The sequence below is a fragment of the Mauremys reevesii genome, linkage group 1, assembly GCF_016161935.1.
Source record: "Mauremys reevesii isolate NIE-2019 linkage group 1, ASM1616193v1, whole genome shotgun sequence".
NCBI lineage: Eukaryota > Metazoa > Chordata > Testudines > Geoemydidae > Mauremys > Mauremys reevesii.
Window position 1 is genome coordinate 275,384,647 of NC_052623.1, and position 51,504 is coordinate 275,436,150.

The window sequence follows — 51,504 nt, forward strand, 5'->3', positions numbered from 1 at the left end:
CTCTCCTGCCATCCATCTCCATCCTCTGACAAACAGAGGCTAGGGACACCATTCCTTACCCATCCTGGCTAATAGCCATTAATGGACTTAACCTCCATGAATTTATCCAGTTCTCTTTTAAACGCAGTTTTAGTCCTAGCCTTCACAACCTCCTCAGGTAAGGAGTTCCACAAGTTGACTGTGCACGGTGTGAAGAAGAACTTCCTTTTATTTGTTTTAAACCTGTTGCCCATTAATTTCATTTGGTGGCCCCTCTAGTTCTTGTATTATGGGAACAAGTAAATAACTTTTCCTTATTTACTTTCTCCACATCACTAATGATTTTATATACCTCTATAATATCCCCCCTTAGTCTCCTCTTTTCCAAGCTGAAAAGTCCTAGCCTCTTTAATCTCTCCTCATATGGGACTCATTGCAACCCCCTAATCATTTTAGTTGCTCTTCTCTGAACCTTTTCTAATGCCAGTATATCTTTTTTCGAGATGAGGAGAACACATCTGTATGCAGTATTCAAGATGTGGGAATACCATGGATTTATACAAGGGCAATAAGATACTCTCTGTCTTATTTTCTATCCACTATTTAATGATTCCTAACATCCTGTTTGCTTTTTTGACTGCCGCTGCACACTGCATGGACGTCTTCAGAGAACTATCCACGATGACTCCAAGATCTTTTTCCTGATTCATTGTAGCTAAATTAGCCCCCATCACATTGTATGTATAGTTGGGATTATTTCTTCCAATGTGCATTACTTTACATTTATCCACATTAAATTTCATTTGCCATTTTGTTGCCCAATCACATAGTTTTGAGAGATCTTTTTGAAGTTCTTCACAGTCTGCTTTGGTCTTAATTATCTTGAGCAGTTTAAGCAGCAAAGAATCCTGTGGCACCTTATAGACTAACAGATGTTTTGCAGCATGAGCTTTCGTGGGTGAATACCCACTTCTTCGGATGCAAGCAGTTTAGTATCATATGCAAACTTTGCCACCTCACTTTTTACCCCTTTCTCCAAATCAAAGGCTTTCTGGAAATCTAAGTACACTATGTCCACTGGATCCCTCTTGTCCACATGTTTGTTGACCCTTTCAAAGAACTCTATTAGATTAGTAAGACATGATTTCCCTTTACAGAAACCATGTTGACTTTTGCCCAACAATTTATGTTCTTCTAGGTGTCTGACAATTTTATTCTTTACTATTGCTTCAACTAATTTAACCCAGTACTGATGTTAGACTTACCCGTCTGTAATTGCCGGGATCACCTCTAGAGGTCTTTTTAAATATTGGCGTTACATTAGCTATATTCCAGTCACTGGGTACAGAAGCCTATTTAAAGGACAGGTTACAAACCATGGTTGATAGTTGCACAACTTCACATTTGAGTTCTTTCAGAACTCTTGGGTGAATGCCATCTGGTCCTGGTTACTTGTTACTGTTAAGCTTATCAATTAATTCCATAATCTCCTCTAGTGACACCTCAATCTGTGACAATTCCTCCGATTTGTCACCTAGAAAAGCCAGCTCAGGTTTGGGAATCTCCCTAACATCCTCAGCTATGAAGACTGAAGACACAGCCAGATTAGTGTCTATAACATGTTTTAAATTTCTAATCTTATCATGCACTTTACATTAGCTATAAATGATGCATCATAACCCAACATAACAAGATTGAGATATGACATAAAACATCACAAAGTAAACGGGGTCATTTTACTTGATTTTACTAAGACATTTATCATAATGTAAAACAAACAGTTTACTGAAATTCTTCATTAAGAAAATATTATTATTGCCACAATGAGCTTTCAACTGCAGCTAATGGTTTAAGATGATATAGCACGCTCCATTGTAATCTTGGTAGCTTCCAAAGATGGTAAAAAAAAATCTAAAGCCATTTTATGATATCGAACACATACTAATGGCAGAGAGACAGTAAGATTAGAATATCTGAGAATCAGGTCATTTCTTTAAATAGAAATCCTTTCCCCCCAAAAAATATACTGTACCTCATTCACAGCCATGGAGAGACTGCAGCAATATGTAAAAGGAAAGAGTTATAGGCCCAAAACTATAGACTTTACTCACATAAGTGATCTCATTCACATAAACAAGGGCTGCTAGGCTGAGGCCTATAGTTTTACCCAAATTTTACCCTAGAAAAATATATTTAAAGCACTTTACGATAATGAACTGAGTGAAAATGTTATCTTTATGGGACTATGATGAACGGGAAGATGATTTTTGTTTCAAAATTATTTTTTCATGCCAACACAAAATCAGGGGTGAGGGAGGTTGAGGGAAATAATCTCTACAGTAGCCGTTATATTGCTTTATCCAACCTGGGTGCATCATGTATAAAGAAAAAAGTTTCTCTCCTTGAATGAAAGCATTGTTGGAATAATAGTTTCAGCAATCTTGGTTACACATTCCCCTCCTGCTGTTCGGTGACCATATTTTAATTTAATAATTTTAAATTTCCTTCACTCTCATCTCTCAGCAGGAACCTAAAACTTGACCTAACTTTTGTACTGGTGACCCCTTTCACACAGCAAGCCTCTGAGTGTGATCCCCCTTATAAATGTAAAAAATGTGTTATTAATTTAACACTATTATAAATGCTGGAGGCAAAGCGGGCCTTGGGAGGGAAGCTGACAGCTCGTGACCCCCATGTAATAACCTCGCAACCCCCGGAGAGGTCACGACCCCCAGTTTCAGACCCCCTGTCCTACATGGACAATCATGGCCAGACTTCTGTGTCTATGGGCTTCCTAGTAAACACACATTATGGTAGGGGGAATGTCATTAAATTACCATGAATCCCACAACCTATTATGGCCTTTTCCTTACTTGAAGGGCCCTGCTCCCACAATCAGAGCCAAGCAGACAGACCCACTACACCAATGTGGAACTCTGTAAGGCTGCACAGGGAGCCCTCAGTCCATCCTACACTGATCTGATTGAAAGCCAGACTTAGGTTTGCCAGTTATATTTCTATTAGCTCTTTTTCTGTGCTACAAGGAGAGAATTACCTTACTACATTTTACATCTAGCCATTTGACAGGATTTTCCATGAATGAATAAGCAAGTACATATGGATACTGTCTGATTAGGAAGCGGTTGGGCAGGAGAGGATGGGGGCACTTGCCACACGATCACACATTTTCAGATATTATGACCTATCTTGAAAATTTCCATTTTCATAATGGTAGGAAGTCTGTTCCTCTATATCCTGTGTTACTCCCTTTTGCTTTCTCCATGCCTTTTTCCGCACATCGTTGTTTTGACTGGTAGCGCCGTACGTTTTCTTTGGACTAACAAAAGTTTCACTGTTCAGTTCCGTTTCTTCAGCCAGTTCATCTTGGTCGATTATGCCACATTTCTCTTCGCTGAGGCTTTCAGGGTCAGCCCATTCTTGCTTCTCACCAGAAGCAAAGATAGCATAGAATATCACTCCACTGTAGTGCACGAGAGCTGCTATCAGAAAGACATTTTGCCACTCTTCCCGGGTCTGAAAGAATGATATAGGACTCATTAGGTTTGCAGTAAATGGAAATACTAACCTTTGAATTAGACCAGGAGTTAGCACACATTGTACATTGATTGATTGTCGGATTCCTAGTTTTATAAATAAAACATTTGAAGAAAATAATTGTAAAGAATATTTCTTTTTCCTCCATGATGATAGCTAATAAAATACTAATAGGATTTCCCCGTGGGTTGTAGGACACTCATGAAGTTAGAAGGCCATGGCCCTTTCTAAACGTGAGAAGTCAAACCCCATTTCAGAGCGATGATTGCTCAGGAACCTCAGCAGTCTTACACTGCAGTTTTCCAAGTAACTCTTGCAGGTTTTTCTGCAGGATAGCATGATACCACCCTAAGACAGAATCCTAGTGAAATTTCAGGGCAAGATGCTTAGCAGGTGTAAACTGTATCCCTCTTCCATTGATACCAGCTGAGGATATAGCACCTAGTATTTTGGTAAGGGGAAAAAAACCACACACAGCTGAAAAAAATTAGAGATCCAATAACCTTTGAAATGATCTTAATCTTGCATGTAATTTAATCCTCATTCTAGAACCAGGTAAGGAAACATTACCTTGTGTTTAGTCATCGCACCAACAATGAGTGGGCACACCATTCCCGACAGTGTCCCCACACCATTGGAGATCCCCATCAGAATGCTGGCGTACCGGGGTGCAATATCCAAATGGTTGACATTAAATCCTGTAACAGCAGCAGCAACAATCAACTGCACAGTCAGTTTCACGCCACGGGCTAATATGATTTGCTTAACAGTGGTTAAAGGAGATTGAAAATGGAGAGGGAATCCACAGTGCATTAACGAGGGAGAATGGAGAGCTATCCCTCTGCTTTTAGCAAAGGAAGGGGAGCTGCACCCCTTTATCCTGCTTCCCCCTTCTTTTAACCCCTGCAGCTCCAATTTTAGGACATAACAGGAGATATTGCTTATTTTTTACGATTTAATCCTTTAAGGCTTCAGTGCCTGCAGTCACCTAGCATCTGAAGTGATGCACCCAACATTGAATTTTTAATTAAAGAATTAACAACTCATAAATTTGGGTCTCTTTAATTCTTCAACTCAGTTTCATGCTTTAATTTAGGGAGCGTTTTCAGAAAAAAAATTTCCCTGTAGTTTTAGTGACAATTTACCAAAATACCAGACAGCCAGAACATATAGTAGAAAGTTTAATTACATTTCCTGTAGATTTCTAGTGGATAAATATTTTATTAGAAAAGATAAAAAGCAATTTAAGTGATTGTCAAGCAGTGTAATACTGTAGGTAACAAAAGCTGTGCGTATCAGCTGCGGATACCTGCAAGGAAAAGCCAAATTGTATTTTCTCAAGAGTTCGAGGGAACTGAAAGCACTAAAAAGGCTGGGTATTGGTAAAATTGGAATTAGAAATAAAAACTCCTCTCCGATGAGAAAAATCCTGATATTTCTGCAGTGGAACACATGTTTCCTCTTTATCAGGATATCTCTGTGGTCAGCTTTCCATGCTCATTAACAGGAATTCCTGATGAACAGAAATCACCATTTGAAAAACAGTGGTGTCCAAGGAACTGCAGAGCCCAGCATGTTGCTGGATAAGCCCATGGAGTTGAAAGGAACTACCTGCACCGGGGCAGAAACAGTTATAAAGACACACAGCTTGATGACCCAGCAGGTGCAGCTGGCAGGGGAAAAGCAAACTGGCAACTAGGGTACAGGCAGTAGAGAGGTAATTCATACACTTTCTGCAAGTATCAGAGGTATAGAAGGACTGGGGTGGGGGACTGTTAGAAGAGCAAACAGACAGAACCACATGATTACAGTCTGAAAATTATACTGGCTGTTTAAACCACATTTCAAATTTTCTCATCTTACATTTGAATTTCAGAATAGTTAGCTCTGTATCCTATTAGGTTTAATGTTTTGAATGATAACAGCCTAATCTGAGGTAAATGTGCATTGCAATCTGAAGAGCATGGAGGTATTGTAAACCCTAGAGTGGTAAAGATTCAGATTCTCATAAACTCCACGCTCTCTCTCTCTCTCGCTCTCTCTCTCTAAATAAATAAAATGCAGGTACTGCAGTAATCATTCTGTTGCAGCAGGAAACAGGTCTTTCCCATAAGCAGCCATGTAAGTAGCTAATATGATGATTAATAAGATGAAGCTTTACCTGAAATAGCAAATCCACTAAATCCTACTGCCAGCACCAAGAAGGAAATAGCCACACCTCTTGTATGAGAGTAACCAACCACCAAAAGCAAAGTTGCTTCCATGCCAAAACCTGCAAATGGAACACGGGACTAGATTAAGTTCTATAAAATATACTGGTTAAAAAGACACCAATAAGGACTAATCAATCTAGTGAGTTTTAAAATACGAGTTAATGCACTTTGGGGCGTTACAGTTGCCACTGAACCCAGTTGCCAATTTTTTGTGGGTCACAATAACATTTTACTGTTTGTATGTTTATTTATTTTAATAGTTCTTCTTTTCCCTGTTGCTGTGTGAGAGACCCAGACAAAACAACCAGGGAAACTGACACACTGACACACAGGGGAAACAGTGAAAGTAATTACTGTATATGCAAGGTGCTGTCAAATGCCTAAAGTAAACAAACTTGGAAAAAAGAGAAATATTTCTCTCTTCTAATTCATTTCAACTCTAGTGATCTGAGATGGCCTTTGTAATAATAGTAAATGAAGATTTTCTCAAACAGCAGTGAGACATTATTATAATAAATCGTCAAGCACCACAAGGAACTTCCGGAAACTAACTTCTGTCTTTGTTAAGAAGTAGTGACCATTCTTCCCGGTGCATCAAGTATGGGTGACATGATGGCAATCCCCTGGTCAGTTAATCTGAAAATGTTCCTTGATGATTTAGGGTCAAATTCAGACCTGCTCCAAGCAGGTGCAACTCTTGATTTACTTAATTCATACCGTGCCATGTATAGGGACATAAGAACAAAGGAACTGACAAACTAGAGTAGTTCCAGGGTCCATCTAGCTTAGTAACTTTTCTCTGACTGTGATTAGCACCAGATGTTTTAGAGGAAGGTGTAAACCCCCAGCTGAGCAATTACACAATAACTAAAGTTACAATTTTGTCATGGAGGTCACGGATTCTGTGACTTTAAGAGATGCCCATGAGTTCAGGTTTCAGCCCTGTGTGGTGGGGCTCGGGGACAGAGTACCACCTTCGCCCCTTGACTCACCCAGGTAGTCACCCAGCCTGTGGGTCAGTGTCAATGCCTCCGAGTTACACTGTAATACTTTATTGTTAAATTGTTACCCATTTTTGTTGCCTTGACTGTACCCTGATTTTGTACATTTTTATGACTGTACCATGAATTTTGCCTAATTTTACTACGACAAAACTGTATCCGTAGCAAGAACAAATCTGTGATGGGATGTTCATACCATATCACCCCATACCATAGGTGACACATAGGGGGGCATGGAGGGTCAAGTGCCCCTCCCCCGGAAATATGCTGGGATGGAGGGCGGTAGTGGTTCTGGGAGGGGCTAAACATACCCGGGGGGGAGGTGCAATGGAGAAGGACAGAGCCCCTCTCTTCCTTCCTCCCCACTGCTCGGCCTGCAGTGGGGAGGAAGGGAGAGAGGGGCTCTGTCATTCTCCATGGCGCCTCCCCCCGGGTATGTTTAGCCCCTCCCAGAACCACTACCGCCCTCCATCCCAGCATATTTCCGGCTTGCCTCGCCCCTCTCCTCAGTAGCCAGGTCTTGGCAGGGAGCAGAGGGGGTGGGACACCGCTGCCTCCCCAGCAAGACTCTCCCTCAGGCAGTTGCTTCACTGCACAGAGGAGTCAGCTTCAGCCGGTGTGAGAAGTGGTTCCATCCCGCTCCCTGCCCAGGCCCAGCTGCCAGGGAGAGCAGCCAAACATGCCATGGGGTAGACGCAGCAGAAGGACAGAGCCCCCTGCGGGTAACTCTGGCAGGGTGGGGAGAGCATGGCTAAGATATAAAGCCAGGAAGTTTGCAGCAGAAAGGAGCTGCTGTGTGGAAGTTGGCAGTCACTCTCTGGGCGTAGAGAGGGAAAAATAGGAAACCTGCAGAGAGAGAAGTTGTGATTTGTGCAGAAATTGCAACACATGACTATATGTTTTATCTGTAAAAGCCAACAGTACCTCCACAATTCATTATTTTTCTTACAGTGGTAGTGGTTAAAATCTTTCTGCTTCGTAAAAAGTCAGCTAATTGCCCACCAATGGGAACAATAATTGTCATGACCATGTGTGGAACTGCAGACAAAAGGCCAACCTGAAATTAAACAAAATATATGTAAGCCCATGTATTCTCTCGTTCTATTTTTATCCTTTGTTCAGCAATATTTTTTCTTCTGGAATGTATTTGTTTAAACAGATGCTAAGGCAGAGGATTCTGGGCTGCACCTCTTACAGAATTTTAAGCCCAGGGAGAAGAGGGTTATGGAATCTTTAAGCCACCTTTGTGACATCCCAGTTTTGTGCTGTTCTAGGAGCTGGAGCAGCCTTGGCATAATTTAGACAGCCCAGGAGGCGTAAGTTATGGCAGCCTCCTTTGGCTGGCCAGTAGGCCACAGCACTGCCAGAAATCTACGGCCCCCATCCTGCCTTTGGGGGTCCCCTACACCAGGGCTTGAGAGGGGGACCTTGGGTGGCAGCTTTATGGCTCTCTCCATAGCTTCTGCACCAGGGGAATTCTCCCTCAGCCTGAAATGGGGATTTTAGGGCCCTTTTATGCCACTCTGTCCCTCTCTGTCAGCTTAGAGGAGCCAGAGAAAGGTTGGGAATCTCATCCTAGTATTTTCATACTTTTTTTCTGGTTCTTATAGTTACTCTTGCCAAGGAATTAATTAGAAGAAAGTTAAAATTCCACTTATCCCTGCACTTGTTATAAATAGGCTTAGAAGGATTAGATTTTTTATTGGTAAATGTCAGTAAACGTTGTTTTCACCATATACACAGCAACCGACAAACATAATTCCATCTATAATAATTGAAATTTATGGCTAGGCTTAGAAAGAAAAATGCCACTTGAAAACTTAAACAAAAGTTTAAGGAATAGCTCAGTGGTTTGAGCATTGGCCTGCTAAACCCAGGGTTGTGAGTTCAATCCTTGAGGAGGCCACTTAGGGATCTGGGGCAAAAATTGGTCCTGCTAGTGAAGGCAGGGGGCTGGACTCAATGACCTTTTGAGGTCCCTTCCAGCTCTAGGAGATTGGTATATCTCCAATTATTACCTTACTTTCTTAGAGTTTGATTTAAGGATATTTACTTTGTATATTTTGACATGTGATGTTGACAATTTGTGTTTTAATGGTTATAAAAGCTTTAAAATTTTCAATCTCAATGTCTGCTGTCATTCAGTAATTATTGTCTGGACCCCCTCCCCCCCACAATAATTTCCCACAACTGTGAAAATTTACATAGATAAAAATAAGGAAAAAAAGCTTTAAAATAAATATTGATATCATCAGCTATAACTGGCTTTGGAAGGAGTTGAGGCCTCTCAGCACCTTGCAGGAACAGGTCCAAAGTGCAAGAGCTGGAATTAAGAAACTTACCTTACTTATTGCAAAGCCAAAGACCTCTTCAAAGTAAGCAGGCTGACTTATAAGCAGCAAATAGAAGGTCCAGCTTCTACAAAAGTTTGCCACAATGATTGCATACACCGGCATTGAAGTGAAAAACTTCTTCCAAGGGGTACTAAATTTCTAGAACAGACAAATTGAAGACTTTTTGTATAGGTAAAAGCAAGGCAGAGACAGATTTTCCTTTCATATTGGTTGTATCCCCCAGTGCAACTTTACTGATTTACACTGGTCTAAGCAAGTGGAGAATCAGCTCCTAGGTTTGTGGCTGGGAGCAAGAAAGAGCTTCTTTCTTTGAAGGGTTAGGACTCTAGAGATACTGTGTAGAACAATGGTTTTCAAACTGCAGGTCGCGACCTAGTACTGGGTCACGGAATAGAAGGCACTGGGGTGTGGTGGCTCTGGTCAGCACCGCCAACCGGACCACTGAAAGTCCCGGCAGCGGTGCTGCCCGGCTATGGCAGGTTAGTCCCTCCCTTTTCTGACACCGCGCTGTGCCCCGGAAGTGGCCAGCAGCAGGTCTGGCTCCTAGGTTGGGAGGCCACAGGGCTCCACATGCTGCCCCCGCCCCGAGCACTGGCTCTGCACTCCCATTGGCCAGTTTCCAGACAATGGGAGCTGGGGTGGGGGCAGTGCCTGCAGTTGAGAGCCACACGCGCGCCTTCGCCTAGGAGCTGGACCTGTTGCTGGCCGCTTCCAGGGCCCAGCATGGTCCACGGTGCCAGGACAGGCAGAAAGCCTGCTTTAGCACCCCACTGGGCTGCTGACCGGCAGATGCCAGAGTTAAGCCACACCTCAACCCTGTGCCCCAATCCCCTGCCCCAGCCCTGAGCCCCCCAAACCCAGCGCCATTTCCTGCACCCCAAACCCCTCATTCCCAGCCCTACCCCAGAGCCTGCACCCCCTGCCAAGCGTCCTGACCCTCTCGCACACTCCAACCCCCTGTCCGAGCCCTGAACCCCGCCCCAAACCCAGAGCCAACTCCTGCATCCCAACCCCCTCAGCCCCAGCCCAGAGCCTGGACCCAGAGTCCTGACCCCTTCCTGCACCCCAACCCCCTGCCCCTCCCGAGATCCCCTTCCCACACCCTGAACCCCACATTACCAGCCACAGCCCTCACCTCCACACCCCAACCCTCTGCACCAGCCCTGAGCCCATCCCACACTCCAAATCCCTCATCCCCAGCTCCATTGGGTCGTGGGCATCAACAATTTTCTTCAAGTGGGTCACCAGAAAAAAAAGTTTGAAAACCACTGGTATAGAGCAACAGTGGTACAGAGGTAAGAAGAATTATAAAGTAAATTGCAGGGAAGCATTGATATGTTCCTCACTGTCTTCTGGTGTGATTCAATCTGATAAATTCCATATTGTAAATATGCAGTAACTAAGTGACAGGCAGATATCAGTTTTAGTCTAAATTGGGACTTGAACTAAAGTCCTTGGGATCAAATGGAATTTATGCAATTCACTCTTCTCACTTTGAGTTTCCATTTATGCTTCAGTAATCTGTTCAGCAGGAAGAAAATTATGTCAGAACCACACTTATTGACAACAGAACTCCTAAAAGAAACAATTTGTAATGATGGCAAGGTGGATATTTTTTTTTCCTTTTCTTAAAAATGGATCATTATGTACACAGTGTGGTATGAACTCCACATGGATGTATATATGTTGATCCAATTAATATTAAGGGTGCAGTGGTGACCTTGGATGTGCATGTGTGTCTCCAGCCAAGGTCTGATTGATTTCAATGAATGCATCAGGTGTGCATCCAAGGGTAGAATTTGACACATTATCCAATCACCATGATTGTTAGCCAAATCATCCATAATCAAAAGAGGATTTGGGGTATTTTGTTACAGAATGTTGAAGAATGTAAGCCAGGAAGGAATAGGTTATCAAGAAACAGCTTTTGTTTTTACAAACAATAGCAAAACCAAGTTACATAAATGGAGGAAGACAAATTTGATTGGAAAATATATTTTGGGATTAGGTTTCCAGGATGCTACTGGTAACAAAGCTAAGAAAAGGTTTGGGGAGTGGGAGAAGGGGGCAGAAAAAACTTAGGCTGTTTTAAGACCAAGAGTGTCAGAGAACCCTGACTGTGCATCCAGAACTTCCACTAACACGAGTTGTAGGCAGCTTCTGATCTAGGCAGCAACATTGACTTCATTTTTTCTGACCTCAGTTGGATTACTCATAAGCGAGATCAGAATCTGGCCCCTTATGTTTAGACAGGAGTAGAAACCTTGAGCTGAAAGGACATTGAGTTGTGTAGATTGATTAGATGTTTATATTTTTATGCATGGGCCGGATTCTGTAGTCTTTAAGAAAAGAAAAGCTGCCCTTCTGCACGCTGAAGTCCTACACTGTATCCCTAACCACACACTGATATAATGCAAAGTCTTAACATGTTTGTTTGCCATAAATGACAATGGCCACCAAAACCCAGGCATTTTCTGTCTATGACCATTAAATTATACTTACACTTGCACTAACTAGGCTGGATCCTTCTCCTATACTTGTTTCTATGTATGTTCTTTCTTCACTGGTTATTGTTGGATGTGCAGCAGGGCTCTCATAGGCATGAAACAACCAGAATATGTACCAAACAATTCCAAACATTCCTGCACAGGTGGAAGGAAAACAGATTGGTTTCAAACGCCATTGGGTAATGGTAAAGTATCTGTAATGCCTAACGTTTCAATTATTTATCTGAGGACCAAATCAAATCAAAGTCCGGCAGGAAGTCTGCACAAATTCACATGGAAAAATTATAGCTGCCTATTTATACTGTGCCCATCACAGTGGTATCTGAGCAGCTATTCAGCACACTGCACTTATGTGCCTAGGGAGGATGGGGGAAGGCAGAAGCACATATCTGCATGGGATGTGGCGGGGGGGAGGGAATCATGGTTAATCCAAACTAAAAAATATATTGGCATGGGCTATGTAAAGACATAGTAAGCAGATCCCGATTGGCAAACCTTGCAGCACACTCTGTGCAAAGGATCAAAGTGAATTATGCCACCTCTGAAACAGACAAACAAACATGCATGGGTGAGCTTCCCCACTGTGTGTGGCTTTTGGAGCCCCTACTGTTTTGTGAATGGGTAAGTGTTTAGGCACAAATAAGAGGCAACTTCAGGGATGTATCAGCATGCTTGGGGCATCGCTGGGTGGTTACGTGGGCTTTCACAAGGACTCGCCAGTATGTAGCCCTGCACTATATGTTGAAATCATTACAGTTGAAAAGCATTTTACAATATGTTACCATAGTATCTTTTAATACTTCACAGAAAGCTGATAATAAGACTGTACAATTTTGATCAGTACCACTTTTAAAATAGATTTCTACTACACTGTCTAACAGTGCTGATCCGACTGTGTGCCATTTTACAGTAAACAACTCACCATAAATGTAAAAGACTGATGGCCATCCTATATACTGCACCAATACCCCTGCCAAGGGCATGGCAACCACTGCCCCAGCGTAAGAACCTGAAGATCAAAGGGATTGAGAAACCATGTCAGCTATGTTACCCAATTCCTCCAACTCATTTCGTATAGGTATTAGAACAACTACACAGAGAGGCTGGAATAATTTGTGTACCAAACTGTAAACCCTGTATATGATGGAAACCACTTCAAGCCAGCACCCCTAGTTCCAGCACCCACCAACTGCAGTGTGCAGTTAAGACCAGCATCACAAAGTCCAAGTGGTACCTTTATCATGCAGCAGCATATGTTGAGGTAGGTAAGCTGTATTACGCATATGGATTAATTGTGCTACAGAGAAGTTAACAGCCTGATTTTCAGAAGCACTGAGCAGTCACAGTTCTAGACTGAGAATTTAAATACATTCTCCCATCTTTATGCTAGCACCTGTGAAACTCCACCAATGCTAGTAACAGTGGATTGCTCATCTAGACCTGCCATCAGTATGTTAAACAATATGTTGACTATAGCTGTGTTTCTCAAACTGGGGTCCATGGACCCCTGGGGCTCCTTGGGAACCCCCAGGGGGTCTGCGAGCCCCACTGATCAACTCCTCCCCCACCTCCTCCCTCCCAGCACCTCCTGCATGCCAAAAGTCCAGCAGCACAGTGGGGCTAAGGCAGGCTTCCTACCTCCCCTGGCCCCGTGCCGCTCCCGGAAGCTGCTCTGCGTCCCCGGGGGGGGGGGGGGGAGCAGGGGGTCAATGGGAGCTGTGGGGGCAGTGCCTGCAGGCAGGGGTGGTGCCTGCAGGCAGGGGCAGCGTGCGGAGACCCCCTGGCACCCCTGCCTAGGAACCGCTGCCAGAGGAATGTGCACCAAAACTCCCTCCCAGAGCCACACCCCTCACCCCCAAACTACCTCCCACAGCTGCACCCCCACACACCCCTCAACCCCTCCTGCACCCAATCTCCCTCTCAGAGCCCAGAGTCTGCACCCTGCACCCAAACTCCCTCTCAGAGCACAGAACCCACACCCAAATTCCCTCCCACAGCCCTCACCCCTCCTGCACCCAAACTCCCTGCCCCAGCCTGGTGAAAGTGAGTGAGGGTGGGGGAGACAAAGTGATGGAGGGACGATGGAGGAAGTGGGGGTGGGGCCTCAGGGAAGAAGGCAGGACAAGGGTTGAGCATGGCACTTGGGGGTCCCTGAAAAATTGTAAATCAAAATGGGTGTCCTCAAGTTGCTAAAGTTTGAGAACCACTGGACTATACCATTAGTATGAAGAAACAGTCAAAATAAAGTCAATTTTCAACCTGGCAACAGGTTAAGAAGTCTGAGTTCCAGACCAGAAGAGGTGTGTGATGTATTGGTTAGGGATAAGGAAAAGGACATGAGCATTTAAGTGTCTGAAAAAGGAATTTCCACCAAGAACTTATATAGACTAATGATGAAACTCTAGCTTAGCACTGACAACTGGGTATCTGATATGTTCTGGGCAGGATACCTAGAATTGTGAACCACTGGGTTACCCCTCTGCCTTAGCAGGAGTGAGAGCTTTGCTGCTGCTGTTGCTAAGATGTGGGTCAGCTCCCTGACACACCAGCCTGTCTGCTTCACCAGCAAAGTCTTCAAATCTCTGCCAGTCTAAATTTTGCCTTGCAGGTAACAATCAGCAAAACCTCCAGAGATGTCTCCTTTCAGTGTCCAGTCCCTCTTACTGTACCCTCACAGAAATTATTAGGGTCACTGCCTCCAAAGAACAGAGCATACACACGCCTGGTAGATTAGCTGGAGTCTTGCACTTCACTGTAATACACAGCACTGAGATCGTTTTGTAATAAAACAAGAATAAGTTTATTAACAAAGACCAGAGATTTAAGTGACACTAAGCAAGAACAAAAGAGACAAGTATGGTTACAAACAAAACAAACCGGGATTTCTAGTGACTAAAAAACTTAATCCTCGCAAGTTACAGTCTTCACCTAAGCAGTTTTGTTACTCACATCAGGTTACCAGCAACTCCAGGCCAAGGCACCCAGCGCTGAGAGAATCAAAAGGTGCTGCTCCCTAAGAGGTAGATCACTAAAAAGCCTGTTTGCTCCTCTTGTATTACCCAAAGTCCATTGTCTTTGCCTCAAGAGCCAGGAAGGATTCCTGGGTGCAGACTCTGTCCCCCAGTGTGCTCTCTAAATTGCTGCTCGACAGCTTCGTGTACCCTATATGTACCTTTACTTTCTTGGTCCTCTGCCTCTAACCAAGCTTGTCTAGGGCAAGCTGGGTTTTTGCTCTGCCTCCCAAACACATTTTAAGAACGTATTTCCAGCACACACACATCATTCTTTGAACACAACCTGTACACCCATCACAGATGATATTCGGGACCAGCGTGTCACCAGTTTATGTACAATTAAGGCTAAGATTGTGTCACAGATATTTTTAGTAAAAGTCACAGGCAGGTCATGGGCTTCAATGAATTTTTCTTTATTGCCCATGAACTATCCCTGAGTTTTACTAAAAACATCCATGACAAAATGGGGAGCTGCTGGGCAGCTGTGGGGGCCGGCCAGGAGCTGCGGGGTCCCCTGGTGGTGGCTCAGAGCCCTGCGGTGCCTGCAGCAGCCCAGAGCTCCAGGGTCTCCCCACAGCCAGGAGTTGTGGCTTGGATCCCCCCACCGCCCACAGTGGCCAGGAGCTCCAGGGTCACCCCATCACCCACGGTGGCTGGGGGCTGTGTGGGGACCCCACCAGCTGCTGCAGCTCCCAGCCACTGGGGGCTGAAGTCACGGAGGTCTTTGGAAGTCATGGCTTCCATGACCTTCTGAAATCTCTGTGACAAAATCGTAACCTTACACATGATGCCTTATATGGCACCTTTTAGATACATATTATGACAACAGTGTATGGGGGGCAATGGGTGTCTGGCCTGATTGAGTTATCGTACAGTGGGCTGTCTGCCAGTTGGCTCTGAGGTCTTCCTGGATTAATTCTGCCATAGGTGAGAAGTGTTGCTAATGAATTATTCTGAGGAAGGAGCAGACTCAGGTCTTCACTGAGTGTTTGACATTAGTTCATACTTTGTTAATGAACACTTTTGACCTAAGTACAAACTATTGTCAGACATGCAGAGAGCACTTCACTCTACTAGTTTCTTGGAATAACTCATTAGCAAATACTTTTCACTGGTGACTATTCAGACTGGAGTTTCATATCTAGTCTACATCCCAGTTACTCCTGAAGGATTAACTAAACTGAATGCAAGGATTTGGTGTGACAAAGTGGGAAATTTTTTAACATTTTTATGAAGCCCATGTGTGCCTCAGTTTCCTCTACATGCAGCATTGTTACAGAGTGGGTGCAAAGAGATTGTGTGCTCTCAGGGCAGGCTAAGACACAAGTGCAAATGGTGCCTAGCTGTCTGGGCTCTTAGGTCCCAGGTCAATGGAGCTCTTGAAAAGAAAGTGGCAAATTCACTTGCCTGAACATGGACACCAAGCAACCAATGACGCAGAGAGATATGGACGTCCCTTGCCTCTCATCTCCCCAGCTTGGGAACAAAGAACTATGTCGGGAGGGGGGGAAGAGATGGAAGGTAGGTGTTGGCTGGGGGAAGCAGTGGGGAGCACACACCTGGGAGTCTGACAAAGGAGATCAGATGGACAGGGTGACAGAGTTTGAACAATAGGGTTCACTGCAGCTTGGCTGGGCTCTGGCTACCCAGAATAGACTGTGCTTTAACCTTCATTTCCCTGTGCTAACCAAGGACTTCTATGCTGTGCTCCAGCTGACTAATAGACCCTACTGTTTGACAACGCTGGCTGAGTGTCACTGCAGATGCTTGCAGAGGTGCATTGCTCCCTAAGATTGTACAAGTCTCCCTCAGGGGTCTGTCTCATTGGCACCGGTCATCAAACAGGGCTCACAGTGTGAAGCAGCAGAACTGAAGGCCCAGAGGTCCAGTCTAAGGAGGCAGTGAAGCTGTGTGGCTTACGCAAGAGGAAAAGTGAGACTCCTAGGGGGGGCCTAACATATTGAAGGAATCCTCCCAGAGACTGTTCCAAAGCTGGAGCCATAGCACCAATCCTGTGGATCTGTGATGCTTACCAGTTCCCTTTTCAAAAATAAAATGGGGGTGACCCATAGCATCCAAGGTGGCTGGGGGTCTGAGGGAGGTTGCCAGGGTTTTTCCATCCATTAAATTGTAGATTAAACATGTATACAGCAAAATTCCAGTACATTCTTTAAAAAAAATCTCCCTTTTTTGCACTTTTTTGCCTTTTCCTAGTCTCCCTCTTTTCATCCTGTGTTGATATTACAGTCCCCTGGTCCCTCAATGCCTGCATTTGCTAGCAGACTATTTTTTTCGGTGATTTTTCTATCTTTTCAAATTTTTTGTTGAATTTTCTCTCTTTATCACGTCTCCATCTTCTTCCTATTTTTTTCCCCCACTGTCCACTTTTACCTTCACTGCTTTCACTTTCCTCTTCACCTCTCTGTCCCAGCATCTCTGCAGCATTCTCTCCCCACCCACTGACCCACCAGTTCTACATCTTCTTCATCCTCTCTCCTCCCCATCACTATCCTCCCTCCTTCTAATGAGGAGGATCATATTTCACTTGCAAACCAATATGACTAAGTACAATAAAGAATTTCTAAATGGAAACACCAATACATCAGAAACACAGAAAAATCTAGAAATCACTAAACTTACCACAGAAAGACGTGGTTGCCAGCCTGCTTCTCTCCAGTGGGGGAGCCCATTTGCTCCACATCCCATGGCACGCTGGATAAGTCACGCCCTAGCAAATATTTCATACACACACATCACATCATTTTGCTTTTACTGTAGACAGTTGCTGTTATTTTCAACTGGTATAATTGCTCTTCAATAATAAGCAGTACGGGAGGGGCTGAGGAAAGCTATGAAGAACTTTGTTGGTTGCTTATGAAGATCGTGAATGGCTTTGAACAAGAATTTAAGTGGTAAATGCTCTGGTGGAAATGTTTATATATATAGTGCAGGCAGTGAATGATCCTATTAAAATGTGGTAGATCTACTTTCCATTCCATAATCCTGGTCTTTTGAATTTATAGTTTAGACTAATTGAAATATGTAAATGGGTATAATTAAAATTTAATCATCTTACAAAGCATAAAGAAATGTTATAAAGATGGGGCTTTTCCCAGTAGTAATACTTGGCAGGAGTAAAACAAACTAACACCGCTGAATAAAAATGAACAATAAGGAGCAACGTGGATTATTTAGAAAACTTGAGCGAATCTTTTTCTGACATTATAAAACTGGACCCCCCCCAAAATGAGTGAAATATAATCAGGCCAAAATGCTGAGTGCTCCTACCTCTACGAGACCTTGCAAAATTCTTACAAACATAACACAGCCATAATGTACTCTTGCAGCAGACGGGATGAACATATTCAATGTAGATGTTAGGAAAATAGCTGCTCCAAATACCCTGTGGAAAGAAACAGAATAAGGGGAGATATTTATTGTTCGCTGGGCAGAAAAGACATTGGCCCATACTTTGTGCCATTTCACCTGCAAAGGACTTGCACAATGAGCCAAAGTCAATCCTGATTATGAAGTCAACAGAGTTGCAGCTACAGACACCAGAGCTGAATCTATCCCTGGTATGAGTCCTCTACCTAAAACAAGAGTTTTGCATAAACTCAAAAATTGGTACAGGAAGGTCTACTGGATTTTTTTCTTCTTCTCAAACTGGGGTCCTTGGAGCATTTTCTGGAAGTTCATGGTGAACTGATTGGTTCCATGAGTCCTGATTCAGGAAAGCATCCCTGTTTAGGAAAGTGCTTAAGCCCAGGCTTAAATCCTACTGAATTCAAGGGAATCTAAGCACATGCTTAATGTGAAGCACTGGCTCAAGTGCTTTCCTGAGCCATGTTGCTGGTTCTGCTAGTTTCCAGCAGCTAATCTGCATTAGAAAACAGTTTAAAAGATACTACTTTCCTAATATTACTTTTCCATATCAGCAATTGCCATAAAGATTTTATGTGATAGTAACTGGGAGGGAAGGTGTCTAAAAGGCAGCATCTTTAGTAAGATATGATGCACCCTACAAAAAAAAAATTAAGAATCCCTACTCTTTAATTCTTAATTAGGCCAGGCACAGCTATGTTCAAATTTTTGAAGAATCTGAATTCACATAGGGCTAGATGAGTTCTGAAAATGATTTATGTTGGCTGCAGTCACCCAACCTATATATTCGATTTCAGACACAAAGAAAAGAGTAGCAGAAAGGTCTGTGGCAGGACTACAGCTATAGGCAACATTCTTGTGTGCCCAACATAGTTGGAGTTGAAGGACAGGACAACACAACTTTCCAGCGCAGGTTTACCTAGCATACCTGAGTCTGACTGTGAATCCTTTCAGGCAAGGGACCCTGGAGTTTTTTGAGTGTAAATAGAGAGCAGTGCAACACTTACTGCATCATAAAAACAGTAACAATAGAAGTGACAGAAAAAGTGTCTGAAACTGAATCACTGACAATCATTTTCTACCAGGCATAAACTGGATGCTTGCCAGCAATGCTTAATTTATAATGAAAGAGGTGCCATGGTTCAATCAATTAGGTGCCAATGCTCAAGCAATTGTTTTACTTTCATAACTGATGCAGCAAGCCTAGAGGTGCCAGCGCTCTGAGCTGCTGAGCCCAGAGGTGCTGGGGCTGAGCCCTGGCACAAATTAAGCCCTCCAGGGCCATGGCATAGATGAAGCATCTACTTGCCTGTCTGAGTCCTCAGATATGGCATTTGGATGCCCTCTTAAAGAATTCATTTAAAAACTGGACCTACAATGCCACAGGGAAGAAAATAGAAAAAACAGACAGTGGGAATAATAAGGTGGAAAGAAGGTGCCTGACCAAAAATGGGAATCTTTATTTAGTTAGTATTATTAATATAAGAATTAACTAAAACTTACTGTATTTCTTATATTTTCATACCTTGTTGACAAAATCTATGAATTTCATTTCTATACAACAAATCAGTTCTGTGGATTGCATTACATATGCTATGCATCTCCTAGGTTCACTAATCCAATGTCTCTGGAAATTATTAAACTTCATATCACCAAGAACCAGTTTAATGATCATGTCACAGTAGCGATCCCTGATAAGATGTCTACAGTAGTAAGAGGACATTTGCAAACCACCTTTTTAAATTTAATGAGCCAGATTCTTGGCTGGGTTCTGTCCCCATTGCACTGCCGGAGTCTCGAATCAACCAGATCCAGCTCACTGAGAATTATCCTAGTCTGGGGGAGCTCTCACCTGGTGCAAAGTTGAAGCATCAGGCCCCTGTGACACGATCCACTCATGCACATATTTGGCCCTGATGCACAGGGACCATAGCCAGTTGGCAGACATTAAAGCAGCCCCCCCCCCCAGGCTGCTGCCTTAGAATCACAGAAATGTGGGGCTGGAAGGGACCTCAAGAGATCCTCTAGTCCCTCCCCCTCATGCCAGGGCTAGATTTATACCAAGCATGCCTTCACCGCTCTCTGGGTAGAACCACAAGTTCTACCACTCTCAGACTGGATCTGAGGGGCACCCCCCACCACCACCACCACCCATTTACCAACCCCGTTAATCTGACAGGCTTTAGCACCTGTCAGCCCTTTTCATTCTGTGACAGCAGCTGATTAAAGTGGCTCAAAAACAACTTCTTCAAAACAAAGCTTTATGTATTCACCCAAATGCACAGAGCACACAAAGCAAAGGGATTAAAAAAAAGGGGGGGTTGTTATCTGACTGGGGTCTTACCTACACTCTATTGTTTCCTTGCCAGCTTTTGTAAGTTCCCCTCAGTCCAGCCCCTGCCCCCCCCCAGCCCCTCTGTCCAAGAAAGTCAGCCCACTTGCTGCCATTTCTCCCTCTCTCAGTGTCTGTCAGTCGCTGTCTCAGGGCACTCAATTCCCTCCTCTCTTCTTTGCCAGAGCAGCATCATTAAGGTTTTAGCATCCCCTCTGGTCCTAGATTCAAGTCTTGGAAAATAAACCTTGCCAGCCTAACTGTAACTACACAGTGGGTATTGCCCAGTTAATAACTTCCCTGTTGTTTCCTCAAGGACCTTTGCTATTACCTGGACTGTACTTATCTTTGCCATTGTTTTGTTTCTTGTTTGTCTCCAAACAGACTCCTTTGATTTAGCTCCTTGTAGTCTGGCCTGATAACAGGTAAATTGCAGTGCACCTAGTATTCATAAAATTAAAACACATCACTCCCTCATTCTCCACAATCACAGTAGTGCCTACGAACCCAAGGTCCCTTTGGGTGCTGAGTGTTGTACAGACATCAGCAAAGAAGACAGTCTCGGCCTTTGACAGCTCCCGTGACAAGCAGGACTCAGCTGAGGGACACAACAGACAAATGGGCTGGGAGGGCACAGTGACAATAAAATGAACAGAGTCAATATGAAAAGTGTTCTAAGAATCACAATGCCAAAAAATGGCGGTGGAAGCAAATGGTCACCCACGGACATTTAAGGGGCCATTTTCAAAGCTGAGTGAATATTTAGTTGTGCTACATCCGTTATCACCAAAGGAGGTGAGGGGTTTGGCTACACTGGCCACTCCTTGCCGTCAAGAGAAATGTATTCTTTATCAGAATGCTGTCAGAGTCCTCACACTGCAGGGAATTACAGTGCATTCAGAGGTGAAAGTAAGCCAGTACGCCCCAGTACAGCATACCGGCAAGAGCTGGTGCGCCGTACCGGGGTGGATCGGCTTCTCTTGGTGACAATTGCCACCAGAGCCCTGCTGCTGGATCCCTGGGGAAGTGGCAGCAGAGCTCAGTAAGTGATTTAAAGGGCCCGGGGCGCCGGTGCAGCTACCACCCTAGGCCCTTTAAATCATCCCTGGAGCCTGCCAGAGCCCTGGGGTAGCAGCGGCAGGGCTCCGGTGGCTATTTAAAGGATCCTGGGCTGCAGCAGCCACTACCACCCCGGTCCTTAAAATAGCCGCCGGAGCCCTGCTGCCACCTCCCCAGGGGTCCAGCAGCAGGGCTCCAGGGATGATTTAAACACCCAGGGTGGTAACGGCAGCCAGAGCCCTGGGTCCTTTAAATCACCACCTGAGCCCCCGGCTGCTGCTGCTACCCCGGTGCTCCGGGTGGCAATTTAAAGGGCTCAGGGCTCCCACTGCCGCTACCCTCCAGGGCCCTTTAAATCGACACCTGAGCCCCGCTGCTGGAGCCCTGGGGTAGCGGTAGTGGGACTCTGGTGGTGATTTAAAGGGCCGGGGCTCCTGGTGGCCACTACTGCAGCGGAGCCCCTGGCCCTTTAAAGCTCTGCCAGAGGCCGGGGCCCCCTCCGATGGTGATTTAAAGTGTATAAGGCTCTGCTGCGGTAGCAGCAGCTGGAGCCCTGGGCCCTTTAAATCACCCCTGGGGATCCCAGCCGCCTCTGAAGCTGGTAGCTCTGGGGGTGATTTAGAGGGCCCGGGGCTCCCAGCTGCTGCTACCACAGCCCCAGCCCTGGGCCCTTTAAATCCTGATTTAAAGTGGCTGGAGATTTATAGGCCCCGCCTCTTCCGGTTGAGGCCCCGACCCCTTCTACAGACTCCGGAGTACTGGTAAGTCCTTTAAGTTACTTTCACCCCTGAGTGCATTCCATAGGAATGTAGGTAAAAAAGCGAGGGAAAGAATGATCCGCAGGGAAAGAGTATTTTCCACTTGCACAGTTCTAATAACTGAATTCACGTTATGTATTGTTTCATTCCATATAATTTCTTTGTATGCCAAAGAGCTAAATAAGAGTGGCTGAGCTAGAATTAGCTAGTGTTTTGCTACTATTTATGAGGGTGAGGAACGTTTGCAAAAACAGCCATCATCTTGCCAGCAGTGCAGTACCTTGTATCTAAGATAAACTGGTCTCTTCCTTGGCTAAAAATAGCCCAGTGTTTCTAATTCATTCATGTATTCTTTTCTCCTCACCATTCGGCGCCCTGGCAAGCTGCCAGTGTGAAATCAGAACAGAGTTCTTAAATGATGGACTCTGCTAACCAATGATATTTTATTCCTGAAAGCCAATATCGGGATGCGCCTCAGGTTCAGTGTCTCTTTATTAGTAAATGACAATGGACAAGTTAAAATGGTACTTTACAGTAGTCAGACATATTTTGTAATGGTGAACAGTAAGTTAAGGGGACACTGTTATTAAATGGTTGATGAACTTTTCAAGTCAATGTGGATCTGTGGAAATATTGGGTAATTTATGATTTCACATCAAATTGAAGGGAAATTTGTGGGTTTGGGTGGTTTTGAATTACTTCCCGTGCGAAACCAGGTTACCCAGTGTGTTTTCAGCTGAGCTTTGCACTGAGAATTGAAATTATTATTATACATTATTTGTATTATAGTAGGGTTTAGAGTTCAGCTGAGTTTGAGGTTCCGTGGTGCTACACTCAGCACAAACATGTGGTGAGACAGTCCTTGTCCCGACCAACAAAGGATAGGGGAAAAGAAATAAATACTATCACCATTTATAGAAGGGGCACAGGGAGATCAAACAACCTCCCCAAGTTCACAAAGAGAGTCTGTAGCAGAGTCAGGAACTGAGCCCAGATCTCCTACATACTATCCAGGTCCTTAACAACAAGACCATCCTTCCTCTTCGAAAAGAGAAACTTGGGATGGGTGGTGAACCCACCTGGACTAAATCTGGAAAAAATGGTTCCATGAACACAAGCGAAAACAAGGGAGTTTGGAGTATCTCTGGATATAAACCTTAATACTACTACTGCAAATAGAAATTCTCTTGTAGGGAATTTTCAGGGACCTAGTCTGTCTCAAGAAGTCCTGAGTTCTAAACATACTTATCATGTCAAGTCCTTGAGGCCACAGTATACTGCATAGATGACAACTATGAAAGTCATGTGGCTGCAGAAGTATTACATTGTGTGCATCAATAGCATCATATGTGCCTAGGGATGGATATAATAAATGCAGTTAGGTCACAATTACCTATGATTTTGTTGTTTACAAGAAAATAGAGGAAACAGAACCAAATTAATTTGACCAAAGAGCAAAGTACAAAGTATTGCCATTTTTAAAAGTCAATAAAAGCTGGAGAAAATTGTAACATCTGTATCTTTTTCTCTGAGAATCTATTCTGCAACTTAGAAACAGGATATGGAGGCTCTGATGCAAAGTGAACATGGTAAACAAGTAGTATAATTAATGCTAGAAACTGTAACAGTAGCTTGCCACTTACTGTATAAAACCTAACTCACTTCTTGCCTGTGAGGTCTGGAAAGTGATACACCCATTTAAGGTTCCCATCCCAGCACCAATTTCTCTGCTGAATTGGTAGAGTTTGGTTATTAGAGTTCAAATAGGCATATTGAGACCATAAATTAGAATCACGAGTCACAGAATTACATACACCAGCTGATGTGGACATATTCTGTACTTTTTCAATACAAGTACATGGAAACCCCTATCAAAATGTCACAAAAGTGTTTTTGATGGTGTTTGTTGTTGTTTTTTAATATTACAAGCAATAACTTTATGTTGTTTAAAATAGGGACATTTGATACACTATAAATTTCACTATAGAAATAATGCTCTGCATTGAATTCACATTTCCATTAGATTGTGTGTAATTTGCAGGATATCTGGATTGTAGAAATGGATACATGTATTTTAAATCAGCTGTAAGGTCTCACAGATTTATCTCCCCACCAAGAGTGCTATTTCTCAGACTTAAAAAAAAAAGATTTCTTCAGCTTTACTCAGTAAAATATTGGTAAGTTTGTGGAAGTTTGAGTTGGTCCATTCTGTGGGTAGCTCAGAGAGATCAAAAGACTGGTGATACAGCTATGGTCGGGCTAGCTGGTTTGTGGACTGAGTGAATAAGATAAACACTGAGCTCAGGCAATTTTGTCTGGTGGAGGAATCAAGAGTGGAGGATGCTAACTTTGTAGAAGGAATGATGCAAACTAAACCCAGAGTACATTTTGGAAGAGGCAATCTTTGGAGAGGGGTTGGAGCCCCGACCCTTTTCTTACATATGTAAGCAGAGTCAGGATGAGATCTACCATGACATCTGGTGGTACATTATGAGGAGTGGGCAAAGGAATTTTAGGAATGTGCATTTGCATTGGTAAACCCACTCCACTTAGCATAACACACAGCAGCATGGGATGGTTATTTTCACACTGTGGAATCCCCAATTTCTTTGTTATTGGGGCAGGAAGGAAAAAAAGTGTTGTTACCTTAATTATGTGAATGAGGAACTATGAGACTGCTTTATGACAGAAATGACTCAACCTACATTAAATAGTACTTGCTAGACAAGGGACATGGGTTCCAAAACCCAGTGAAGGGAGAGAGGCTGGGGACTGGTGTGTGTACCTGATGGTATGGGCCCCTTTTGAGGGCCTGGAACACCAATTGCACATCCTCCTCTCTCCACTGTTAAAGAGCAGAGCTAATTTTGAATCCTTTAGGAGTCCATCTGGAGGCTGCTGACCTGAATTCACATTGGGCCAAGGTGGCACTGGGGCTCCTCACTACAAGTTGAAACCACTAAGAGCTGAAATCACTAAAAGAGCTAAGCTTACTGAGCTGAGATCACTGAGTGGGGGAGCCTGAAGATCGATTGCTAAGCAGCTGGCAGAGCAGAGCAGTCTGCAGCACGTTGGCGCAGCCCGTGGAACAGTGAGCAGTGTGGAGCGGTTCATGGGGACGGCTGATGCGGTTCATGGGTTGGCTGGAGGAGCGGCACAGCTGATGGAGTGGAGCCAGTTGTGGTGAAGGCTGCAGCAGAACTCCACGAAGAAGCGGGGCAGTTGACCCTGGCCCACATAAGCTGTCCCTTAACACCCTGTGTGTGCCCCCCCCCATTTCCACCCAGGCTGGGGGGGTAAAACTCAGCAGATAAACTTTTGAACTCTGGGGTGGCACTGACCAGAGACAGAGACTCTTGGGTTGTTGGACTTTGGGGTGATTGGACTTAAGACCCTAAGGGGGAAAGGACAGTGCCAAATGTACTTGGAGGTGGGTTTTTTGCTTATGGTTTGTGTATAGTCCTGTTTGTGGTGTCTCTCCAACGTGATGCCGCATTGTTTCCCTCCTTTATTAAAAGGATTTTGCTACACTCGGACTCTGTGCTTGCGAGTGGGGAAGTATTGCCTCCTAGAGGCACCCGGGGGATGGGGGGGAATGGTATGTAATTGTCCCAGGTCACTGGGTGGGGGCTCGAGCCGGTTTTGCATTGTGTTATTGAAACAGAACCCCTGGATACTGAACCCGGTCCTTGTTGCTGCCAACTCAGAGGGGCAGAAGGGTTACACACATATATAGTTTAAAAAACCTGGTTAACAATATTAGAGATAGTGCCACCCTAAAAACCACCAGACATTTTGAGACAACCTTATCCATCCATCACCTATGCTGATGCTCCAAATCCTGGAAACTCTTCAAAGAAATGTTTGAAGATAGTTTTATTAAAGTAAAAAGTAGCTATTTTTCATTAAGTTCATTCTGAAAACAATTGTAGGGGTTTTTTTAACTTAAATTTTATTAAAAATCAGCAAGCTTGGAAAATGGCTGCACAAATTCATAAAGTCTGATGAAGTTACAAGAAACTGAAAACAGAGGTTTTAATGCAAAGTGCTAGGCAGCCTTAGCCATAGATATTACTACTAGCTCAGACCATAATACAGGTATGTAAGTGAAGGTCTATCTGTATTTTTGTGTGTGCGTTCGCTTTCAGGATAGCATCTTTAAATAGCTCCACAATTCCAACATGCACCTTTTCAAAACCTATGCAAGGCATCTCTATACATTAGGGACCCTTGAAGAGAAAAAGCTGAAGTTTCTTTGTGAATCTATTTCAGAGATAAGTTGAGCCAAAACAGCATTAGGAAAATCTTTGAAAAGCAAACGACAGGGACATGTTTAAATCCCCTGGTGTGATTTGCCCAAAACTTTTCAGAAACCATTTTTCTGGGATGACATGATACACATAAAAAATTCAGATAGACTAAGTGGTTTGGGTTATATTAAGAGTGCATTTCTCTGACCTTGCCTACTCTAACACAAATACAAAGCGATATGTATATTAAACACCTGCAAACCCACTCCCACCCCCAACAAAAACCCTACCAAAACAAGACACTCCATTGCACATATTTCTGTCCCCTGGGGAGAGGATGAGAGAACAAACAACATGTGATAGATGTTAGTCACCTCACATAATTTGTACTGGAATGCACTCAGGTACTATGGTGATGAGCACAATGTAGTAACCTATTAGAACAGAGTCGGAAATCAAGTTTAGACTAGGAAGCTAGCTCCAATTTTAGCTACATAGGGAGTAGCACCACTTGGTAATAGATATAAATAACACATATTGATTTCCACCCATAATATCCCTGAAATACATTTATCACAATAAAATGTTAAGTTAAATGATGTAACAGTGATCATGAAAAATTATTTATATGCCCCATTATTTTATCTTACCTGTTAGCAGCTAGTTTGTTTGAGATAAACCCTCCTGGAATTTGTGTCACAATGTAACCCCAGAAAAATGAGCCATGTATAAGTCCTACTGTCTCTGGATCCCAGCTGAACTGAGCTTTCTGCAAATGAAACAGCATTTTAATGATAAGGTGAATATTTAACATCTTGATTCCAGGATAAATCCTGTTTGGAAGTTGTTTAAAAGTCACCATTTGAGCCACACTTCTCATAGTACTATGGATACCATACACTGGACATGTACAGACTTCTTCTCAACCGATTACAGCAGGGGTATGACAATTAGCTCACTAAATAGTGCCTCAAAACACATTTGAGATAATCTCTCTAGCAGTCAAGTTCTGATTCTGAGGTTCAACCAGAATAAAGCCAAGGACAGGCCTTCCTCAATCAAGTCTTTGTGCAACTACCTCCTGGTACTGATCTGCCTTGACCATTTTTGAGGCCCTAATAGCAATCCCCTTTTTTATTCCTTTTCTTTGCATTAACAAGGAACTGATCTCTTTCATCTGCTGAGTTAGGTCCCTGGCAGTTATGTTTGCCCCTGTGCCACATCCTTTGTTTTGGGTGGGATGCATATTTGGACCATTTGGTTCTTTTTAATTTGATTGCAGTGTTTTTATTGTTGAGCCCTTAGATTCCTAGCATGGTGTGTGTGTGTGTGTGTGTGTGTGTGTGTGTGTGTGTGTGTGTGTGTGTGTGTGTGTGTGTGTGTGTGTGTGTGTGTGTGTGTGTGTGTGTGTGTGTGTGTGTGTGTGTGTGTGTGTGTGTGTGTGTGTGTGTGTGTGTGTAGGGAGGGAGGGAGGGAGGGAGGAAACACCCAAAGAGGAGACACTCTGCTGGCTAGTGGGGAGAGATGGCTCCTTAAAACAAACCTGGAGAAAATTAGCTAGCTAGGTATTTTATATTAGATTAAATGTGATAAGAATTATATTCGTTTTAAATTAGGGTACCAGTGCAATCAACACAGATGATCCATAGCCTACAAATGTTTGATGAACAGATACATGCCTGAACTGTCCCTTTTTAATGTAATTGCATTAGGAGATATTTTCAGTCTGCCTCTCAAAGTTCTCCCTGCAAGGGGCTGTTACCGTTCTTTGTGAGCATGCTTAAATGAGCCTGTGTGACATCCTTTGTTTGGATCAACTTTCTATTGCTGGGCAGAGGAGAAGTGTAACATTCTGTTTCGCAGTCATCCTCATAGTATGGAAACAGAAAGGAGGGTTGATTAGCCTTCAAATGAATCTTTTGAAGACGGCACTGTCATTTATATTGTGAATCAGGAAGCCTCACTAAAACACTACCCAAAAAATGGAAACTAAAGAGTCTTTAGCAGTGACATTTTGGTTTACGTTTGTGCCTTTCTGCATGCTACAAGGCAGACTCAGTTCGTTCGGTTAGATTTTTTCAAACAAACAAAATGCAAAACAGTTTCTCATTTTGATCAGACACTTTAATTAGCCAGTCACTCTAACAAAGAGCTGAAAACATTGCTTTCACCCATCAATACAAAACTCAGATGAGATCATGCTAGTGGGCTGGGGTATTTTTTATGGTTATTTTTTCCAAGTGCATTAATTAACTTTGCAGAATGTCCCCATTTTCTATTAATGATTTCTAGTTTAAAGCTTAAAATAATGGCCAGTCCTGAAAGCAAAAAGGACTAACCAGTGTCTTGGTGTTTGAAAGACCTATAAGGGGCACCTTGTCGAGGGGATGGAAGGATTTGTGCCCAGAGCAGACTAAGGAGTAAATCAAGACTTGTGGGCACAGGCAGTCCCATCTCAACCTGCCTCTTCTCATCTGGGCACTCCTGCTCTCCCCTGGCCAGTGTAGGAGATATATTCTGCTTCTTACCAAGTCCTGCCTCATTGGGAGAAGCAGCATAGGCTGGCTGGATCCTAGAAATCAGGAATTAGACAGAATAAGCACAGGTCCAGCATGCAGCCCCAGGTTCAGGGCCTGGCCAATGGTGACTACCAGTGGGGAAGAAGTAGTAGGCTTTCCATCCACTTTTGTGGGGCTCATTTGGTGCTCACAGAGTCTGATCAGTTTGTTTAGCAGATGGGAGGAGGGAGAACAGGAAAGGTTGTGGAGCCACAGCATGATGGGAAGGGTTTATCCAGCTGCCATCTTCCACTTAGAACCATAAGAAAGAAGCTTCTTGTCTTTAGAGCCATGGGGGTGGGAAGGTCCCTGTGATCACAAGTAGAAATGATCAGCATTGTTTAGTCTTGAAAAATACTATGGGCCCTTTTTAAATTTCTAAAAACTGGTGGAAATTTTGAAAAAAATTCATGAAGATTTTGACTTTTTTCAAGCAACTCTAATAACAAACTGTTTGGTAGCAGCAAGAAAGTGCCTGCTTCCCATTAGAGCTGAGTTGATGACTTGGAAAAGTACATTCAATGGCAAAACAAAGGCTATCCTTAGGCAGGCAGGTAAGACTATGTTGCCCTGCCACATCTGGAAGTAATATGATGCTTTGCACTTCCATAGTGAATGGCCAAGGAGCAAAAAGCACATTAAAAATGTAAGTTAAAGCTTAATACTCCTGAGAAGTAGGTTATTATCCCCATTTTAGAAATCAGTCAAAAGACACCGAAAAGGTAAGTAACACAGTCAAGTTCACACTGGAAGCCAGTAGCAGAGCCAGGCATCGGACCCAAAAGTCTTATGGCAAAATTTTCACAGGAATTTAGGTGCCTAGTGAGATTTTTCAAAGCATCTCGATGCTTAATTCAGATTGAAATGAATGGAAGTTGGGCAGCTAAGTGGTTTTGAAAATCCCACTAGGCATCTATCTGCACCTGTAGGCAAATCTCTTTAAAAATCTGGCCCTAAGGTACCAGTCACATGCTCTAAGTACTTGAAAAACTCTCACTGATGTTAATGGAGCGGAATCAAACCCCGACTACTGGACTTCATTATTTCTCCGATAAAAGCAACAGAACAACCTGAGAAAGGATTATTTTTCTACTTAAATAAAGACACTCCTTTAAGACCTCACATCAGTCACTCTGGTTGTGGGACCAGCAGCTTTGATTCTGGGGTACTTGATGACAACAAACTATTTTTTCCCCTCACTGCAGTTAAGTTAAAGACCCAGCCACTGATGGAACAATGGAAGACATCAAAAGTAAAGAATAATTGTAGGCTTTAAAAAAATAAATCAGACATTGCTGACCAAAATTTTTTTAAATTAATTTTTGTAAAGTTAGGCCCCTAAAACCAAACTGAGGCAATGGCCTGATTCTCAAAAGTACTGGGCACTCTATTGCCACAGTTGCCAACTTTCATGTGGTAAATAAGCACCCCGACTTTCTCAATAAAGGCAAAACAACCCCCCAAAAATGTCAATTGTACCTTGCATGGACAAGCTAAAAATCTTTGCATGTCAATTTCTTGGCTTAATCTAATGTTAAACTAAGCAGTTTGGAACTCAGAAACAGCCCACTGGACTCAGAACAAGCACTGTACAGGCCACAGCGAGGCAACCTCGTCTATATGCTGCTCCATGGTGTGCTCAACCCTGACCCAGAGGGACCAAACCCCGACCCACAGGGGACCACCTCTGGGACTCAAAGGCAATTTTGGGGGAAGCCATTATAAGTAGAGGTGCTCAGCACCTTCTTTGGACCAGTGTATGCCCATGGCATTGTGTGAAAGATGCAGGTTTCTATAAGTAGGCCCAGCTTGTGGTTAAGATATTGGACTGAGACACACAAGACCCAAATTCAATTTATGTCTCTGCCACAGACTTCCTGTGTGATCTTGGGTTAGTCTCTCTGTGTCTCCGTTTTCCCATCTGCAGTAACACTTCCCTACCTCACTGGGGTGTTGTGAAGGTAAGTATTTGTGAGGTACTTGGATGGTGTGTTAATGGGGGCCAGATAAGAACAAAGACCAATAGATGCTTCTTTACCTGAAGCTCTGGTTTTCCATTCACATAGACAGTGCTGTTGTTAACCATTTCCACTATGGCAACACCCAGATTGCACCTAATTCCAAAAGAAATGCAAAAGCCCAGACCACTCATTATGGCGATGATGTAGCGCTTGGGTAGTCCACAGCAATAGCAGTCACATAGGGGAGGTTTGTGAGTGGTTGCCAACACAGGCCTTCCCTCTTCAGTCAGTTCAATGTGGTCGTCTTCTGTGTTGGTTCCATCAATTTTTCTAAAAGGATATGAAAGAGAAAAGGAAAATCTATTATTCTGTCAGTAAAACTCTTTCATATGTGCATGGCAGCAACACACTCTAATCGGACACTACAGCTATATCCTTATAAGAGATTTAATTTTTGCTATAATGCAGTGAATTAAAAATCAGTTATACTTTTAAAGGGCTCTATCTTCAAAAGCTGCCTGAAATTTTTGCATGTACAACCTTCCAAGTCCATAGACCCACATCAGGTAGTTGGACATCTAACTGGCCAGATGCTGATGCAAATGCTGTTTGCAAGCACAAATATGGCAGCTGTGTTGAGGTTATCAGAAATGACGAACTTCACAAAGGAAAATAAAACACATTGCTAATGTTCTCCATGTTAACCATAATTACCAAATGTTGTAAATTATACCGGAAGCACACACAAAGCTCTTTTTATCTGTAGATCTCAAAGTACTATACAAAAAGAGGGAGTTATTAGCCACATTTTACAGATGGTTTTGTAACTGTAGGGGTCCTGACCCAAAAAGAAGTTGTGAGGGTGGTCGCGAGGTTACTGTAGGGGGGGTTGCGGTACTGCTACCCTTACTTCTCAGCGGCTGCTGGTGGTGGCACTGCCTTCAAAGCTGGGCAGCTAGACAGCAGCAGCTGCAGGCTGGGAGCTCAGTTCTGAAGGCAGAGCTGCAGCCAGAAGCAGTGGAGAAGTAAGGATGGCATGGTATGGTATTGCCATAGGCGGATGGTGAACTGCCAGGTGGGGAACACTAGCCCCCAGCTGGTCCCTCCCCCTGCACCTGAGGACCCGCCCTCCTTCCCCCAGCCACCAGCCCCTGCCCCAGCCCCAGAGTGCCGGGCAGGTGGGCCAGCAGTGCAGTCACTGAGAACAGGGCAGGCGGATAGTGCGTGCCCCCCCCACCCCAGCCCCGGAGCACAGGGCAGGCGGGTGATGCGTGGCCCGCCCCCAAGCATGAGCCAGTGGTGCGGCCCCCGAAAGCAGGGCGGGTGGGCAGGCATCTTGCGGCCCCACCGCCTGGCCTGCTGAGCACAGAGTGGGTAGGGCGTGGGCCCCCCTGGCTCCCAGAGTGCAGAGTGTGTGGGCCCCCCTTTCCAGCCCCAGTGCCTCCAGCCCCCCCCCAAGCACCAAGCGACATGGCCTCAGCACCCTGGGGCCCCCAGCCACCCCAAGTCCCGGACACCCCAGCCTCAGCAGGCTTCCCTGAAGAGGAGCAGCCTGTCTGGGCTGGGCAGGGGGAAGGACAAGCAGGATGTGGCTCACTCAGGGAGGCGTGTGGGTGGGGCCATGCTGGGCTGTTTGGAAAGGCAAAGCCACCCCAGCCGCCCATGGGTATTGCCACCCTTACTTCTGCGCTGCTGCCTGCAGAGCTGGGCCCTCCTTTAGCAGCTGCCACTCTCCATCCACCCAGCTCGGAAGGCAGCAGCGCACAAGTAAGGGTGGCCTGGTATGGTATTGCCACCCTTACTTCTGTGCTGCCGCTGCTGGCGGGGCACTACCTTCAGAGATTGTCCCCTGGCCAACAGTCGCTGGTCTCCAGCTGCCCAGCTCTGAAGGCAGTGCAGAAGTAAGGATGGCAATACCGTGACCACCCCCTGCAACTCCCTTTTGGGTCAGGACCCCCAGTTTGACAAACGTTGGTCTCTTCTTGTGAAATCTGTATAGTATAGGGTAAAAGCACACAAAAGACCAGATTTCATGGCGGGAGACCAGATTTCACAGTCCATGATGCATTTTTCATGGCCATGAATTTGGTAGGGCCCTACTCATTATAGAACACACCACCCGCTTTGGGTGTCTGCCCTGTTTTCTGACAGTCGTCCCTGAGATTGGCACTCACAAACAGAATGACAGAGCATTACTCAGCTCTCTAGACCTGTTTCAGTTTCAAATAATTTTTTTTTTTGGAAGGAAGGCATGAAGAGTATTCAGGTTACACTATTATACAAATATCTGGATACCATTTACAAAAACTTCCCAATACATAATTTGTCTAATACAAAAATGGTGTAATACCTCTTAACAACAACCTTTCTGGGCACTCTCAGATTGCTCTAATACAGTGTGTCTCAGCGTTTTCAGATGGGCAACCCCCTTATTCAATATCAAAAATGTTTGTGATGTCCTTGCATGTATTAAAGGTAATAATTGGAGATATACCAATCTCCTAGAGCTGGAAGGGACCTTGAAAGGTCATTGAGTTCAGCCCCCTGCCTTCACTAGCAGGACCAATTTTTGCCCCAGATCCCTAAGTGGCCCCCTCAAGGATTGAACTCACAACCCTGGGTTTAGCAGGCCAATGCTCAAACCACTAAGCTATCCCTCCCCCTCTTATTATAAAAGTAAGAGTAAAAAGTGTATCAATACTAACAATTTATTTGTGTGCGTGTTTTCAGAGGTTGACGGAATACTAGGACCTGAAGGTTAAGGATGTGCAGGGAGTGGGGAAGCAAGATTTTCTTTGCTTTCAATTGTTATCAAACCCTCCTGAGCCCTCGAGGGTCATGACCAAACAGTGGAGAGACACTGCTCTAATACATTCTTATCCCCCTATTTGTTCAGACAAAACAACTTTGCTTTATTTAGTGCATCATCTCTTCTGATGAATTCATAGCTATCAGAAGTATTAATTCTTCTGGGCAATGACTGCAACAGCTTACAGCACTTAACACCATAAGGGCCCTGTCCTGATGGAGGCTCTGGGTTCTTCAGTAATGTAAGCAGGGGTTAACTTAAAGGACTTACTGATACGCAGGGCGGCCAGAGTCCTGGGCAAGGTGGGGGGGCGGCTCTGGGCCCTCGGAAGGAGCATGGCCTCAGGCAGAAGGGGCAGAGTTAGGGCCAGACTTCCTCAGCCAGGCCTTCAGCGCTGCCCAGCCTATGCCGCCAGGGGCTCTGGCGACGATTTAAAGGGCCTGGGGCTCTGGCTGCAGCCGGGAACCCCAGGCCTTTTTAAATCACTGGGCCCCGGGGCAGCTGCCCCTTTTGCACCCTCCCCCGCGTCAGCGACCCTGCTGGTATGTTGCTTAAAGCACTAACGCTGTCTGCGTACCAGCCCGTACCAGCAGCACTTTCTAACCAGTACGCCGTACCAGCACGTACTGGCTTACATTCACCTCTGGATGTAAGTATTAGAAAACAACAACAACTTGTGGGGGATATTTTTCCCCACTTCCTGTGAACTCAGTGCTGGTGAAAAGTGCCAAACTGGCAGCCTGGAGCTCCCAAGCCCTCTGTTCAGCCACATGAAAGATCCAGTGTCTGCAGTGACACTGCAAACTGTTCCTATATCATGCCTTGAGCGTGCTTTGAAGGGTAAGAAAATAATTTAATCTCCTGGACCTAGCCTCTCTGCTGAGATTGCCTGTTGTGCTGATACATTTTGTGATGTACACACCTGTCCACTGCAACCAGCTTGAAACTTAATTCACATTTGGCAATAAACCACCACTAAATAGTAACAATTTATTGTCCCGGGCTGGATTTGACCCAGTGAGCTAGTGGTGACAGGTCCACTTCCACAGCTCACTTAAAATTCCCCTTAAATCCAGTGGTTCCCAGCCTTCTCCTGGAGGAGACCCCATCGTGCTGGCATGATTGGCAGATGTGCCTCCCTCCACTGTGCTTCCTCACACTGTGCCCTGGCACCATTCTTGCAATCTCATTTTCTGTCTCCTGGCCTTTAGTCCTTTCTTTTTCCTTTGCATCTTTTACATTTGTGTGTGTTGTGTGCATGTGCATTCTAATTCTTCTTCTTCTGCTCGGTTGCTTTGTCTCTCCCTCCTGGATCCCCATTCACTAGAAGGCAACATGCTATCTGGGTTGGAGGCAGCTATTGGTGGCTGCATGGGGCCGGACTATATGTGCTCCCTTGGGCCAGGGAGAGATTAGCACTCTACGTGCAAACTATTCCTCTGGCTGGTTGCTTTAGGGGTCATTGTGGAAGCAGGGCCACCCAGAGGATTCCGGGGGCCCGGAGTCTTGGGCGGCGGGGGGACCCCCCCAGCCGCCGAATTACTGCCAAAGACCTGGCTGCACTCCGGCGGCGGGTCCCGCTTCGGCAGTAATTCGGCGGTGGGGGGGTCCTTCTGTCCCGGAGAGGAAGGACCCCCCACCAGCGAAGACCGGGAGCGAAGCAGCTCCAGGGGCCCGGGCCCCGCGAGAGTTTTCTGGGGCCCCCGGAGCTAGTGAAGGACCCCACTCCAGGGGCCCCGAAAAACTCTCATGGGGGCCCCTGCTGGACCCGGGGCCTGGGGCAAATTGCCCCTCCCTCTGGGCGGCCCTGTGTGGAAGTAGGGAAGGAAGCTGAGTGACTTTCAGGGAGCCAACTGCTGCTTCAACTATCATCACATGAGCACATTTGCAATGAGAGTTGGAGCTGATCTGGGGTTATTCAGCTTTCTCCACCTCCTTTGCTCTTCTCCTACGCCCTGATCCCCATGGCTAAACCTTCCTCTTCCCCAAGGTGGCCTGTCCTCCATTGCTGGGAAGCGCAACCCTAAGCCACCCCCCGATCAGAAATCATTAAGACAAGAGAGCATTTTCTGTTCAGCTTAAACTATTGATAAAAGAAACTTCTTTAAAACCAAACCTCATTTGGCTCATGATTGTATTTACATTAACTATTGTTAGTATTATTCCTTTCAAAGCACTCTTCTATTTCAGATAATACTCCTGACCCTAGCATAAGTGCGTCAAATCTCTTACATTTAGACAATGCTGTTATATAGGACATTGCTTTCCAATCCAACCAGAAGAAGGAATTTTTAGAAATATTGAAAAAAAAATACTGTTAGTGTGAGATTTCCAACCACATTTTGCAGACCGAAGAGGTGTGAATAAGTTTTGGAAAAGCATCTTTACTTTGGGGGATTCATCAGAGCTCCGCACCTCTTGCTATTCACCCAACATAAAACTATACATAGCAAAATTGAATCTTAAAATCTAGCTAAGCAAGAATTTTCATGTTTAGCCAAACTAAAAAGTTGCAAAACCAACTCACATAACATTCTAGTACTTGTCTTTTCAACAGCAAGTTCATTTTTCTGTGGTCATGCAGCTCATATTCCTCACACCCAACCTATAAGAATATCGGTGGTAGAACTGCTAGTAACGTTAAGAGGAGAATGAACTTTAAGTGCACTCTCTGTACGTAAGCTAAATTTTTCCTTTCCCAACATTAACTTTTTATTCATTGCTTTAAAATGGTGGATTTGGGCCTTAGGGCCCCAATCCATCAAAACACTTAAATGCACGATTAACTTTGAACATATGACTATCCACATAGAAGTCAATAGCCAACTCATACACTTAAGCATGTGCTTAATCCAATCTTGAGCCCTTAGACAGCACTTGCATTACAAAACCTTTCATTTTATGTTATTTTGTCACCTGGAAATTGGCTCTGAAATGAGACTCAGAATATGACTCTCTTTGCATCTGCTGAGGAGTTACTATTGAAGGATTTTATCACTGTGAAATGATGAGCAGAATTACTTATGAACTCCGAGGTGCTTTGCAAGATTATGAAATGGTTTAACTCTTTCTGATAAGAGCTATTATTTCCTTCTTCCAGGTACCCGGTCTGTAGCATATTTGCAGTACATCACTCTTCTATTTTCCCTTGTTAATATCTCCGGCTGTATAGCCACACTCACCTTTGGCTGATGTTCATTCATATAAAACAGTAAAAAAAAGTATTTGATATTTCGCATAATTCTCAGATAAGATGTCACAGTGACCTTGGTCTGGTTGCTTAAGAAATGGCTAATTTACACCATTCCATAGGCTTTAGGGGCTTGTCAGAACTGTTTACTCACAGTCCAAATAACCTCTGTAATTACGGGAAATGATTAAAACAGAACTAATTTCATACACAAAACTGTGCTGAGGGCCATCCTGCTGGCACAAGGCAACTGCGGGTACATCTACACTACGGGATTATTCCGAATTTACATAAACCAGTTTAGCAAAACAGATTGTATAAAATCGAGTGCGCGCGGCCACACTAAACACATTAAATCGGTGGTGTGCGTCCACGGTCCGAGGCTAGCGTCGATTTCTGGAGCGTTGCACTGTGGGTAGCTATTCCGTAGCTATCCCATAGTTCCCGCAGCCTCCCCCACCCCTTGGAATTTCCGGGTTGAGATCCCAGTGCCTGATGGGGCAAAAATCATTGTCGCGAGTGGTTCTGGGTAAATGTCGTCAGTCACTCCTTCCTCTGGGAAAGCAACGGCAGACAAGCATTTCGCGCCTTTTTTCCCTGGATTGCCCTGGCAGATGCCATAGCATGGCAATCATGGAGCCTGTTTTGCCTTTTGTGACTGTCACCGTATGTGTACTAGATGCCGCTGACAGACGCGATTCAGCAGCGCTACACAGCAGCATGCTTTTGCTTTTGCATGACAGCAGTGATGGTTACCAGCCATACTGTACCATCAACCATACCATAAATTGGTAATAAGATGATCATGGTTACCAGTCCTTTTGCACTGCACCATTTGCTGCTATCATAAGTGCCCCTGGCTGAGATCAGCCAGGGGCGCAAAAGCAAAAATTGGGAATGACTCCCTGAGTCAATCCCTCCTTTTTGGTATCTAAAAATAGAATCAGTCCTGCCTAGAATATGGGCAAGTGTACTAGAGAACCACTGTATCATAGAACCAGAGAGCACAGCTGCTCTGTGTTAGATCCTGCAGAAATTATGAGCTGTATGCTATTCACAGGGGGTGCTCCTGCAACAACCCCACCTGTTGATTCTGTTCTTCCCCCAGCCTTCCTGGGCTACCGTAGCATTGTCCTCCCACTTGTGTGATGAAGTAATAAAGAATGCAGGAATAAGACACAGTGACTTGTTTGTGAGAAATGAGTGGAAGGCAGCCTCCAGCTGCTATGATAGTCCAGACAGGACATTAAGCAGTGTGGAGGAGAGGAGCCCAGCATCTCGCTGCTAGTCCAGGGGCAATTGAATCTTTTCTTTACACATGAAGGGTGGGGGCTGATGGAGCTCAGCCCCCTGTTGCTATGATGAAGACGGTTACCAGCCATACTGCACCATCTACCAGGAAAAATTAGGAGCAGGCGCCCTTGATCGACCTAACTGATGCTAGTCGGCATGGTTACCAGTCCTTTTGCACTGCCCCATGTGCCAATAGGCTGATGAGGACGATGGATATCAGCCATATTGTACCATCAGCCACCCATGGCGGGGGGGGGGAGCAAGGATGTTGGTGTTGAGTGCTGCAGCATTGCGTCTATCTGCAGCATTCAGTAAAGATAGGGTGACATGTAAAAGAGTCAAGAGAGGATTGTTTTCCCTTTCACTTCTGGGGGTCGGTGGGGGGGTGCGTAAATTGCCGAGCTATGCCCTGACCCACCGCGGACACTGTGTTTGACCCTAGAAGCATTTGGAGCTCAGCCAAGAATGCAAATGCTTTTCAGAGACTGCAGGAACTGTGGGATAGCTTGAGTCCTCCAATCCATGAGCGTCCATTTGATTCTTTGGCTTTCCGTTACGCTTGTCACGCAGCAGTGCGCTGAGTCCCTGCTATGGCGTCTGTCTGGAGATTTTTTTAAAATGATTTTGAATTTCGTCTTCTGTAACGGAGCGCTGATAGAACAGATTTGCCTACCCTTACAGCAATCACATCCGCATGGTCCATGCTGGAGCTCTTTCTTTATTTTGATTTTTAACTGCATCGCCACACGTGCTGATCGGAGCTCCACGCTGGGCAAACAGGAAATATTCAAAAGTTCGCGGGGCTTTTCCTGTCTACCTGGCCACTGCATCCGAGTTCAGATTGCTGTCCAGAGCGGTCAGTGGTGCACTGTGGGATACCACCCGGAGGCCAATACCGTCGATCTGCGGCCACACTAACCCTAATCCGATATGGTAATTCCAATACTAGCGCTACTCCTCTCGTTAGGGAGGAGTACAGAAATTGATTTAAAGAGCCCTTTATATCAATATAAAGGGCCTCTCAGTGTGGACGGGTGTGGCGTTAAATCGGTTTTACGCTCCTAAAACCGGTTTAAACGCTTAGTGTAGACCAGGCCTTCAACTTAACTGTAGCTTGCTACATTTTTTTAAATAATCAATTCTTCTCAAAACTAACTAAACTAGCTCGTCAGAAGTAGGCATGTCCCGTCCCCCCCCAGCCCCCGCTTTCAATAGACACAAGAGTAGAATTCAGAGTTTTAAAAAGTGGAGATTCCTGAACAAAGCCATAGCAGATCTTACATATTTAAATGATGAGTTTGTTTCCTGATTATTTTGGGCTCATGTAAAAGAAATGGTTTTGTCACTTATGTGAACAATATGAAGTTGCTTTTTCAACACTCAGCATTAAAATATAGCTGTCTGCCGGTGGAACCTCCATAGCATCTCTTAGCTGGGTGTGTGGCAGAGAAGCTGTTCTAGAGACAACACATTTAAATCTTGGAGAAATTCAAGGCCCCTTTTGAACCTTCAGTCCTGTCAAAGCTTTAACAGCACCATAGCTGTAACCGTACCGATTGCTTCTATTCCGTTACCACACTGAAATCAGATACAGAGAAATCTTGCAACAACACATGCAGGTGGGCTGTCTCCAGCTGATCTACCTATAGCTAGTTGAAGCATCCTGGGAGAGCTGTAATGCCTTAAGCATAACATCCTCCTGACCACTATAACTTTAACCTACCATCCCTCCCTAACCAGCATGAAGTGTCCCACGCAAAAGACTGTGCAAATCCATAATGCAAAAATAGCTTTAGCAGTTTCCTATTGATTTTACCATATCCTTTAAAACATGAGATTTCATTTAAAAACTCTGAAGTCTCTACCCTTTGCAATGATGTATCATCACACACTGTATGGCTCATGTTCTCACTGTAACACAAAATTTTAACTCCAGCCTCAGACTTACCCATGTCATAAACAACGTGTCATAATGTCCACCATTGCATGGATTTCTAAGAGATCGTGATAAGGTTTGAGTTAAAAAATTGTTGTATAGTGCTATCACAAAGAATGTAGGATGTGTAAATGTTGGAGTTGTTTAGACTTCTAGACAAAGGATCAGAGTTTGTCAGTAAAAGCAGTGTGTGCAAATTAAGATATATTCTAGGAGGACACATTCAATGGACAGTTTCTTGCTTTTAAGGGATTGTGTGGGTTGGTTTGCCCCTTAAGCAACTGGTTTTAATTACTTTTTTCCTTTTGGGGGAATTGTATGTAAAAGTGAAATTGATCAGCCTGGTTTCATTGTCCAAGCTGAGTGAAACGCCAAAAGTAAACAACCACAGAAAGTGAAAAGGTTAAATTATTAAGACTGCTGTGATGTAAAAGTATGTATCAGAGGGGTAGCCGTGTTAGTCTGGATCTGTAAAAGCAGCAAAGAGTCTTGTGGCACCTTATAGACTAACAGATGTTTTGGAGCATGAGCTTTTGTGGGTGAATACCCACTTCGTCAGATGCAAGACAATGTCACAGTGACCTTGGTCTGGTTGCTTAAGAAATGGCTAATTTACACCATTCCATAGGCTTTGCATCTTGCACTTGCATCCGACGAAGTGGGTATTCACCCACGAAAACTCATGCTCCAATACGTCTGTTAGTCTATAAGGTGCCACAAGACTCTTTGCTGCTTTCAAAGTATGTAATTATCTTCTTTTGACAATCTAGGTCAGAAGTTATTGATCAATAAAGTAAATATTTCAAGGAATTTTCTTTTGCCTGCCTCTCGCTCTACTTTCTTGGAAGAGGTAAGATTTTAAGTAACAGCAGTATTTTGGGCAGCTGGCATAGATGAGATGTGCAAAGCTGAACCATCTGTTCACACCTATATCTTTTCAGCTGACTGACATAGACATGAAAACATTCCTTTGACCCAAGACTCAGTGTTAAAAGTAGTGCTTAGTGAACCAGGAAAACTAGGACCTTGGTGCTTCCACTTTTACTATGGACTTTAATGAGAGCCTGACTGGGCCCTGAGAAGATATAGGTAGAATATTCAGAACTCCCTTATAGCACAGTAGCATAATTTAAAAATATGTGTATGCCTTACATCTGAGGTATATTGCAAGATGCTTCAGAATACATGCAATGCCCTATTTTGTCTAGTTTAATTTGAAGAGTGTGCTGTAGGATGTTGTTCCACCTGGGCTCATACTGTCCATGATCATCCCATATATCGCTCCATTTCTTTGCCCTTCACACTATTTTTTTTTCTTTTTGGTATTAAGTTCTGAAAAATAAAATATGAGAATGAACATTTGGACATTGAGCGTGGATGGGCATATTTCCACAAGGCATGGTCTCGCGCACTTACTAGCCCTTTGTACGCTGGTACTTCCTAAAATTCAGAAACAAAATGGTGGTTACAACAATAATTTAAAATAGGGCTTTGTTTAAAACACATTTGTGGCCACCTGGCATGCATGACCTCTCTCTCTACACAGCCCCTGGATTTTAAGGCTATTCCCAGTTGTGCATTGTAAATTATTCATCTTCAGATCTGATCATGTTTCTTCTTGAGGGACTGCCAAGCTTTCACCCCTTCAGTCTTATCTTGCCTTGTCTTCTGCCCTACCTCCCTGCATGCAGAGCCTTGGGCCTTAGGCTTTACTCACTTGTTCCATATAGGTGGATAGTCCTATTCGGGGAGAGGAGCAAGCAAAGAACACTCCACATCTCCTCTCCAGTGGGAAGGTTCCACTCCTCTCAACTGGGTCTACACGTGGGTCCAAGCCAGAAGAGGGCTTAATGCTGCATGCTGGGATGCATTTGCCAGGATAGGTCAGACTTACTATACAAAAGTCTCTTGGGTTTTCCTACAAACCTTCTTAAAGATTGATTTTCATCATTTATGAAGGATTATTTTCAGATGTTCAGAAATGTCCCCTTTTAGAATGTGTACACTTCTCAGGGGCATTATCCACAGACTTTCAGATTTATTACACATTCATCTACCGTATAGATAGCCATCTAAACTTTTGGACACAATCTACCTGAGAATTTTAAGGATATATGTATCCCAATCTTAAAGTTCATACACAAAATATTTGAAAATCTATTCAAAACAGAACGTCAGTATAGCTCCAATATTTAGTGTTCATAGACACTGTACTCATTTATCCATTGCTGCTTTCTCTAGTCATTTTCTTTCATCTTGAACAAGGTCTCTCGATTTTTCATACTTAAAACTACTGATGAAACAGCTTGAATGAACTTTTAACAAGTCCCAAAACTACTAAGAAAAAAATAATTTTTAGAGCAAGTGCACCTTCACCTTGTTGTATTTGTTTATTTTGGTGTAGAAACTAAACCACATTTGGCAAAGATAGGCAATCACATAAAAGGATGGAGCAGAATTTAAAGTTTCATTTTTTTAATTATTTAAAATTGCATAGATGCTGTAGTGATGGGAAAATTATAAATACCTACAATAAATTAGATCAGATTGATACATTTCAGAATAACTTTTACATGATACAAGGGGGCTGTAGCAATATGAGACAATTACACAACATTCAAATCTCACATCTTCCTCTTTAACATCATTAACCATCCTCAACACACTCATCAGTTTCATCATGGCAGCAAGAATTAGCAGATTCAATGTAACCTCAAGCATTCAAATATCAATCAACTGAAACCCTCATTTATCCAAAGGTGAACACAACTTCTGAGGTCTTGTTAGATCACGTGGTATTTGTCCAGGTTCTAGCCATTGATTGCCAACTCTTGGTATAGCAGCACCAGTGCAAAAACCTTAGTGTAGATAGGCAAACCCTATGCAAACTGATTTGCACCACAGCAGCTTACCCCTGTTTCAAGCAGGGGTAAACTACACTGAGTAGCACTATAGCAGATTTGGTTGTCTAAACTAGGGGTGCAGCTATACCAGTGGCTGGTCAAAGATCGCTGAGATCCTCATGGTAGACAAAGTCTGAGATTGTGCTGTAGTATATAACATTTTCTACTCGGAAAATTTAATACACTGAAGTCCTTAAGTGCATACGTCTGCAGAGCTTAGAAGCTTTGCAGAAGAAAGCCTGTTTTCCTGTGAAATGTAGAAAAGCCTGCAGACTCCTGGCCCCAACACCCATTAATCCAAATCCAGAATCAGCTGAATCAATTTCAGGTGCCCCATTATATTAGGCTAATCAAGAATGTGCTATTATTGCACTTTAAGCTCGTTCTAAATTGGAATGGTTAAAGCCATTTCTAAAACCTCTAGCAAAGTTATTCCAACTGACAACAAGCCAACAGCAACTTGAGCTTCCATAAGATCACATAGGAGGAAATTATTTGTGTCAATGGATCTTAAATCGCAAGGATCATTTTAAAATATTTAAATGGAAAGTAGAAGAATACTATTTATACAATTATTTTGAGAAAAAAAATCACACCTTTAACCCATCCTATTTTCCAATGCCCGTAATTTTCTTTACAGGTTGCTATATAGCAACCTGTAATCAGTCATCAACCAAATATTAGAAAATGTATAATATTCTGTGCTGATTTACATACTGTTGAAGTCAGTGTGGTTGGATGGGGAACAAAGTCAAGGCTGAATCTGACCCAGCAAATTACCATAATAAAAGCAAATTTCATATTTTTAGTTTGTGTTTTAAGTAGCAGAGTGTGAAGCTCAAGCTAAACAGCTACATGTTTTAATAGTTTACAGAAGTTTTTCAAACAAACAAACAAACTAGTTTGGGCTCCAACTATCCCAAGAATAGGCTTTGTCATTAAACTTTCAATGCTTCTTGGTTTGGGCCTGGTTATAGACATGGTGAAAATAGCCTTGCATTGTATTTCTCTATTTCCTTTCTCTCCCTCGGCACTAAAATTGGGAAGGACAGAAGCATGTGAACATTTAAAAAGAAAAAGTTTAACAGATTTTTCTCTCTGTCAAATATGGCTTGGTTTGGCTCACTACAAGTTTTGGGCAAAGCTTGGGGCCAGTTCTTACTGATGGATATTTGAACCAGTTTGCCAGCTCTTGTTAGAGTTCAGCAACATTTGGGTAACAAAGACAATTCAAAGCTTGCATGAGTTTTCCACATGGCAACCAAATGCACTGCCAACAAGCCACATGGATATGCCACCTGAATGTTAGACTATAAACCATAAGTACATTTGTTCATATGGACCAGCAGGATTCACAGCAAAATGCCTTGTGATTTAGTTGTACAGCCATGCTCCTTGGTTGTGTGTGTGTGTGTGTGTGTACACGGTTTATATAATTTGCAAGTCAAAAAGCAAATGCCTGGCTTTGTATAAAAGATTGTAAATGGAAAAAAGTTAAGGAGAAACTATGCAGGGAATAAATACTGAGTATGCTTCAATGTGTTTACAAGGTGTAGAAGTCCTCACAATAGCAAAAGATATATGAATTCATATTAGTGACTCCTTAAAAAAAAAAAAGCATTCTCTCCCACTCTTCTGCATATATATACACACACCACAGTGTAATATATAAATTAATTCTATTTTCTTTCTTTCTCTGAATAGAAGACAAGCACAGATGCACCAAGAATTATACCTGGACCAGCACTCCCAAGAGAAAAAGCAGAAATTTGATCTTTGTATGTAAAAGCACATACAAATTGAATAGAATAAAATAAATTAAAAATAAATTAAATTGCAAACAGTGGCCTGATCTTGTAAACATTTAAGCATGTGATTAACATTAAGCATGTGAGTAGCACTATTAAAGTTATTGGCACTTTATTATGCATAAAATATGTAAATAAATGAAGCCAATGGAATTATCCATGTCTTTAAAGTTAGCGTGTGTGTAAAGGTTTGCAGGATAGAGGCCTTTACTGATAATGTTACTATTTTGTACTGATATCCATGTTTCTCCTTTACTTATCAATTTGATTCCTTTGTGTGTATAGGTTTTTTTGGGGGGGGGGTTGTAATTATTCTTCAAAAGTAAAAATGTTCAAGCTTTTGTTTTATTTTAAACTTCCAAATTAAGGTGAAAATGGTGAACTTTTTTTCCTGTCCCTAATAAACCCCGGATTCTCTTTTTTCTCTTTCAAACTCCTGTTTGCCCTAGCTAAAATACACACACACACACACACCATTTTCACTGGATGGCTTTTCTGTTATTGATCAAGGGTAAAATTTTCAGACGTACCTAAGCAATTTAGGAGCCTAAATCTCATTGAAAGTCATTAGGCTTCTAAGTCAATTGGGCATTTTTTAAAATGTTACCCTAAATCTTTTTAAACATCTACCCATAAAGTTTGCATGTCATAATTTGCAATATGACCATCATTTCTCATGCAAGTCAAAAGTAGAAATCACTTCCGTTAAATATTTAAAACTGTGTTTAACTGTGGTCCTTTTTCATGCTCTACATAACACTAGAGTAATGTTTCATAATTTACTTTCAACTCTTGTTCAGCATAACACACTTTATAGTCTATATAGAGTCAATGCTGTAACGTTATTTTATGTACTAATGTTTGTATCTTCTCGTGTGTGCAGCTATTTTTTCTGCAACCTTAACTCCTATTTTTATTAACAGATTTTTCTTCACATCTTTCCTTTTAATAAACATAACCCCAAAAATTTCTTTAACTAAAACAAAATATGAATCTTTCTTGGATGTTTCCATCAGATTTTACCTTTGCAGATTCCCCAGAGAGTCACTAACAGTGGTCTTCACGTCTTCCTTCCCTGGTTTCAAAAATCTGTCTTTCAGTGAACTAAACCCTTCAAAAGGCATCTTGTCTGTCTTCTAAATAAATCCTTTCGGTTAACAGTTATTCACTGCTGCAGTCATATTTGCTGTTTTCAGACTTGTGGGTCCCTGTTAGTCACCTCGAAGATCTCTGGGACAACAACCAGTTGCGCTAGAAAGTAGCCCAGAAGGGAAAATTCAATGCAGATCCTCCAGAACAAGAAAGTCAGGCAGGCAGAGCTCTGGTGTGAAATCTTCTAAGAAGTAAGGGCTCAGCAGCACAACTGCTGCAGCTTCACTGTGTATGTGCTATAGGGGCTGGCACCTGGCAAGGAGGCGGCTAGTCCAAAGGGCTGCAGCTGGAGGAGCTGGAGATGCTGAGGTTCGTATTCCTGGACCTGGTGTCATTGCCTGCACCTCATGCTGACTTGCTCAGTCTCATTCTCCCTCCCTCCTCTCGCTGCCTCTCTCATGCTGAGATCCTATGCAAGGTGATGCTATAGTAACGGACACAAAACCTGTCCTCAAGCCACTCAAGTTTATTAATAGGATCTCATCCAAAGCAAAGGGAAGAAGCAAAGTTTATTAAACATTTACAAGTTCTCTCTGATGCAGGATGGGAATTACAGGCTACAGTTCCCAGTCACTGTTTATCCCCCTGTCCATATGAGCCCCCTGCCCACATGCACCTGCCTGATCTAGGCTCAGAAATGTCTTCCCAAGACATGTCATTTATTATTGATATCACTAGGGCCTCAGGCAGGCAAATGCAGAAGAGTTCTAAAGTGCTGCTCTTTGAACAGGCAATAAAAGATTGGCTGTAAATTGGGTTAATTTGTTGTTTTTATTTTAACACAAAGAGGGTGAGGGAGATGACCCTTTCCCACTCAGCATGGCTTTGCTATGACAACATGTCTTTTCTAGCATTGAGTTCAGACTTTTAACAAAAGCTCTTGTAAAAACGCAACTACCTGGCAAACCCCTAACGCCTGCATGCTACAGGCATTGAGCTGGGGTGACCTGAGACAGCCTGGCTTTTGGCAATGCCTCAGTTGTCAAGCTTTGGTTATGGAAACAAAGGCAAAAATGTTGCCCCTTTTTAGTTGGTGTTGGGATGCTGCATGTTTTGCTTTCCTGGTGATGGTGGGGTGGGGGGACCCAAAACACTCCTGGTTTTGAATTCACAATCAATAGGAAAATAGGTGGATTTATACATTCCAAGATTCCCCTGCTCCCTTGAGATATAAAGTTAAATGAGCAGCCTCTGTGACTGATGGTCGATGCCGCAGCATGATGATCAGCAGACAGGGAATTAACTTCCAGATTAGATCTTGCCCAGGTGTAAAGAGTAGCACAAAAGGCAGTGTGGTCAAACGGACAGGGCAATGGGCTAGGACTCAGGAGAACCAGGTTCAACTTCAATTCTCAGCTGTGTCATGGACCTGCTATATGACCTTAAGCAAGTCACCTCACTTTCCCTCCTGTCTTACGTCTGTCTTGTCTATTTAGACGGTAAGCTCTCTCTCTCTTTGTACAATGACTAGCACAATGGGATCCTGATTTCCATTAAAGCCTCTAGGTGCCAAATGATGACTAAAGACCCATAATCTCTGAGGAAAGTCATGGAATGCCTCAAAAGCTGCTCTCGTAGTTGGTGGAGAAGATGCCTCTTGGAAGACAGAGTCTCACTCAGTTGTTAAAAGGCCAGTCAGTAATCTGAGATGAGCTTTTTTGACCTTCATATTCATATAAGGTATTTGCTTCCTTTGCCATCAATTAGACATCTTTTACCTAAAAAAATAAAGCCTCAGGAAGAAGAGATTGTTGGCTGAAAGGTTTTTGTTGCAGAACTAACTGCTTCACTCTTCCTGGTTATAGTCTCCTTCTGCCCTTTAAATAATTATTTTCCTGCTTCTAGGGCAATGACAGGAAACCCCAGGCTCAGAATATCATGTATCAGCCCCCAAGCAAACATGCAATACAGGAGGGGCCTAGTAGTCAGCCAGCCCCCAGCACATTCCAAATACTTATGCTGTAGGGGATGCAGCAAATCAGCCCCAAAATTGACAAACTACAGGTAGAACCACACAGCAAATGAACATCCCCCATAGCTAAAATTCACGGCATAAATTCATGCAGGTGCTTCCAAATTTCAACTTTTTCCTGCAGACATTTTTCAAGAATCTTTGTAAAACCACAACATTTATCACTGGGATTCAGGATCAGTTTTTAATATTGAAATTACTTCTAACTCGTTTTATAAAATTGACTAGATTTCAGGATGGTGGGATCCCCTTAAAAATACTGGGCATGGGAATGTCAAAACCACCAATAAGAAATACCGCATTGCTGTATACATACTTTGTACCTTGTTTATAAAGGGAAATCGTGCTTCACCAATCTATTAGAATTCTTTGAGAGTGTCAACAAGTATATGGACACGGGTGATCCAGTTGACATAGGGTACTTGGACTTTCAGAAAACCATTAACAAGGTGCCTCAAAGGCTCTTAAGCAAAGTAATCTGTCAAGGGATAAAAGGGAAGGTTCTCTCATGGATTAGTAACTGGTTAAAAGATAGGAAACAAAGAGTAGGAATAAATGGTCAGTTTTCACAGTGGAGAGAGATAAATAGTGTTTTCCCCAAGGATCTGTGCTGGGACCAGTGCTGTTGCCCATATTCATAATGGATCTGAAAGGGGGTGAACAGTGAGGGGGCAAAATGTGCAGATATACAAAAGTATTTAAGATAGTTAAGTCCAAAGCTGACTGCAATGAGTTATAAAGGGATCTCACAAAACTGGGTGACTGGGCAACATGATTGCATTTATCAACATTGAATTTCAACTGCCAAGTAATGCTGTGACATTTCCAAGGGAACAATCTGGACTGATGGACAGCTGTGTTCCCTCAATTTACCAACCTAGGGTGCCTCTCACACTGCTTTGCTGTGAGAGCAACCACTCCTGGTCTGCTCTCAGAGCCTCCAGCATGTAAATCACTCCTAGCTATATTGTATGAGTGCTATGGCCAGTCACTTATGAATTATACTGCAGAGCCACACCAGCAAATTTCCAGGCCCAGACTTTCCCCCAGAAATGTGCATCTTGTACTGCCCAGTACCCTCCTGGACAATACAAGCTCATATAAAAATCTATCATTTCATTAATATGCACAAATCTTCATATCCCAAATGGAGTTTTCCTAACACTTCAACCCAACCAAATTGGTTTAGATAAAACAATAAAACAAGTTTATTAACTACAGAAAGATAGATTGTAAGTGATTACAAGTAATGAGGCATAAAAGTCAGAATTGGTTACAAAGAAATAAAAAGTAAAATCCAACTAACACCTAATTTAACAAGCTACGTAAATTCAAAGCAAAGTTTCTCTCACCACATGGACTAGTAGTCTTACTGGCTGGAATCCTCTCAGCCAGGATCTTCCCCCAATCTAATGATGCTTCCTTTGTCCTTCATGTGTTGTCGATGCGGTGAGTAGAGATGATTTGGGGCCATTGTTCCTCATTTTGATCCTTTTCCACTTATTTGAGAATTATCTCCAGCTGGGGTTCAGGATACAGTCTGGGGAGATGGGAACTTCCAGCTGCTTTTTTGCCAAGATGTAAAACAATCACTCACACCCTTTTTCCTGCCAAAGAATAGCTGCTTAATCAGGTGATAGTCCATTGGATTTTGTTGACACCTGGCTGAGGCATCAGTTTGTCTTCAAGAAACCAGCTTTACTGAACTTTGAATATGTCTCAGTAATGTCATACAGTAAAATCTCATCACTTTACATACAATGTTGCCACACATATTTTACCAGGATAACAAATATTGGCAAATTATTTGTTTTCAAATGATACCTCACAAGTAGGGCCCTACCAAATTCACAGCCATGAAAAATGTGTCACAGACCATGAAATCTGGTCTCCTGCCATTAAATCTGGTCTTTTGTGTGCTTTTAACCTATACTATACAGCTTTCACAGGGGAGGCTAGCGTTTGTCAAATTGAGGATCCTAACCCAAAAGGGAGTTGCAGTGGGGGGGGGTCACAAGGTTATTTTAGGGGGGTAGCAGTATTGCCATCCTTACTTCTGTGCTGCCTTCAGAGCTGAGTGGCCAGAGAGCAGCAGCTGTTGGCAGGGCACCCAGATCTGAAGGCAGTGCCCTGCCAGCAACAGCACAGAAGTAAAGGTGGCAATATCATACCATACCATGCCACCTTTACTTCTGCACTGCTGCCTTCAGCGCTGGGCGGCCAAAGAGAGGTGGCTGCTGACTGAGGGCCCAGCTCTGCAGGCAGCAGCGCAGAAGCAAGGGTGTCAATAACATACCATTCTACCCTTACTTCTGCACTGCTGCTGGCGGCAGCTCTGCCTTCAGAGGTGGACACCCGGCCAGAGCTACCACTTTCCAGATACCCAGCTCTGAAGGCAGCACTGCTGCCAGCTGCAGCGCAGAAGTAAGGGTAGCAATACCACAACCTCCCCTACAATAACCCTGTGATCACCCTCACAACTCATTTTTGGGTCAGGACCCCTACAATTACAACACCATGAAATTTCAGATTTAAATAGCTGAAATCACAAAAATTACAATTTTTAAAATCCTATGACTGTGAAATTGACCAAAATGGACTGTGAATTTGGTAGGGCCCTACTAACAAGACATACTTTGTGAAAAATCCAGTATACCTTTATTAAAAGGGTGAGTATAGGGCTACAGACTGTAACAAATGTACATTAGAAAACATAATCCCAACTATACATACAAAATAATGGGGTCTAAATTAGCGGTTACCACTTAGGAAAGAGATTTTGGAGTCATCATGCATAGCTCTCTGAAAACATCTGCCCAATGTGCGGTGTCAGTCAAAAAAGTAAACAGAATGTTAGAAACCATTAGGAAAGGAATAGATAAGACAAAAAAACCCAAAATGCCACTATATAAAGCCATAGTACACTTACATCTTGACTACAGTATGCAGTTCTGGCTGCCCCATCTCAAACAAGATATACTACAATTGGAAAAAGTACAGAGAATGGAAACAAAATTGATAAGGGGCATGGAACAGCTTCAATTTGAGGAGACATTAAAAAAACAGACTGTTCAGCTTAGAAAAGAGATGACTAAGGGGGGATACGATAGAGGTCTATACAATCATGAATAGTGCAGAGAAAATGAATAAGGAAGTGTTATTTACCCATTCACATAAGACAAGAAGCAGGGGTCCCCCAATAAAATTAATAGGAAGCAGGTTTTAAACAACTGGAAGGAAGTACTACTTCACATAATGCATAGTCAACTTTTAGAATTCATCGCCAGGGGATGTTGTGAAGGCCAAAAGTATAACTGGGTTCAAAAAAGAATTAGATAAGTTTGTGAAGATAGGTTCATCAATGGCTATTAGCCAAGACAGTCAGGGATGTAACCCCATGCTCTGGGTGTCCCTAGCTTCTGACTGACAGAAGCTAGGATTGGACAACAGGGGATGAATCACTCTATAATTGCCCTGCTCTGTTCATTCCTTCTGAAGCCTCTGGCATTGGTGACC

At 43.5% G+C, this 51,504-nt stretch overlaps 1 protein-coding gene across 1 annotated transcript; it reads right to left on the reverse strand.

Annotated features, from left to right (window-relative positions):
* Nucleotides 1–2,716: 2,716 nt before the first annotated feature.
* Nucleotides 2,717–45,988, reverse strand: SLC17A8 (solute carrier family 17 member 8). The gene is made up of 11 exons (XM_039494807.1): nt 45,888–45,988; nt 31,003–31,255; nt 27,057–27,175; nt 17,912–18,026; nt 17,264–17,351; nt 12,532–12,618; nt 11,605–11,744; nt 7,673–7,805; nt 5,696–5,806; nt 4,105–4,232; nt 2,717–3,513 (listed from the first exon to the last, which is right to left on the reverse strand). The coding sequence occupies exons 1-11, from the start codon at nt 45,986–45,988 to the stop codon at nt 3,175–3,177; spliced, it is 1,614 nt and encodes a 537-aa protein (XP_039350741.1). The 3' UTR covers nt 2,717–3,174.
* Nucleotides 45,989–51,504: the final 5,516 nt, after the last annotated feature.

What these genes read in the sequence shown, in the direction of transcription:
- SLC17A8 (XM_039494807.1), bottom strand. Translation starts at nt 45,988, where the DNA reads ATGCCTTTTGAAGGGTTTAGTTCACTGAAAGACAGATTTTTGAAACCA. An exon ending in AACAAACTAGCTGCTAACAG is followed by an intron (nt 18,027 to 27,056) that starts GTAAGATAAAAT and finishes TTCTTTCCACAG; the next exon opens with GGTATTTGGAGCAGCTATTT. An exon ending in ATCAGTCTTTTACATTTATG is followed by an intron (nt 11,745 to 12,531) that starts GTGAGTTGTTTA and finishes CCACCTGTGCAG; the next exon opens with GAATGTTTGGAATTGTTTGG.